The 63,226-nt window shown below is 44.0% G+C and overlaps 3 protein-coding genes across 3 annotated transcripts; 1 reads left to right on the plus strand and 2 right to left on the minus strand.

Moving 5' to 3' along the window:
• Positions 1-4,659: 4,659 nt before the first annotated feature.
• CHRNB3 (cholinergic receptor nicotinic beta 3 subunit) lies at positions 4,660-12,377 on the minus strand. Its single transcript, XM_062600532.1, has 5 exons — positions 12,296-12,377; positions 11,273-11,317; positions 7,242-7,351; positions 6,118-7,000; positions 4,660-4,794 (listed from the first exon to the last, which is right to left on the minus strand). Exons 2-5 carry the CDS (start codon positions 11,297-11,299, stop codon positions 4,660-4,662), a joined length of 1,155 nt encoding a protein of 384 aa, XP_062456516.1. The 5' UTR covers positions 11,300-11,317; positions 12,296-12,377.
• A 16,165-nt stretch (positions 12,378-28,542) lies between these two features.
• THAP1 (THAP domain containing 1) lies at positions 28,543-35,161 on the minus strand. Its single transcript, XM_062600313.1, has 3 exons — positions 34,986-35,161; positions 34,301-34,496; positions 28,543-30,849 (listed from the first exon to the last, which is right to left on the minus strand). The coding sequence occupies exons 1-3, from the start codon at positions 35,054-35,056 to the stop codon at positions 30,385-30,387; spliced, it is 732 nt and encodes a 243-aa protein (XP_062456297.1). The 5' UTR covers positions 35,057-35,161; the 3' UTR covers positions 28,543-30,384.
• Positions 35,162-38,086: 2,925 nt separating this feature from the next.
• Positions 38,087-39,313, plus strand: LOC134153495 (transcription factor JunD-like). The gene is made up of 2 exons (XM_062599738.1): positions 38,087-38,303; positions 38,421-39,313. Exons 1-2 carry the CDS (start codon positions 38,087-38,089, stop codon positions 39,311-39,313), a joined length of 1,110 nt encoding a protein of 369 aa, XP_062455722.1.
• Positions 39,314-63,226: the final 23,913 nt, after the last annotated feature.

The raw sequence follows: 63,226 nt of genomic DNA on the forward strand, positions 1-63,226 counted from the left end.
TAAAACGAGGTCTTCCCATCTTCAGCATTGCATGCACCCAAATGAGGATCCCAGATCAACAATACACACATTTATGTTTGTGCTTGAAGTCAGATATGTCTTAAGCACCTACAATAGTTAAAGACAAACCTGCTTAACAATTTGCACTTCATGTAGCCTTGCTGCCACCATCTAGAGCATCCTAGAGACTTTGGAGTGGAATAATCTGGCAGCAGATACAGAAAACCAGAAAAAAACTGAACTGTCTGTAGTTTGAAATTCACATTTGAAATGGTTTCTGTCACTTAACTTTGTAGATGCTCAAGGTCCCCTTTGCTTCCTGCTGCTGAATAGCAAACACTCTACATGGTGAGTTCCAGCAGAATTTTCAGGCCGCATGTTTCTCTCATTGGGCTAGCAGTTGTCATTGTCCACGGTCTGTTCTAAAAACTTTTGCTTTGTCCCTGACAATCCTATTCGTTTGTCACAGAACAGCCTTGAAAGCATTGGATTGACTGGAGTATTTCTGCAGTCTTAAAACCCAGGGCAGACTTGGCATCACAGCAGGAGAAGGTTGGCTATGGCGAATCCCATGCAGGGCTGAGCAACTTCATCCAAACAGCTTTGCAGCAGATGTCCCTTTGCTGGCTCCCCACAGGTGAACCCTGTGTGCAGAGACCTATTCTGTATTTCTAAGCAGACTTCTTCTGGGGCTGAGGTGGCTGCTGTACAACCAGATGCCAAACAGTGTGGTGGCATAGTGACCTAGTGTGATAATGCTAAAAATGTTCTGTAGTCGTGCACCTGATGTGGTTTCCATACTATGGTCACTCTACCCTCAGGGCCTATGTCTGTTTAGATTCCTCATAGTTTTGCCCCAAAGGATTCTTCACTGAAAATCATCATTCCTATTGAAGCCAAGGGCATCAAGAGTAAAAAGCCACCCTCCACCATTTGCATTATTGGAGGCCCTAACTTTAAGTCTACAGTGTAAGTGCAATATTTTTAGTGCCTGCAATGTGTCAGTCTGTGCTTTGAATTTCACCATTTCTCAAGCAAGTGTGACTCCTTGTTTCTAAAGTCCCTGGCAAGCCTTTTTCTGATAATCCTTAATAAAATAGATGGAACTGGAATATATGGCAGAGATAATGGTGGAATGACAAGAATATAACCCATCTCAGTCCAGTATTTGAAATATGTAAAGCCTGTTTTCTAGAAGAAAAGCATATTTTCTGTAATCCATCTGAATGCTGCATGTCTGTGTAGTGATTGACAGACAGATGTATGAACGAGTACTGTTTATTCTGTCAGTCTGTTAATTAAATACCACTTCTGGGACACAATTTCTTGAAGAATTTGTGTTTTTTTTCAAAGGCCCACAACTGTATGATACATGCACAGATGCTACAAAATGATCTTTGCTGCACTGGCTGCTAAAACAGCATGAGGGAGAGGGGAAAGAAGGGGAATTTGAAGAGAAGTGTTTTCTGAGCTTTAAAGATGCATTCCTAGGGGAAAGACATCTAACATCCAGCATTTACTGTTGCAATCTATGACCACATGAGCAATGAAAAGTATTATGGCTGAAGTTGTGCTGCACTGGTGTCTTAGGCAGGGTGGTTAATACTCCACAGCCAGTAGGGCGTCTTTATCAAAATCTGTGGGTCTTTAACAAAACATGATGTTACAACTACCTGTGTCCTGTTATGAAATGTCCAGACAGCCCAGCCCTTCATGTCCCAGTACCACCTTCCTGTCCATGCCATTTATCTACCACTCATCTCTTTGTCTTTCCTGAGGGCCTCAAACACAGGCTTGGACAGCTAGGTTCATCAGCCTCATATCCTGAGAAAGAAAGCCTTACAAAGTCATGTTCTATCTTTCCCTGGTGCTAATGTGCCATTTCCCTTTCTTTCCCTCCACTCACCCAGCAGCTTTTGGATTCTTGGCCCTTTTCAGCTGTGTTTATGAGGAGACTGGGGGCCTAGCACATGGTTACACTCCTGCCAGCATTGTGAAAATAGATGACTGGCTGGAGAGAGTAAGAGCATGGTAAGCACCTCACCTAAGGGTTAGCTGTAGCAGGGGCTGCATCTGAATGGACATCGAAGTACCCACAAAAAAGAGACATTTTTTAGTCTCCCCTAGGTGTTTGCAGGCCAGTGATCAACAGTTTTGTGGAAGCTCATAGACAATCAGTGCAAGGAAATAGTGAGTAGTGAGATTATAAATATAGAAAACCTGGAGGCAGGTCTAGGAAGACCAGAGGCCAAAAGCCATGGCCTGTGCAAAGCATTTACACATCTCTCATCCTGAAGACTTGAATCTTAGTGACCTTCACCAGCATGAGCCAGAAGGAGCAGCTTCGCATCAGCTATGGCCACATGAGACAGAGGGAAAAGGACTACCATACTCATTTTCTCCTAGAAAAACTCTGCACCACAGATAATTCAGGGGCTCAGGCAGGAAGAGCTGTTACACAGTCAATTGGACATAGCACTTTTTTGAGGAAAAATGGCTACCTTCAACCCTAGCTTGAGACCACCCTGGGGAACTGGCTGGGCAGTCACCCCATGAAGCTCATGGTTACAGACATATCTCTGTCCTTGCAGAAGGACTGGGGAGCCCAGAAGGCATCATTAACTGCTCAGTGGGCAGGCAACTGAAGTGTCGCAAGGTGAGGATGGGACCATCTGCCCGTGAGCACCTGCAGCACTTGCCCAGGGCAGGGTATTGTCATCTGTCTCGCCTTGCAGACAGACAGACCCCTGGCAGCAGTACTTAGAGGGAAAACTTCACATCGATTGAATTCATCAACTGCCACACAGGAGGGTTTGAAAGCTGTTCTGCTGTGGATATTTCACAGGTCAGGGGAACAAACTGATCTGAACAGTGCAAGTAAAGAAGAGATCCCAGCAGCTCAAAATAAGGCCAATATGTAAGATTCTTATGTAGATATCACTGTTTACATGAAGACATCTATCTCTATATGTTAAGTAGGCTGTTTTATATTTTTGCAATATAATAACCAGCTCTGAATGCTCCACCCGCCCTGTCCCAAACATAAAACATAATGAACAAGAACATACAAAACTCTATTTGAGTAGATTTAAGGCAAGGCTTTCTAAATGGGCTAAAAGTTATTCTGACAAAAACAGCAACAAATACATGGGCATTCTTTGCCCATGGGAATCATTTACTAAATACAGCTTTATTAATAATGTTTGCACAAGTGAACAAAGCTTTCTGCAGTGACAAAACAACACTGAGGATGATCTTAACTTAGAGAGGTCTGGTGCATGCACATAACCCAAGCACACAAGTATGTTCATGTATTTTTATTATCTTCTAACTTCTACCCCTAGGAAGAGAGTTTCAAAGCTAGCTAAAGGCTTAACACTAGAGTCACACCAAGATTCTTGGAAACTGGGTGTCTGAATCCCTTGTTAGCCTTCAACACCGAAAATGTCCAAGTGGGGTTCTCTAAAGGACTCCATGTTGGCGTAACTTCACCTCAGTGAAAGGTCACCCATACTTTTTTTGTGAGGTCTCATTTACACTTTTAAGCAGTGTTTCTAATAAAGCAGAAGTATCCCTTCTAAATGACCCAATGGAATGAAATTCCAAATTGGCTGGGAAACATGAACAAGCCAACACTCAAAGAGATAGCTTTCTGGTAGACAGTCCAACTCACAGCTCTACGAGAAACTTCACTTCTGCACTAACCACAAGTTTCATTTACCAAAAATGATTTCCAAGGATTTCCACAGCTTCTCTCCAGCTGAACCATTTTGGAAGCTCATCGTTGCCATGAGGAACAGCACGGCCAACTTCCCCCATGCTTCAGATCTTTTCCCACTTCCAACCCTGTGGAAGGGCAGGTGCAGCAATTGCAGTTTCTAAATGTGGAATGCGAGGAAAACTTTAACTTGTTCAGCCTTTTTGAATGTTACTGAGGACAAGGTACAAATGCAAATAATGCTGAACAGTGGGTAACAATTTGCAATGTCCCAATGGCCGAGAGACAGCATGTGCATGCCATAAAGGCTGATAGCAGGTTGGCAGAGCTGCAAGTTCTCTTAACTGTTGAGCCAATCCTGACAGCAAGGTGAGACCACAGAGTTAAGGTTTTCAATGATGTGGCATCTAAAAGATATTTGTACTTTTTCTAATGCACTTGCAATGGCCAGTTCTGATAAATGTACAAGGCAATCTAGAGAGCCTTTATAGTTTATACTTGAAAATGTAAATAGTTAAACTGAGTATTGTTTCAATGTTCCTACTACAGTCTAAGTTATTTTATAATGTAATATTTTAACTAAAGAATCTGACTTTTAAACATATTTTTTGCACCAAAAGTACTATTTGCATTTCAAACTAATAATTTTGGCTCATGCTGTAGTATCACCAGGCTATCAGATACGATACTTATAACTTGATTGTGCACCCCAGCTCACTTCTGTACTCAACTTCCACCAAGCCCTTCCCTGACCTCAGTCAAGTCTCTAACTAGTACAGTTGTGTGAAGATAGAAAGCACCAGTCAATGCCCCTTGTTACCATCACCACCTTCACTCAGTCTTGCTGTTGCTTCCTGTTCTGAGCAATAAAAATGAACAAGCCTAGATGCTCCGCCATTGCGTGGCACTGTGTTTGGTATATGCTAGTATGGGAGCATTTTCTACAAGCTACTGTTCAGCCACATCCGTAGTGCCGGGGTAAAGATGAGAACTGAACCCGTTACTGACACCACCAGAAATAACCATAGGAAAATCCGATCCAGGACCTGAGCTACAAATTTCCAGTCTTGGACAACCTGGGAAGAAAAGACGGAAAACAACCAGCGATATTAATGAGCCTGGTATTTTGAAGACTCTTGCATGTATTTCAGTTGTACAAATCTTATTTTAAAAAAATAGAAGCGCATAGTATACTGTAGCCTGAAATCAACATTGCAGAAAAAAATGACTTTTTCATCACCATAGCTGCCAGTCCCTCATGCACCAAGGCATTTCCATAACTTTAAGCACATGATAATCGGAGACTTCTTTCAGTCCATACAAAAGCTTTTAGCTAAATGCACATGTAAAAGTTTGCTAACTCAAGCTTCAAGATGTGTTTCTTTTAACAGAACTGCATTTTCCTTTGAGTGCTAGTGCTTGGCTCTAGCAAAGCACTTTAACACAGACATTGCTTCCAGCACAAGTGGTCCTGTTGGTCTCTTTTTCTTAAGTGCTCTGCTGGCTCAGGTTGCGCATGTCCAGGAAGGGTTTTTTTTCTGACCCAACCCTGCACACGTGCCAGAGCTATTTACACAAGTAATTCAGTGGACTCTGTTTACAATGATCTCAGCTTCAAACAGAAGGCTTCAGGCATAGACACTGTTATGTTCAAACACTTCTCTGCTGCACATTTAATTTACTGTTCTTCCTTCTGCTGAAGCCCTCTCAGCATGCTTTGAACAAAGCCCTGGCTTTTCTTAGGAGGTTGCTAACAATAGCTTTTCACTTTCCATACTCTGTTGTGCTCATTCCTCTCTGCTGTCCTGCCCTCACCTGGGATGCACTGTTTATGTACATTGTAGCTGAGTTAATTTTTAAATTTTTGGTATTTTAATAGCAAGGTAAATTGCTCTGGGAGGAGAAAAATGATATTTAGGGAGTAATCTAAACTGAGAATGGTGTAAATCAAGAAGACCCCCCTCAAAACAGTGCAGCTACACTGCGTAGAAGAGCTAGGAGGCCAAGACCAAGTCCTGGTGATGACTGTAGAGCCTGCCTATGGGTGTTGAGATAGATAGGTATAGTTCCGGAGCATATGGCAGCTCAGAGATGTTCCACACTGGCGCCTGCCCCCAGCTCAAGCAGGACAAGATTATCCAAATAATCCCAGGACAGTATTTCCTCTGGGATAGGCTGCTGTGGCCTCTTGTAAGTGAGGTTCAGCACAGTACCGCTCCCCTTACAGCAAGGTGTTTTCCTGGAAACCATGTCATCTACCAAGCAGGGGAAGCCCCCAGAACATGCCCCAGATGAGGGCAGGAGGAAGAGGCAAATAGAAAAGCATGCAGAAAAGGGAAAAACTTAGAAACTACTAATGTCAGGGAACCTGCAATCTCTTCTTGCTTCCCCTCACCTACCTGTCTGATGAAATGCTCCTTTTTAACATGTCTGGAAATGTATCGAATGGAATCAGCTGCCTTTTCCAGGAAGGCAATAACAATTTTCTCTCCTTCTTTTGCTTGCTTGTATTTCTGCTTCCCTGGGAGCTTTGATTTCAAGGTGGTTCCCTTTTCCTCAGCTTCTGAGAAGGAATAACGATCCACATGGCCCTTCATGCAGAGCAGCCGAGGCAGTTTCTGGAGGAAGAGTCTTTTCACCCAGGGTGCCATGGGATGGTAAGTTGCTGAGGAGCGGTGGTGGACGTTGATAACAAAGACAGTCACGATGATAGAGAGGGTCACAAATATCATGATGAACAGCAAATACTCGCCGATCAGAGGGATGACTTTGGAAGAAGAAGGGATTATTTCCTCAATCACTAGCAGAAACACAGTGAGAGATACAAGAACTGATGTAGACAGTGAGAGCTTTTCTCCTTCATCCGAAGGCAGGTAAAACACCAGGACAGTTAGAAAGGACAATCCCAGGCAAGGGATTATTAAGAATAGAGTGTAAAACAGTGGAAGGCGTCTCAAAACGAAGGAGTAAGTGACAAATGGGTAGGAGTATAGGCCATCCTTCCTGTTGCCTTTCATACCTTTGGCATTTAAGATCTCCCATTCTCCGTTATCAAAGAAGTCTTTCCTGTCCACATTTTCATCCACTAGAACCAAGTCCACCATACTGCCATCGTATGTCCATGACCCAAACTTCATGGAGCAGTTCTGCCTGTCAAAGGGGAAGAAGGTCACATCCATGGTGCAGGAGCTCTTGTAGCTAGCTGGCGGTGTCCAGGTCACTGCTCCATTGTACTTCACTATGACTTTGGTCATCAGGGAACCTTCAAAACGTCCATCAGCACTGGGAGGTGGACAGGGAGAAACAGTGCCAGGTTCAGGACCACACTCACCCCAGCCCAGCCCCACCACAGCTCTGCTCTCCACCCCAGGGCATGAGGGAAGTGGACATTCACGTGGCCTAGAGGAGCAACTTTCTAATAGTACATGTGGGCTTCAGGACACCTAGCGCACCTGGCACACGTTGCCCAAGCTCACCCGTTCATCTCTGGCCTAGGTCCTGAGCACATAGCCACACTACTCACTTTTCAAATAAAACGATGTCAGGGAGCCAGAGCGACTCGGAGGGGACGCGGATGGCAGTGATCCCACCATACTCCTCTGGATTCCAGGAGAGCTTGTGGTCGATCCATTCCTGCAACAAGCCAGCAGCCCTCTGCCCACTCGGACACAACAGCCTCACTCATCCTCCTGCATCCATTTCAGAGGAAGTGCATTACACAGCACTATAGGCAGCACTGGCCTAGGGCTCCCCAGCTGCAGAGGAGACACCCTGCAGGCACGGCTGGGGGATGTTAATCCCCACAAGCACTGTCCTTCTCAATACAGCTGGGACTGATCATCCCACCCCTTTCCAGGCAGCCTCAGGATGCTCCTGGAAAGTGTCAAGTCTCAGTTCACTTACAGTCTTGCCCAGCCCACCTTGTGTCAGAGGGCAGTCTAGAAAGAAAGAGCCCCCTCCTTTGGGTATGGCACCTGGTCTTACCTGGGAGAGCCACCTCACAGCGTTCTCAGTTGGCATCTACCCCATAGGAGACACAAATGGCAGAGCTACTTTTACCCAAGGGACAGAGAGGTGGTCTTTAATTACTTTTCAGTGAGGACCTGGCCTTATTCAGTGCACAGGACTGACATCTCCCAATGTCTGTGCACTGTTCTTGAAAATCAAATTATTATTTTCCCAGGAAAGACACCCGCACGCTATTGCAGGAAAAATAACATGATACTGTTTCAAAGCATTTGGTGACCATTCTGAAGAGACGACATAATAAAAAAGCAAAAGCACAGAGTCCTGGCCATTTACATCATGCTGAACTCCACAGAAGTTTTCTCTCATATCTATTTTTTCAGCTGGGGAGAGCCTGGCAAAGTGGCTCTAGGGATCTGGAGATTTCCACAGAAGTGCAGTAGAAGAGCGGCTCTCTGATACCTGGCCATTATTAATGGGTTTTCTGCGTTGCCCTGAGGAATGACAGTGAGGGGAAGCAAGAGCTATGGACTGTTGTCCATGTCAAGATGAGATACAATACCCAGAGACAAGATACCTTCCATTAAGCTCCAGTGCCAAGAGCTCCCCAGGAATCTGAGGGCCTCAGCATCTCTAGGCAGTTTCCTGATTGTCTATAGATGGACCAAAAAGCAATAATCTCTGTTGCTTCTCCTGCCATACTGTTCCAATCTTACTTCTTTGGATCAGCATGCTTTTCTGCTTTTCACAGCCATCCCTACCCAATTGTGTTATTGCAGGCCTTTATAGGGTGACAGTTCACCCGAGCCTCAGCAGAGACTGAAACAGACAGGGAAACACAAAATATTCCTCCCTGGGGATGGGGAAAAGGCCCAAGGCTGAGGGGTGGTACAGGCCTCCTAAGATCAGGGCTGAACCAAGGTGCAGGCAGAGAAGGCAGATGCAGAGGCTGGCACCAAGGTAGGTGCAAGGCGCTGAGGTCTATAGGCTGTTGCATGAGGGGACAGCCAGGGCCACAGCAGCAGCCCTGGCTCACAGCCTGAGCTAATGTACCCGACGCAGATACCCATGGGTCACCTGAGAACATAGTCATCCCCCCAGAGTGAAACTGGAGCCATTTCTCAGCTTGGATTTTCTGCTGCCTCTGCTGTGCTCCTTCCTCCCCATCATCCTGCATTGATTTCTGTCGCAGTTAAAGTGCTCTTTCATGTCTGCAAGGCAAACAGTTGTGTGTCGCCTTACCAGAGCCAAAAATAGACAGCATGGGGTCTTTGAAGGTAAGCAGTTTAAAATGGGAATCTCCCCATGGGCTCTGTGCTGACGTGAATGGCACCAGTCAAGGCAAAGGGCCCTTTTCTCTCTTACCCGCTCCAAATCCAGCTCTCCCTTTGCTCCAGCTGTGCCAACTTTCTGCTCCAGAGCCACCACTCAGGCTCCTCACACAGCAAGACCAAGAAGCAGTGGACCCAGCTTCACAACCCTCGCTAACAAACTCTACAAATTGCCTGACCTCAGGTAATTTCAGCAGCTCCTGAAAGCTCCTTTTCACCCTCTGTGGGATGACGTCAGGTCTCACCATTTAGCAGCTAGATTTTCCAAAAGAAGAAAAACACACAAACTCCATGGTTCTGAGCTTTGCTCATCCAAGAAAAGCCAAACTCATGGGGAAAAGTAACATTCATTGGACTAGATGATCTCCAGAGGTCCCTTTCAACCTTACTTATTCTATGATTCCCCCTCAGCCTTATACACCAGACTTCTCTGTCCTCCCCAGCTGCCACAAAAGGAGAGGATGTGCATCAGTAGAGAGTTCTGATTTGTTTGATTTTTTTCACTTTTCCCTACCCAAAAGAAAAATCTGTTTTAATTCTGCTTAGTTTTTTTCACCTTTCCCCAGCAGTCATCCCACACTTTCTAATAATCTGGATTCATGCTGGGAGAACCCTAGGGAAACACACAAATTCCCAAAGCAGGACACTGGGGTCAGATAACAGGTATCTAACACTCAGCTTGACCTCCTAGGAGTGCCAAATGTGTGAAAAACAGTGTTTCATTTATTTTCTGCTCCCTTTGCATTTCATTTGGGCTTTGTTGTTCTCAGCCCATCAGATGGAGAAGGGGTACTTAAAATGGTAGCAACTAGTGAGAGCCCAGCTTAGAGGTTAATTTGAAAATCACTGCCCTGATTTCCCCCTGTGGAGCTTCTGAGGCAAAAGTCTGAGCACCTTTTTCCAAAGGCCTCCAGAGAAACTGCTGTGTCCTCAGTGCTGTCCTCCCCGGTAGGTTCTACCACATGAAGAGGCACAGAGATATGAGAAAGTGATTTCCTCCTACTACTCTTCTTCACACCAGAGAGGCTGTGCTGTGGACTAGGGACCACATCTCTACCCCATGCAATATGCATGGAGTAACCTGCAGGAGACCCTGATTTCCCAGGGAGTGAGAGCTGACATGGGCCCCAAGCTGTGGATCAGAGGAGATCAGTGTTGCAGTACAAACTGTGACTGCAGCTTGCATGGGCTAATCCAAAGCTCATACCCATCATACTGTTCAGATAGAGCAAGAAAACCAGGACCTGGACCTATGCACATAAGAGACCCTGCAGCTGCAGCTGCATCTGAAAAGGGGAAAAATGCTTCAAGGTAAGCTCTCAACTGGCTGGATTCAGGTTAGCAGGAAATTTCCTTGCAAAAGGGGGATTCCTCTGCTCCCTGCAGGAAGGGTATTTTGCCCCTTGTTCTTTGAGGGACGTCTCTGCATGTTATGTCCATACAGCATTTAGGGGCCTTGATCCACTGTAAAGTCACCTCAGTGTTGCAGACACCACATTAAGAGCAAAAGCTGAGCTGCATTTCTGCTCCACCAGCCCAGCAACCTCTAGAAACTACTTCCTATAGCATCATTTCAGGTAAGGCTTGGGTTTTATATTCTCTGCCTAGGATTAACTGATGCATTTATAGATATTCACATGTCTGAGAGACTTGAAACAATTGTCACAAGGTCAATAAGCTGATGCAATGTAATCTAAACCAAACACAATGATGTTCTCCAGGAGCAAAGAAGAAAGGAAATCTATTGCTCAGCTTGTACCTTTCCTCCATTTGTATAAATTAGCATCATTTCTGGAGACAAGTCTATCAGGAATAGGTGAAAAATTTGCAGAAATCCCACAGAATTTTGTTTTGGGCATGCAAAGCTGGCCTTTTCTTTCTCTTCACTTATGCAGAAGAAGAAACCTCTCTGAAGCATCAGCCTCAGCTGAGGAGAGTGAGACAGGGCTTGGATGACCTCTAAGTGTGAGACAGGATAGTCCGTTGGGGCACTGTGGAATTAGGAGATGTCACGTCCCCAAAACACAGCTGCCGTCAGCCCATGGCTGTGGGACAGGCCAGAAAAAGAAGATACCCTCTTTCTTGGCCTTCTGAATGAGATCGCTGTCCAGCTGCATCGGCTTCTCTGCCCCTTCTTACATTTTATGGGGTGATGGGACTAAGGTAAAAGCCTTAAAAATCTTTTTTTTTTTTTTTTTTTTTTTTTTTAAAAAGCACCAGCAGCAGGCCATGGTGGGGAAAGGTGGGTCTTGTTTACCTGCTTCAGCCACACGTTGGTTGTCATCAGCTGGTTCTTCTCATCCTAGGGCAACATGAGGGGGAGAAGACTGAAATGCCAAAACAGCCGCTGAGAGCTGACCCTCTGCCCATGCCCATCCCGCCCCCACGCAGAGCTGAGCAGCTCCCAACAGCCAGCTAGACCATGGGACAGGGTTCTCCAGCCACCACTGGGGAAACAAACCGACTTTCAAGGTGGAAAATCAGGGCCTGGCACTTCACAGTAGCCCAAAGGAAGAAGACTGTGGAGCAGGGATACCATGAAGCTTGGCCAGCTCATGGGGTCAGGACAGCCCAGCCCAGGTTGTCCTCAGGTTGGTGATAGCGTGATGTCCCCCCTGCCCAGCCAGACTGAGTCTGGGAAGATACGTGCAGAAATGTTATCTTGAATATGTACATAAAGCAAAGAGTTAGCATCTTCCTTCCTCAGTCCAGGGGGATGCAGGAGTGCACCGTCCTGTGGGCACATCCATGCCCATGTACCCTGTGCAAATGCCCCTGTGCATTGTAGTAATGGAGGCAAAAGGGGGAAAGGAAATTTTCCAATGGGGGGGGGGGGGAGAAAAAAAAAAAGCATAATCTCTTTTGCCTCCAGTATCTTATCTGAGTGAACAGTTGGGTCCAAATATCAGCTGCCTTTGGCCTGATTGGTAAAATCGTGGTCAGACTGAACATTGTCCAACCAGCTCCACCCTTCCCCACCCCTGTCTCATGGCTGCCTCATCAATAAGCAGCAAAAGTAGGAGCCAGGGACTGCATAGCATGGAGCAGCTGATTAACATCTGTTGCAAAGAGGCCTTATTCACCAAGAACAGTGGTGGAAACAGGGCAGGAGATCACACCACCACCACCATCACCTCACTCTCAATGTGTGTGGCCCAGTCAGCACTTTGCATTTCCTGTCTCTGAAGGCAAAAGCGAACAACATAACCAGCCTTCCCAGACGGATACAAGACCATCCGTAAAGGACAGGATGTTCTACCAAGTCTGATGTAACACTTACCACATCCACCAGCTGTGAGATCTTTAACCCGAAGAGGACTTTGATAGTGTCGTTGGAGTTTTCCACCGGGCGGACCCATTTCTGATAGCCTTGAAATAAGTGCTTCAAGAGCGCATCCTCATTTTCAGCAATTGAGCCAAAGGCGGCCACATCTGGAAGAGAGCACAGAGAACAGGGGAAAGCGGTGAGGCACAGTGTGACCTGAAGAAACGAGGCAGTGCAGTGATGTGAGAGAAACATGCCTCTGGGCAGACCCTGCCAGTGAAGTCTGTACGAACCGAGCTGCACGGACTCTCCAGGCAAGGCAAGTGGCAGAAAGGGGAGGGGAAGGCAAGACAAGCCCAGCTGAGGCTGTGATGACTTTGTATTAGATTTCTGGGTTTTGCAGCCTTTTTGTCTTGAGTTTGTCCTGCACGGGCTTTTTTGTTTATTATTCTCTAGGAGATCTTCAAGCTTTGAGTATGAGATGCTTTCAGCTATGAGTAGGAAGAACCAGCCTGATAAACACCATGCTGGGAAACACCACCTGTTTTACCAGATGCTTGTGGTATACCACAGAGAGCTGGAGCCACAGGGAAGGTCCGGTTGCTGTGGGGCAATTGGTGCTGGCTGATTTGCAGCCAGGAGCAAGAGCAATATGCTGCGGGGATTTCACCACTGGGTGACATCCTGCTTTTTTCAACAGCTGCTTGAAATAAAGGCTGTCTGGCATAAGGACCTTGGCAGCTGCATTTCCCTGCTGGAAGTTATGGTGCCTTGAAGCCAGATCTGTGGGGACCAATGTGGCATTAGGAAATAAATCCTCCCCACTGGCATTAACCAAGCGATAGTCGCTATGGCTGAGGAGCTAAAGTAGCCGGTGCAGCACACCTCCAAGGAGGATCTGCAGAGAGGTCCCTGCACCGTGGAGGGCAGGAGGGGACACCCCTGCAGACCCTCCTTGGAGGTGTGCTGCACCTCCCTTGGGGTGCCAGGATGAGGCTGTGGGGAGCTGGGGAGACCCAGTAGAAGCAGCACTACCGAAGGACCGGCTGCCACAAAAACCTGCTCATCCACCACAGCTTTCCAATGAACAAAATCATCTCCCAATTCTTTCAGGATGACCTCAAAAGTGTCATGAGGTGCAGATCAAAGTAGCACTGTCATCCTGCACCTGCAGCCACAGGAAATACCCATTCCTCTGAGACATCTTGTAAACTCTGAAACCTAATGACTGCTAGTCACAGGGCAACAACCAGTTTCCTCATTGCAGCTGCGGCAGAGTTACCAAGCCTTGGGGAGAAGGAAGCCATCTGAAGAGAGGGCGCTTTCGCTCTCCTTTCCACCAGCTTTCCACCACAGCCGGGGATGCACTCACATGACTTTCAGAGCAGTTTAGAGCAGCTTCTAGGGCCACCTTGTTTGGCCACTCTGTCACAAAACAACACTTTGGCCTGACCTCTCTATATAACCTCGCTTACAGAAAAACGCCGCTGATCAGAGCTGGTACTTCACAGGCGTACCGTGAAGTCCCAGGGCCCTAATGCCCTGGGAGAGCTCGGCAGGGATTTGGCCAAGCCGTTCATCCCAGAGCTGGAAGTGCTGCTTCTCCACTGCAGGATAAGCCGCAGAAAAGAGCGAAAGAGACAGACTGGAGGAGAGAAATCCCACAGAAAGGAAAGGCCAGAGGAATAAGGTTGGTGCTCAAATAACTTAGCCTCAGTACCTGTGGAGGGGACAGCTTGAAAGTATGCATGGGAGGCAGTTTTTAATGAGGAGAAAGCCTAATATCAAGGTGGAAAATAGCCTAACAGCCCCTTCAAACAAGCCCCATTTGATGATGAGGTTAAAAAAAGCAGTGGCGAATACATTGAACAAAGGAATATTGCCTTTTGGGGGGGGGGGAAGCAGAGAAGCAAGCTGAAGGTCAGATGCATCCCTATGTCATCTATTAAGAGCAAAAGTTTTTGCGCTGCCTGCCAGGTTGCTACGAGTAGAAGCCATGGAGCTGCATTTGCTGGGTAGCCCCTGGCTATTGAATATAAATGACATTTTTCAGGTTGGACCAGAGCCCTGGTATTTTTGCTTTAATTTCTACCCCACCACCCTCACACCATCTTTATTAAAACCTCGTTGTCTAACCGGTTGTGGCTGCAATACAAAGTTAGGAGCTGATACAACCCTCTTTTGCTAGTGAGCAAGTGTTAAAAACAGGACTATCCACCTTATCCCTAACTGGATAGCAGAAAAAAACTTGGGCATCTTGCAGCCTCAGCCTGGAAGGAGAGGAAATAGCACTTACCCGCACGGCTCAGACACAGCGCCAGGAGCGCGAGACAAAGCATGGGCACCACAGCGGCTCTTCCTTTAAATCCGATCTTCTGTCTTCATCAGCAACTTGGTCTCATCCTAGCAGGGGACTGAAACAATCTCATTAAAAACCAAGGTGGGCAATTAATTCTGCGAGGCAAGAGAGCACTTCTCGAGCCGTATCTGGCACCGCAGAGAAGCTCCGTGAAGCACACTTCATTGATTTTTCGTCAGCTGTCACATCCCGTAAGTCTAAAACAGGGCTCTGGGTCCTAAGCGCTGGCTGACTTATTCTTGGCAGGATTCGTGGGGTTATAGCCACAATGGTCTAGGAATAGGAGTGAGGCAAGGCTTGCAGGGAGGAGTAATGTCTGTTATTAGACTATCAGTTGAGAAAAGCTGTAGTTGAGCGAAGGGAAAAAAAAAAAAAAAAAGGCTGCAGGTCAGACCTGAAGAAGGATGGTATGCCTAAAAGCTTGTCTCTTTCCTCCAGCTGTAATTTTTGGTCTAAAAAGAGCTGGAGCCCCCTGTGGACTTACCTGATTCCTTTTTCGTGCTACAGTTGCTGTTTGACAGTCCTAAAAATAGATATGAGGGGGGAAAAAAACAGCAGGTGTATGTGGGAAAACAGTGCTGATTCTGTAAAGTTACCTCTCATCACACATGCACAAAATCACACACAGCAGCTCAGAAATGCCTGTGCAGGACTGTCACTCAGTTTAGCAGAGTGTATGGTCCCAGAGCCCTGTGTTCAACAGTGATAGTGATGGGACTTTCCATTATTTAGCAGGTTCTTCTTTAGGTTTCATTACTCCCAAGTTACTCCTTGGACCAGGCTTCTTTACAAACCACCAGAAATCACTGATATCAAGCAGGACATGGGCTCATTTTTTTTCCCCTCTCTCTACCTTTTCTCTGCCCAGGGATCCAGCACCTTCATTCACAGGAAAACTCTGATTCTCTTCCCAAAAGGGAGTCACTTGGCCACTTGTCTGCAAAAAAGATTTTTTTTTTCTCTCTGAACCTTTCAATTTCAAGGAAGACCAGCTCAAAATTCCTTTAGTTTGCCTCCAAACCCAAAACTGCTTCTGCCTTGATTGATTTTTTCTGGCTGTTTTCTGTGTCACTGATTTCCTACACATTTGGTGCAAACAAAGTTGTTTGTGGCTCTCTGTATATCCTCAGAGTTGGTTTTCAGGTACTGACAAACACTCATAACTTAGAGGAATTTCATCGCTTTCTGACTTTTATGTGCAAAGCCTGTTTTTTGTTTTTTTACACCCACTTCTTATAGCAGCCCAGGCTTTGGTAGAGCCATTAATTACCTGATCCAGGGTTGCCTCATCAAAGGTCCTCACCGAGGCTTTCTTGGCAGGGCTGAAGCATCAGTGGTGGACATGCATGTTCATCGTGCACCATTCCTCCGCTCCTTATCCCAGCTGCAGAAAAAGGCTCAGATACAACAGTGCTACCAGCCAGCAGAAGACTGTGTCTCGTTGACACCAGCTGTTCTCACCACCAGCTTGCTCAGCCTACCAATTAGATCCACGTCAGGCACATGCCCCTGCCATGACTGAAGTAAGTTGCTCTAGTCAAGCTGCACAACAGGAATTTTCTGTGCCAGCTTCAAGAGAATGGATGATATTAGGCTGGAACAGTGCAGACAGACACCACCATGACCTATCACCACTTTGAGAGTAGACCAAACACATGATCATCTGCTCTGATGTAAAATTTGCTGGGACAATGCTGCCCCTTCAAAAGACAACATTAGGCAGCACTGTATTGGAGATTGGAGGGAAGACCTGTTTTCAAAAGGTGTTCGCTCACTGCACAGATCTTTGCTGTGAGTTAATGAAGTTAATCTAACAGCTGGCAAGAGAAGTAGGCTCTTAGCTACTGCTTGGAGGTTGTTTGGAGGGAAATTCGACATACACTTTAACATTTCCTCTAGAGCTGCTGCTGGGGCTGTGATGGTGGCTGAGGACCTGACATGCCTGATTTTAGGCTCTCAGAAACATCTGGCAGTCAGAGAAGGGAAATGATACATTGGGAAATAATTTCTGTTTGCTTGCTAGTGACGTTTACAAGTCTTCATTCGGCCATACTCTCAAGCTCCTTGTGAAGGAAAGCACAAGTGGATGCTCCATTTTACAGGCCACACAGTGAAGTGTGTGGAGTGTCCGCTCTGAGACAGAGTGCAAATTTCTGATGAAACCTGAATCTTCTCCATTGCAAACCTGCCTTTGCTCTTCCAGAGGTTTCATGGGATCCATAAGCAACATCACGCTATGACTCCAGGCCACAGAGAGGCTAGAGCTGCTTGAGCACAAACAGCATTTGACCTGGGCCTTGCTTACTGGGCTGATTTAACTCAAATGCTTAAAAAGATAAATCCACCCAGAAGCGATCATTTTGAACCTGCATGGTTAAAATGAGGAGCAACCAAAAACTTGAGGTTATGATGTCGTGTGCCAAACTGTTATTTGCAGGCGCCAAGCAGCTGAGCGCGGTCAATGTGTTTTCCCATGAGAGATGGCTGTGGTGGCTAGATCCCAGATGAGAGCTGGAGCTGAACAGTGAGGGGAGAAGACAGGGAGGGAGGAATGACATGGGTAGGAAATGCTGGAGCTGACTGGCCTCATCCCCAGGACCATTCTTCAGCCAGCTCATCGAGTGGCAACGTGCTAGCACGTGCGTCTACAAGGGAGTTTGCAGCTGCTGCTCCCTGCAGCCCCACGGCAGCTCAAACACCTCCTGCTCTCACCCATCTCCACAGCCCCGCTTAGCTTTGCCGTCCTTGCCATTTGCCCTGCTTTGCCTACCCTTTTCCCACAGGGAGCTGCACCATGTTGCAGAAATCCTCAGTCTCTCTGCAGCGTCCCAGCACCACCACCACTTTCTTTCTCCTTTTTGTCCTCTCCCAAGCTAAGAGTCTTTCTCATCAGTCTTGTCACCTTCACCTAGTCTTTTCTCTTTCCCTTCTCCATTTTGCTATTTCTTTCCCCCATATTATTCTATGTTGTTTCAGCACCCCTCCCTGGCAGGACCAGGATAGTGCAGGCAGCACTGTATAGAGGCCAGTTGCCAATACCTTATCACCCTGTTAAAAGATGGGGCCATCTGGGGAGCCCAGAGCCCTGGGATATTTAGGTCTATGGGTATAACTGGTTCATCCAAATTGTTTGGGTTACAATACAGATAAAAAAATACATCCTGTGTAACTTTCATTCTATATAATACATAAGGTTTTGAAAACTCGTGCCTTGAGTAATTTATTTGCAGCTGGAACTTTATGTGATGTTATTTGGGGCTAGATAACCAGCTTAAAAAAAAACAAAAAAAAAAAAAAAAAGAAAAAAAAAGAAAAAAACAACTAAGCATTTTGTACTTGTGCATGAATCTGTTTCTGAGAGCAATTCCTGCTTGGGTCTGAAGATATAACCTGCTTCATGCAGTGAGCAAATGAAAAACAGTCTTTGTATCAGCAGGGGAGCAAGCAGCCACTTAGCATAGCAAGTTGGGAGACAGCTGATGGGAGATGGTGATGGAGCCTACCAAAAAACGCACCCACTTTTGAGCTCCAGGAAGACAGGTGTTTTAGCCATGACAAGTCTCGGCAAGTACAAGAGAAGAGTTTGCAAACCAAGAGCAACCCCCGTCTCGAATTTCACTGGCTTGTTCCTATTGTGAAAAAGTGCTACCTGCTGTCCTTCCCATTTCCACAACCTTTACTTGAATGCAGACCTGAGAAGGCTTTGAGCAACTGTGTCTTCTGAGAGTGTACAGCCCACGCAGCTGCACTCTGCCTGTTCCCCTCTGAAATTCTTCCACTGTTGCATTGGGGCTGGAAACTTGGAGGGAGATTGAGGACCTTCTGGAGGCCGGCATGTTCTTCAGCACGGTATACACATTAATATTTCTAATATATGGTGCATCGTCCTCTGCATTAGATTCTCTGTTTCCCTTATTTGATCCCAACGTTACAACAGGGTCCAATCCAGGATATTGCACCACGTCTTGGCGCTCCTGGGCCAACACCTGAATGTTGGTGTCACTAAATACCCGTGAAATTTGATAATTTTCACGACTGTTTGGTCTGAGTTGATAACTGTAAGCCAAGATCTGGCTCTGCTCTGTTATCTTTGTGGCTTGTCTTTCCATTTTACTGAGCTCCTTTCTGTTTTGGTTCCCTTTCCTTGCAGCCTGGATGTTATCTGCAGCATCATGGTTTTGCTGTTCAGGTGTGAAGGCCTGGAAGACTTCAAAGGCAGGTAAGGACCTGTTAGCAAGGGCCAAAATGTCATTGCTGAGCATAAGAGAAGACTCTGTTTTAAAGACGACCACTCTGGGAATAAGAAAAGAACTTGGGTTGTGTCTCTCTCTGCGTTGGTCTCTCAGTCTCTCCTTCTCACTGATATCACTTGGTGCCTGGAGGCTCCTACCCCGATACAGGTGGCACTCTGAGACAGCAGGGATGGTCATCGCCTTGTTTTCTGCTTTTTTCTTCTGATTCAATGCAAAGTAAATGTAAAATGCGAGGGGCAATTGCTGCCGCGTCCTGTGGCCTCGATAAGCTGCCTGAATCCTGGCAGCAGCTTTATTCATTTCATCCACTTCTCTCCGGACTCGATAGCCTCTCCACGTAGCCTGAATGGTTATAGCTGACTGATTTTCTCTTTGGAGCCTCTGGCATGTTTTCCTTTGCTGGGTTGTGTGTGATAGAGTAAGGGGATCCTTTGGAGATACCATATGGAAATCAAACATTTTGCCAGAAACTGAAGAGCTCCGATAGGGATGAGAACGGCTACCAGCTCCATTCCTGCCTGCATTTGGTGGCATTTTCTCCTCACAAACCTTTCCTGAGTTATTAGAGATAGTTGTTTTGTGGGTGCACATCTGTAGAAAAGATTCACAAGCTGGTTTCTTTTTAGATTTAGAAATGTATCTTGTTTCAGACAGATAATAATTCTCATATTTGCTACAAAATGAAGGTGCAACGTGCTTGCTAGAAGTGCTTGGAGGCTCAAATTCTTCTGTCTCTTGGTTCATTACATTACTGGATGTTCTTCTGGTGTTTATGGCTTTTTTCATGATGTTTCAATAGAAAGAAATGCAGTCACTGATGTACAGTTGCCTCTGTTGCTCCTTGCCTTCTGCTACCTGGTGAAGTTACAGAAAGATGATTATTTTCATAGCTTAGAAATTCTCCATCATGAGCATTTTCAGCAAATGTACCAGGACTTACATTTCTGTAGAGAAAAGGCTGGATGAGTTACACTTTCTATACTGAAATGCACATGTATACAAGAGCCTCATCATACTGTGCTTTGACACAACCCTTTACTTCAATTTTTGCACATCATGGGTGATTCTACCACCTCTAGTTTTGATAAAACTTTTTTTAAAAGCTACTATTTTCACAGAAGTGACTGAAGTATGCTACCGCAGCAGCAACAAACGTCTCAGCCCCATTTAGCATACAGATCTCAGGGGCTGAGAAACACAGCTCCTCAGCTCGTATCACTGATCCACAGGAGGGATGCTTATGTCCTCACCTTTAGCTTTCTGCAACAGATTGGAAAAGGGCTGAGAAAAGAAAGCAAGTATTAAATACTTTCTTGACTGCAGAGCTGACTGCTCTTTGGTTGACTCAAACTTGTATTGACAATTTCCCTTCACTTTGAGTGCTCTTCTGAAACTCTTTCTCCTGACAACCTTTCAGCAGCAGCATGCCTCATGACCCGTTATATGCCTTCCCGTTCAAAACTAGACCCAGAAATGTTAAAAGGCCCCCTGGATGGCTGGCAGGCAATCGGAATGCAGTCCGGTCACCTCATTTGAGCATTCCTTTGCTGAGTTTTTAAGTGCCTGGCCTTCTAGGTGGCCATCAAATAAGAAGATGTTTGCTTCTGAAGTCCTGCAGAGGGAAACCACATCCGCTCCACGTAGGCATGTTCTTGCTGGCTGGGCCCACTCACGTTAGGAGCCACTGGAAATGCTTCAACGATCCAGGATCCAGGCTGTCTAGTCCTCCTCAGAGCAAGACCCCTGATGTTTACAGTACCCTTCTTTTGCCTGGTATCTCATGGCTGCAGCTCTTGCCCAGGAAGGAGGAATTCTGGGTCTGGGGTTGGATCTCACCTTGGCTCTGTTTGTGCCAAGGGACAGGCTCCCTAAGGGCCAATTCCTCCCTCCCAAGTTACTGAAGTTCAGCCACTTTACAGCCAAGAATTTGAAAGAGCTGGAGTGTTCAGGCAGCAAACAGGGCATGCATTTGAAAGGGAGCAAAGCTGGGGTGCCACAGCTAGTTCCTATGAAGAGCATGCCTTTGGCTTCAGACCACCTCTGGTTAAAAAGCAAAACTAATCTGGTAGCAGCCAGTCAGAAGACAAGGCTCATGCCTGTCACAGTGGTGGTCTTATCCAGTAGTGTGAAGCCAACTTCTCCCCAGGAAAAGAGTGGGGAAATTTGCAAGAGATTCTTCCTCCTAAGAGTATTCAGTATAGAAGAAATAAGATCAAGATCTTGGACACCCACAAATAATAGCCTACCAATATAAGAGAGCAATTTTGAATAATAATTAGCCTGGAAGTATGCTAATATGCTGTGTTAAATGTGCCTGTAAACAAAGTATGGGACATCAAATGTCTTCACATTGTCTGAGTGAAGTCGGAGTAAGATCTTTAAGTGATAAGCAAAATTATTTTTTAGGTAATATGTAATCATAATAGAAGCAATATGAAGGCAATATTAGCTATTAGAATAAGATCTTGTATATATTTGGTGGTATATCTATCAATGGATATAACTTACAACTATATAAGCTAATTGAACAATTTAGAGATACAAAACAGCAAAACAGAAGGGGTTTTAACCCTAAAAACTATTTACACTGAATGACATCTCTCATATCTGCTACTTGTCTTGCTCCAGACAAGTCAGATGAGCTGAATATGACAAATGTTTACAGTTTCACCTCATCAGAAAGTGTAATTGATGTTCCTTATAAAAGCATGTAAAATCTGGATTTCCCTTTTCTACTGTGCCAGGGCACCCTGTTTCCTAGAACAGTTTTAATGGCATGGGTGTGTCTGGTCAGAAGTACTAACCTGATTAAAGTAAGGGTATTTAAGGTGCCTAGCTTCTGCTGACAGTAAGCAAAGGCTGGGTTTGAATAACTCGCTGAACTGGGACCACAGTCCAGCAGTCTGTGTGCCTTGGGAAGAGGAGGAGGAGGAGGAGGAGGAAGTGGAGGAGAAGGAAGAGGAGGCGCACGTGGGCTCCCAGTCGATGTGCTCTGCCCTCCATTCCTGCTGCAGGAGGACCAGATCGTGCCAGCTCACCCCACGAACACTGGCAAGCGCTGGCCAATGCAGCACACCTGTCCCAAATGACTTTTTAATCAGCCATCAGACCAGTTTCATAAGGTTTGTTGCATTTTAAGGCTCTCAATAAGCCCAGACATTGTGATGTATTAACTACACATGCATCAGACAGGCAGCAAAAATATAAAGGAGCTAAATATGCTGCAGGAAAACTACAGAGGAACACAGATTTTATGCTGCTTTCCTGTGCTGGTAACAGGGACGACCATTTGGCTATGAATGTTATCGTACTCCTCGTTCAGTCAGCTAAATAATCATTTCAAATGATAGCCAGGCTTTATCTTACCATGATCTCTCAGTGCACAGGAGATTGCCATGCTGCTGGGATCCTGGTCCCCAATTATGACATCAAGATCCAATATTCTTAACTTTAACACCAAAGTGCAGTGCTGCTGGGTCTCCTTCCAGACAGCAGCACTGCCTCGGTGCCCCCTCTTCTGCACTACGTCGACAAGAAAACTGACAGGGGAATTTCTGAAGATACACAAATGAAATCCCAGCTCCAAGGGACTCAACAAGGCTTTGCCTAAAATGTTCAGAGGATCCAGCTTCCTAAGCAGAGCTTTCATCGTTGATTTCTGGGGCAGAAGTTGTGTTCCTGGTGAACACACTGCCCAGAAAGCTCTCAGCTCCTTTGAGAACCACAGGATGTATCAGAGCTCAGCGCTTCACACATCCTAAACAAACATTTCTGCTTGCACATACAGTCTTGCGCATAAGAAAAACATCTAAGTAAAATAAAAATTGATATGCAAGCTCATCTTGAAAACAAGGAGAGTAAAATCCACTGAAATAATAAGTAAGCCTCCTCATTCCTCAGATGAACCACTTATGGGTAACCCAGAACAGTCATCATTTGAGACCTGCATTTCATTCCAATATTGCTTCTAGCAGTGCTTTTCACCTTTTTCATTGCAGGCACATTTTATAACAGGTAACATGTTCCAGAACACAATAAAAGGCTGCTGACCCAGGTCCCAAACACCCTCTTGCTCATTTGCTGACAACCTCTGTAACCGAGCAGTTCAGTGTCTCAGTACTGTGTACAGAAGATCAGAAAAGGAGTGTAAATGGCAAACATGATAAGAAACTCAACTGTTTAAATTCTGACATTATTAAACGAAAAGATTAAATGAGTCTTGTGTAAGACAGAAGAGCAATATCGTAGAAAGCAAGGCAAGGCATGCAAACAAGGCACAAAAAACGAGAAAATATTCACAATTAGAAAGGATTTCAGCCAAAAAGAAAAGTCTTTCTTCTATAGGCATATCTCATGACAAAGGTGAGGTGAAGCATGTTCAGAAGACTGCATGGTGAGTGTCCAGTGAAAAGCAAACAAGGCCAATGTCATACACTGCATGCATAAACTTATGTTCCTTGCATGAGAGAGTAAAAGACATTGGAGCAGGCTGGTTTTTAATTCTATATAGGAATCCAGTCTGTCAGACAGCACTGGGAACAACAGTGCGCAGAAAGCACTATTTGCAGACAATAATTTAATTTAATTACATACTATCACTGAAGATGTATATGTCAATTACCCAGCAGCTATTAATTTAGAATACCAAGAATCCAAAAATCTGAAGTCATAACAACCTTAGTAGACAGGGTGGGAGGTAAATTTCAGTGTTGACAGAAAAAACGTTGTCAACAGGGTGATACTGTTAGACTAATCATAACATTATCATAAGCCTGCTTGAGCATTTGAGTTTAAAAGAGATTCCTCACTTACAGATGATGTGTAGAGAAATTATAAAGTTGGCTTTTGTATTCGGTTGTCTTTTAATTATATGAGAAGTTACCACCAAGAAATCTGGGTTTTTTCAACTAGTGAGTGAGTGTGTGTGTGTGTGTGTGTGTGTGTGTGTGTTTTAAAGAGCTTGCTTATCAGTAACTCATATTCCTCAGTTGAAAGGTCCACAGGTACATTACCACTGGCGGTAGACCTGTGTCTTACCATCCAAGACCAGAAAATTTTCCTACTGTAGAACCTGTAGAAAATGCCCAGTTCTCCTCCATGACAGGAAAATGAATAAACTCTGAGGCATTTCAGTTCCTTCTCAGTGAAAGAAAATTAATAAAAAGATGTTTCTGTCTGAACTCAGAAGGAGAGAAATTAAGATATGAACTGAACGTATATGCAGACTACAGAATTTGAGATTACTGACAAATAGACTCCTCTTCAGTCTTTGAGAAATGATTTTTCTGTAAAACCACTCTGGAGGTGACAGCCAGCAGTAAACATCACAAATATTCATTTATCTGGAAGTGACTTTTGGAGTCCTTGAGAGAAACTGCCAAGACAAAACTGCTTGACAAAACACCACATCAGCTCAGGATACTCATGAAACAAGCACACAAGCTTACAGATCAAGCTTAAAATGTTAGTAATTGAAATATTTATCAGTGAAATCATCCTCTGTGGCAGGAGCTTACGTGACACATGCTCTAACAAGAGCAGAGGACTCCACCTCGCTACCTCACAGCCAGTTTGAGAAGAGGCTTTCTGCCCACTTAGATTTTCTTGGCAGGTAGCATTCCTCTGGGCCTGATAGCATCAATATCAATGACTTCATGAATGAAGAACCAGATCCTACCAATATGAGAAAAAAGAAGAAGAGAACCCCAGACTCAACTGTGAAAGTCAGTGTCCTGAAGTTTCATTCTCTGTAGAACCAGCTGCTATGGTTAGTTATTCTGAACTTGAACATGCAGGTGAAAGTGATATAATTTCTTAAGTCCAGAATGAGGTCCTTCCCCACTTTAGTAGAAAAAAAGGACCATCACTGAATACTCTTTCTTTTCGGAGACACAGATCCAGATTCTAGCGCACTTGAGGCCAAAAAAGAGTTTACTCCTTCCAGTTGAAGACATATGGGAGGACTGTCCTGAAAAAAAGACAGCGGGGAGAGGACTGTAGATGAGCCCAAGATGAAAGCAGAAACAATTACTAAACGCAAGGTATCATCCAATCCTGGATTTCCCTGCACTGGTCACTGAACAGTAGATCTTCCAGCAGGGAATCAAATATCTTTCTCAGACCCAAATCCTGAAGAGTCAGTTCTTCTACAGACCACGGGTACAGCCAGAGATCTTGAAGCTATAACAGCTACCTCCAGTGAACCGTGCAAGGAAATGAGGAGACAGTCTTAATTTTCTTGAGTTATAAGAAAGTCCTCTCCAGATTCAGAAGTTAAGAAAAAGACTTATCTCATGATCATCCTCACACTCCCACTGAATTAAAAGACTCTAGTAATAGACCATAAGAACCAACAAGGATGCACAGGATAATTATTTTTTCAGGTCCAAAAATGTGTTATCCCAGACTTTACTAGCTGTCTCCCCTGTACAACTGGAGGAGGTAGCTCCAGGAAGATCACTAGACCCTCTAGCACTGCAGACAATAAAAGGCTGATAATCAGCGCTAAATGAATTAACACTGGCAGCATGTCAGAGATTTAATTATGGTTTAATACAACATATCTATTCTCAAGAGATGTACTTGAAAAGCATTTTGTGAATAACTGATTTAAATGCTTTCTTTAGCTTGGTAAGATTACTTAGAGATGACTTTCCTTTGTGAAATGTTTTAAGTCATGGATATAATTTTTCCTGCACATTTTTAAACTCCTTCAGTTATCTATACAATACTACAAGGCTGTCTGCCCAATTTAAGCTGTGGTTCCTCAAAAAGGAGATGTCTATTAAAAATATGCATTTTCTCTTGAAAGCACACAGGAACACAAAGAGAATTCTGTAATAACAATTAAAATAACCATAATATATTTTTTGAATCATGTGTCTACCCTGTGTTGCCATTTTTCTATTAGTAAATCATTATCATGGCTAAAATATGGCAAATAACTTGCTGTGCTTAAAACAGCAGGAGTAACATCCCTGAATTTTCACTCATGACAGGCTTTAAGTGTTAATTTGCAGGCTGTATTTTAGTTGTAAAAATTAGAGAATAGCTTGAAATACTCCTTTTTGTTCTTCCCAAGTCTCCTGATGAGGGCAGATGATGTTGGGAAACAGAAAAGTCTGTAGACTAAAACATAAACTAGTATTAGGACGTATTACAGGCTGGTTTCAAAGAAACATATGATAGAATAATTCTTTGAAATGGATTTAGAAACTGGTTTGCTGGTTTCAGCTTTTCCCAAATGGCTCGTTAACTTTCCTCCTAAACTTACCTCCTTCCCACACTCATACCAGGCTTTGCCTTGTACTGTTTCAGATGCAAGGAAACTCCTTCAAAATTCAGGTAGGCACCTGTACTCTGAATCCTATGCAGAGATGAAGGCAAATGAAAAAATAACAAGAGGTAAAATTTCTCAGAAATCTCCATTGCAGTAACGTGCTGCTTCAGTACTTAAGACTAATTTAGTATCAATGAAGACAAGATAGCAATGGGAGGCAGAGGAGGAAAAGGGGCAGTGACAAAGCATTTTCTCAATGCAACAGGCAGAGATCCAAGTGCATAATTACTCATTTTGTACCCCAAAATATAGGCCAAGTTTCACATGGAATTCTACTCTAGGTCACTGAATATCACAGTTAGATAAGGAAATCTAGTACTTTGTGGAGACGTAAGGAGAAAAAAAAAGTAAACACTATATACAACTCAGATACCCCACCAGGGAAAAAGGAAAACTGGAACAATAGTAGGAAGCGTGTAAAGCAAACACTTCTCTTTTTAAAAGCAGTTATAATGCTCTGCCTGTGGTAGTGTCAGGCCAGTTTAAAAAAAAAAAAAAAAAAAAAAAAAAAAAAAAAAAAAACTTCTCCCTCCAGATCTTCTTAAGGTTGGGGCATTTTTGCCAACTTTAGCACCAACTTCCTTGAATTGTTTCCTTGATAAAATAGGTTTCACTGAAGCACAGCTATGTGCATTTAAGCAGAAATTAGCTTTTTCACATGCTATTGGGCAAACACCACTACCAAAAGCCTTTGACATCCCTTATTCCCAACATTTCTGTTGTACCTCCCAATCACTTTCTTTCAGAGATGTTCACAAAACCACTGCTATGTGCAGATATCAGCTGTGGTCAGCAAAAGCAGGAAGTGACACCATCCTTATTGATAGCCTATTGTATGAACTTAACAAATTCCACTTAAAAAAAAGAGAAACTTTTAACAAAAACTTGAGAAAAATATTGTGTTATCTGTGTTATATGAAGAGATAGAATTCCATTCCTAAACTGTCCAGTAGTAACCAGCCTTCATCTTTTCGTTGTATATTGCTAGCAGCTAGAGAGATTGAAGTGTAGGGGTAGGGTTCCAAGAAAAGTCAACTGCTGAAGAGCCATCAGCTGTACCAGTGCCAGCCTTTTTCCTCTTCAGAGCTCTGTGATGTTGACAGTCTTCATGGACCTACCAGATAGATGATGCTAGCCCTAATAGCACTATAACAAGGAGCTAGGGGATGCGCACACGAAAAGAAAGAGAAAGAGAAAGAGAAAGAGAAAGAGAAAGAGAAAGAGAAAGAGAAAGAGAAAGAGAAAGAGAAAGAGAAAGAGAAAGAGAAAGAGAAAGAGAAAGAGAAAGAGAAAGAGAAAGAGAAAGAGAAAGAGAAAGAGAAAGAGAAAAAAGAAAAAAAGAGTTACTGCAGGAGAAATTCAAGCCTATTGCTGGAATGGACTGCATCTCTATTTAGAAAAAAAAACTATGATGATAGTGATAAGTGAAAGCAACTGGACTACAGTCGCCTCTTCAACACTGTGCTACTGGCTGAAACCCACCTGACAACCAAGAAGTGTCCCTCTCAATGGAAGTAGGGGACATTTATTTGTGGTCTATGACAAGTACATTCTTAAGCCAGTTTTACCAACACGAAAAGCTTAAACATGAGCCATCTTTCAGTGTGCCTTAAAATAACCTTGCAGACTAATCCCTTCTTGAGTTACTTTTCTGAAAAGTTACTTTTCTGAAGAGTTATTAAGTGAAAATGCCTGAAGGAAGCACCAAACAAGTACAGCAGTCAATGCATAAGGCACGGCGAGATGGTAACACACAGCCACAAGTGGAAGGAAGCGGTACTGAAATGTTAAGACGACCCCTTGATATTTTCAGAAAGACTGGCCTGTTACTTCTCACGAAGCAGCTCATGGCAGCCAGAAGCAAAGACTTCCTTCTCCCCGCCCCCAAGCCCTGCTGCATGCCCTGGCTTTTTCTTGCATCAGCTCAGGTACTACTCATCTCCCTCTGTCTCACCATGAGCCTGAGCTCCTGCTTTAGTGAGCTGATCTGGCTCACATAAGGCTGCAACCAGCACCAGACCTGGTTCAAATTAAGAGGGGAGAGTGGGAATAGACAGCCAGTAGTGGGGGAAAGGGGGTGACAGGACCACCCCATCCCTGCGTGCGTGGTGTTACAGCAATCCATCCTTCCTTGTGGAGATGCAGTTTTGTATTTGCAGAGAAAACAAAAACAAGCTGTTATGTGGGCACACATACCAAAGGCAGAGGAACTGTTCTTTGAACTTCTCTCTCTTGTTGCTTTTTGAATCTAAGCATTTGCAAGTTTATTTTAAGTACATAAGCACAACAACAAGACTCAGGAACACTGATATGCACATCTTTATGCTTTGTATTTCCAGAAGCAAAGCAAAAAAAAAACAAAAACAAAAACAAAAAAACAAAGAAACAAAGAAAACCAAGCATATGAACCACAAAACTTTGTTATAAAAAGATATAAAGTGTCAAACCAGCTTTGGCAATGTCCTGGGGAAAGAGGAGAGAGAGTAGTTAAAAATCTAACACATCATTTGCTTTTTATTTTTAACCAGGAGTAGTAAATGTACAGAAAAAGCTTGAACAGTATTTTTGTTCATTTTAAGCATATGAAATGGTAGTGAAGCTAGACACATAGAAGGAGTAAGGTCAGGAGTATCAAGACTGGTTCTAAACATTTCCAAATGTCATGCTAAACAGATTGGAAGAGCCTTTTAAAGCCGTCATGAATAGGGCTTGATTAGTATCAGAGAGAGAATTCACACTATACACAAGTTCAGTATGGATTGAGAAAAGTCATTTTTCTCAGGTCTAACAGGTCTCCAAATTTCAGCTGTGAAGGCTACAATAGGGTCGATACAGTGCCATTCTCACTGATTTCGAATTAGTTCCTCAACAAAACAAAGTTGTTTTCCAGATTCAATAGATAGTAAGCACAAGCTGTTGCACTACTTTGTAATGCTGGATTTATTTTCAGAGAAGAATCTTAATAAATCTGGAGGAGAGGCAGCAGCATTTGAGACATTAAAAACCAGTCTAGCTCCAAGCAACTCCCAAAGGCTAATCTCGTATCTGCCCTTTGGTGGATGCCTTTTGCAAAAACAAAAACAAAAAAAAAAGCAAAACAAAATCACAGTATACAACAGTGAAAGTTGCAAATGCTCAGCACCCTGGGGAAGGAAAAAAAAAATCCTTAACTTCCTGACGCTATGCACATGTTTGGGATGCGAGTTAAGACCAACAATTTTAAGGATGAGGACAACATGCAACCCATTGTAGTGCTTATGGGAACAAATTAACCAGGGGCTAACCATATTCATAAAAAGGTCTAGCGTGGCATCCTCCAGCATATTGGGGACTGTGAATTACTGCAGTATTTTTTGAAAAGCAGCCACACTAAGCAACATACCCATTTCCTGATCCTGATCAGATAATATACATCTTCAATGCAGCAACATGCTTCAGCATGGCCTTCCCAGCAAAGCCCCTTTTATAGCTCCAGTTGACTATGTTAACAAATTCCCCCCTTCTCCCTCACAACACACACACTGATAAAGATTACTCCAAAGCAATAGGCTCATTTACATATCTCAGCAAAGCAATCCAGGAATTAGAGTTTATGTAGAGCTTTCAAGGCATAACAAACTGAGGTTGGAAGTTTTTCCAAGACTACGTGTCTTGTTATTCTCTGTAGAAGGTAGCACTTTCGTATGTTATTAACTGGCCTAATTCTGCTTCTTTTGCAATCACTGAAAATTATTTCTTGGGGATCAACGGAGCCAGTGCTAACTGCCTTGACAAAGCTTAAGTGTACCACAACATGAACTTCACTCATTCTCAGCCAGATTCAATTCCCTGTCCCCCTGTAAGCATAAGATAGTCATTGCAAAACGTTTCTACACATTTAAAATGTTATTTAACCCTGCATTCTTTTCTTCTGTAAAGCAACCAGATTTTATAAACTAAATGCATTCTAATTCTGAGAGGCTCGCATTTTCAATATATTAAAAAAGTTTCAAACTTAAATGACAATGAAGAAAAACAAAATGTGATCTCATTTGTATGACATCATCTTTATTGATTTAGAATTCTCAAGAGTCTTACACACAGAATTAGAGAGCATTTAGTTTCTAAACTAAACTTCTTGGCCTAGCAAAGTGAAGGCAGATGTTCATGACTTTTAGGCAGGTACTTCCACAACTTCAAAATAGTCATTGGGTAGAATAACATAGCCTTTGCCTGCCAATATGTCTTTTTCTTTCTGGAACTGAACAATCTCTCGCAGTTTTTCAATTTGTCTTTCCTGACGCCGGCATCGCTGTTGCGCTGTCTTGAGCTTCTTCCGCAGTTTTTCAACTTGCTCCTCAAGCTGCTGAATTCTTTTTCGCTGATGAACTGTATCCTCTACAGTATAGTTGTGATCACAAAAAACAGCAAGATTGCTAGGGGTCTGGAGAGGAGGCATCAATAATCCAATACTTGGATCTACAAATCTTGCATCTATTTGAGATAAATGAAAGGAAGGAGTTGATGGAGATGGTGGTAGTACAGGAGCTGCTGGTGGTGGTGGTGGCGGCGGCGGTGGTGGTGGTGGTGGCGGAGGAGGTGGTAGTGGATCTTCTGGTTGTTCTGCAAATTCTTCAGGCTAAAACAACAAAATAAATGTATATACTCATGTTTATGTTGTTCAAAAAACTACTCCAATAGTACAGCCCCCATAGAATGTAAACAGCTGGGACTGAAATTAGTAAAACAAATTTCAAGGCTACTTTTTCAAAATTAACAAACAGTTCTGGCCCTGTTAATTCTAAACTGGCTATATTTTGAAGAAGCTTCATTTTCAAGGCTCCCTGAAACTCAGGTCTCTGATGTCTTGAAGAAGAAAGCAGAAACTGAAGAACTCTGAAGTCAATCTCACTTTTGAAGACTTAAGCCAAATCCACAATTAGCAGAGAAGCAAGAACATAGGCTGCAGTTCTGTAAGATGCAGGTTAGCTGACCTAACAACACATCAATGCTATCCCATTTCCCTCTGTCCTGCCTTCTTTCTGTGGCACCTTACAACTTAGTTGGAACCTGTCAACCAGTTTAACTCACAGAGCCAGCAGACATGGAAAATCTTCTAATGAAGTAGAATAAGAATCATCTCACTACACAGGCTTATAAGTTGGCAGAGCAGGAAGGCAGACATAGCAAGGCCTGCTTCTTAACAACTGGAAGTGATTGCCTCACTGTTTTGGGACTGCAGTGTAAGGCTTAATATGTTTGGCTTAATGAGACTTGCTGAGCCAAAAAGCACAGCTCCCTAATGCCAGAAAGGGAAGATACAGGTCCACCTTTCCCTACTGCTAGTACTGGTATTTACCCTTTGACGCAACACATTAGGCTGGTAAGATGACAGAAAGCTATTTGCTTCTCCATTATCACTGCAGAAAAGTTCCGCCATTTTATTAATTTAAAACAGCTCAACAGAAGTTCTGTGAGTCTGCGAGTTTTGACCAGCATCTGAGCTGGTACAAGGAAGGAGTGAGAAGCAGAACTGCACAGCTGGCAGATGGGACTGAGAAAGGAGAAGCACAATTCTCCTATTTGACAGCAGTAAAATACTGGATTGGCTCAGCTGCACACGAAGCTGCAGTCTGCATTATACTACCCTTGATAGACTCAGTGCACTTGCATGGTTTAGGATGACACAGCTCTCTCACCATCTGAGTAGAGGCCTGAGCAGAGGATAACATTCCTCCTGCCCCAAAGGAACACAGCTAATTCAAAAATGCTTCTGATTACATGATGATTAAAAAAAGTACTCAAACAAAAGAGCTTGCATATTACTTGTTCAAAAGAAAGCCTAAGAAATTATCAGTGAAAAAGGCACTGAAACCAACTTTCTAACTACGTATCTCCAATATTATCACTACCAATACAAGCATAAGGACATTTGCAATGTGCATTACAGGTGCTGCGGAAAACACTTATATTCTAAGTATTAGTCATAAGACTTGAAGTTCATGCCATTAAGTTCCTTGAGTTATCTATCAGCTGATAAGATATGATGTGCAAACAACCTAACACTTTATTTAGAGGGCCTAAGTATCATTCCTGCACTAACAACAATGCTTGACAGACAGTAACTGAAGAGGCAGTTTTGCAGTTGGCACTGAATGGGAAGTTTCATGTGTGTTCAAATATTGCTGATTATTTTAAAGTACAAAACAGCCATCCAACAATCTTACCTCTCAATTATAAGAGATCTCCGCTAACACTGTGCCCATCTAATTCACACATGAGGATTCTAAACAATCTGACCATATCAGCTATCACTATTAAAGTCCTCCACCAGGAAAATTACTAGGAAAAAGCATGATCTGCAAAGAGAAATTCATGCTTGTTGGAAGCACATGCAAAAATCTGATAGTTGCCAGACAGCTGAATTCACAGAGACATCTATTTCCAGCTTATAGAGCATATGATATCTTTATAGAGATGTTATTATCACAATGTTATCACACAGAGCAGATCGTTCATTTCACTGACACATCATGAGCAAATTCGAATAATTTCTTACAGACAGTAAAAGATTCTCTGTAAACATGAAAAATGCAAGAAGTATTTCAAATTATGTAATGCAGAGGATAAAAAGTTGTATTTCAAAATTAGTGTCAATTTCAGAAACCCAGCAACCACTACTACCAATCTTTGTTACTAATTTATGTGTCACTTCATTAAGATGGGCTGTGAAATTAAAAACAAATAGCACTATATCCTGCCTCGTAATTAAGATCTGCCCTTTTGTGTTTCTGTAGATCAAGAATGAAATGCAGGAACGTGCCTTAATACTGATCCTGTTGCACTTATCTACTTTTTGCAGATGACTCCACATACCCATTCACCTTTTATACTGTAAAGAACTTTGCAGTCAAACTGACAAAAAAAGTGTGTAGTAGAGATCCTGGAAAAGTGTAATTAAACAAAAAACTTAAGACAAGTTTTTTTAAGTAACAACTTAAGTTGTTCATCTTTCCTTATATGCCGTGTATTTGCTCGTCTGTTATTAGCGCTTTTCATTTTCCAGATATTTCCCTTTTTATTTTTTTTGCATCACTTCCAATACTGAATATAAAACCAAAAATCAAACAAGCAAAAAACACAGCTTTCTTCTGTGTACTTCACCCCAGTACATTCTGCCATTCCCCAGATCTATCCTCTTCCTCTACTGCAAAGCCTAGGAAGAGATCTACTACTTTTTAGAAATCAGGAATTGGTCTGTTTAACTCTCACCTTGCAGTTACTAGGTCAAGAAAGAAGAGCAAATTATCCATTCTCCCCTTGTGGTAAATGGCTTTAGTAGCACAGTGAGGAGAGCAATACATATCATAGGGGAATATCATCAGATGTCCAGAGACAGTAAGAAACTAGCATGTCCTATGAATACAATGTAATTCTTAAGACAGAGATGGTTTCAGCACAGCCAGCCAGCATAGGCAGCTACCATGCCGCCCCCATGTTTACCTGTCACTTCACCTTTGCTAAACCAGAGGCCAGCATCCTTTAGAAAGGACAATTAAATCTCAGAACTAAGCTGCACCAAGTTTTTAATGATAGTAGTAGCCACCGGTCAGCCTAGGAGAGTAAAATGCAGTTTGCAAATAGTATTATTGAAGGCTTCATAACACTCCGAACATACCAGAAATACAGTTGAGCAATTTAATTATATGGCAACAATTTCCTACTCTGTTGCTGTGATTGTTCAGCATAAAGTTTTAAGCAAAATTACACTGCCATAATTTAGTTTTTGTGTATGCACACCAAAGGGCAGGTCAGAGTCGATTCATCTCTGCACAATGTTATGTGTGCTCCAAAGGCTCAGAGCATACCCCTCTGCTCTTCTCCAAACACTATGCACAGCTCTTGAACGCGTTTAGCAACCCCAGCTTTCCCGCCCACAGCCCTCCAAGTCCCTGTAACTGCATATGCTCAACAGGTACCATTTATAATCTGCCCCTTCTCCCCACTGCTCCATTACAGCAAACCCAACAATACAAATATAAGCAATGTATCTATGCATTCCAATTTCTTTAAGAGCAGTTCAGGTTTACCTTTTCATTGGGTTCAGTATAACAAAATATTGTGGGCACAGCATTTTCTTTCAGCAGCTTGTTGTTGCATTCTCTTTTAAAGCAATCAGGAGTAAAGTGTTCTGAACAAATGCTGCTATACTTGGTCGGCTTGAAGTTTTTTCTTTTAACAGCTGCTTCCCATTTCTTGCAAAGATCAGGTCTTGTAAGAGGAAACCTGTGAACAAAGTTATTTCAGCTATTCTTAAGAGCTTTCTAATATCGGGCTAGTACTATAGCTAAGCATACACTAAGAATATCTTTGCTGTTGGGACTTAACAGCGTTATCGCTTCACTTTTCCTCTACTTAACCAACCTTCAGGACCAAATGTGCAAACACAGGTCTCATACAAAGCCAATGACCTGAGGTTTTGGCTCTCTGAAAAGGCCGGGGAGGTGAGGGGAGAAGGTTCCCTTTCGAGAAATAAAAAACGTACCATCACTAAGCTTTCCAAAGAGCAAGGCGCACGAGCACAGAGAGCCGCGGGCACCCGAGGCGGCGCGGCGCCAGCACCCTGCCCCTTCGCTCCCCTCAGCAGAGCGCAGCGCAGCGCACCTCGCGCCGAGCGGCCGTTGGCGGCCGTTACCCGGCGGGCCCGCCCCGCCCCGCCCCCCGCCGGCGCGCGCCCCGCCCCCGCCGGACGCGCGCCCCGCCGCCCGCGCTCACTTGTGGAAGGAGATGGGCTTCTCTTTGTCGTATCGGTTCCGGCAGCGGTAGGCGGAACACGACTGCACCATCCTTCCTCGGCCGCGCCCGCCGCCGCGGGGCCCCGCGAAGACCAGCTCGCAGACGCCGTTAACTCACCGTCAGGCGCTCATCCTCCGCACCCCCTCCTTTCCCCCCCCCCCCGCCGGTGACCCTCGGAGAGGGACAGAAACGGGACACGGCCTCTCCCAACTCCAAGATGGCGGTGCCAGCTTCAGCGCAACTCTCGCGGTGACAGCGCGCCGCGCTCGCCTATTGGCAGATCTCGGTGCGGGGGCGGAGCCTTCCCGCCGGACTCACCAATCCCCTTTCCCGGCGGCGGCGCCCCGCCGCTCCGCCGTCCGCACATCTGGCAGCTGCGGGCGCGGTGCCTCCGAGCCCCCCTGCCCGGCACCGCACGGCGCGGAGCCCGGGGCCGGGCCGCCGCCGCCGCAGCGGGCGGGGACGGCCGGCGCCGGGAGCACTCCCCTGCCAGACCACCTCGACGTGACACGTAGTTACAGTACTGATGGGGGGGGGGAAGAAAACTCACCAGAAGTTCGCTAGCGGGCCCCTGATATCAGCAAATACTAGAAAGGAATTAAATAAATCGCTACACCACTAGCAGTAAGTTTATTTGTTAAAGTGGCTTCTGTGTTTTTCCATTTTGTAGGAATTCCATATTCCCAGTCTGCATTGGGATAACTGTCCTGTGTCAATGGCTCTTGGCAGATGTGTGGCGAAGGGGCCCATCTTTAGTGTCACCTGCTGCAGGAAATAACTGAAATGAGCTTTACCTCTCTGTGATCATGTATTTAACCCCTGCCAGGGAAAGACTGAGTAACTCCAAGTGACTTGAAGGATGAGATCAGCTGCCACCATCGCAGGTGTTTAAGAGGCACACAGCATAGTCTGATTCCTCTTTTCCTCCTCAAGTATGGTGCAGTGGACTAGTTACCATTTAAAATATTCCAGGGACAGCAGTTCTGCAAAGAATAATAGCTTGTTGAGGACCACCCTTCTCTCAAAAGCAGCAACAGCCCTCTGATCTTTTGGGAAAAGCCAGTTCTGACACATCTCTCTCATCCCCAGAAACTCTCCTTTTCTTCTCACACAATTTATAGTCTCCTTTTCTCTTTAACTCCCTCCATCCTCTTGTTTTCTAATGTGGCTTCTCTCCCACAAGATATTCCCTCCTTACTGAAATAGTTTCTTTTCCAGTGTCTTCATCCAAGTTCTCCAAACTTCTGTTAATCCTGTTTCTCTGAGGATGTTCACAGACTCTTGTCTCCCAAATCACCAAGCTTTCTACCTTCTTAGAAATCTTTCTAGTTTCTCTGAGGCCATTCAGGTAACTCTGCCCTTCCGGAGTTCTTCCCTTGAACTTCATCAGAGACTCATGTCTGTAAATTGCCTCTTCACTTCTTTTTTTTCTAAAGCTATCCTTTTACCTCTCTCAGTTTTTCCAATTCCTCTTTGCTTCCTGAGGTTTTCCGGACAGTTTTTCCTCTTTCTAGATACCTCTTCACTTGCCCTGCCTCTGTCCCCTCTTGTCCTTAGGATCTACTGTACCCACTGTCTTAGTCCGCCCTGCCCAGCAGGGCTTAGGAGTTTGTTCACATGATGCCTTGTCCTCTTCTAGATGCTCTCCTGCCCACCTCCACCAGTGTTTGTGAAGCGTCTATCCTCTTTACATGCCACTCTCCAACCCTATTAGCAATATCTCCTATTTACTAGCTTTCCCAGATTTTTCTGTTTCTCTAGCCAGCAAATCTACTGCAGTATCAGGGAGCAGCAGAAGGGTTTCCCTTTGAAAAAAGATGAGCAGGGAGCTGGGGGGTGGCCGGAGCACAGACAGCATCTGCAGGGGCCAGGGCACAGGTAATAAGATCCATCAATGGCCCCCAGCAAGAATAAGTGATGAACCTGGTTCAGGGTCCAGGCAGGAGCAGCAGGAAATGGTGCCAGAGATAGGACTTGAAACAAGGCTACGACACTGGTCTCATGTCCACTTGGAAGCTGGGACTGGAGCCCAGCACCACTACGGTGTCATTGAGGCAGAGGCTGACAGCCTGGGGCTGAGCTGAAGTGGGGTCTCTGGCCCATGGGCAGGGTCCTGAGTGCCACAGGAGGCTATGAAGGGCTGCTGAAGCCTGAAAAGGCTGTGTTAGCCTGGTCTCCTGGCTAACACTGAAAGGGGAAACATCTTCCCGGGACAAACTGCCTCCTGACTTGACAGTAGCGTCTCTGCCTCCTCCTCCTTCTGGTTTTGGAGCAAACCTAGACACAACAAAGGCACAGCAGCACAGCCACACAAAAGCAACGGTGTCCAGCACAGCTGAGCAGCCCTCCTAGATCTTGGGAGAACAGGCACTTGGTCCCGATGTGCATGGATGAAATGACTGGGGAGAAGGCATAAGTACACTGCTGAAGAGGAAAAGATAGGGAGGAGGTATTGGCAGGTCATACAGTGATGGGGGGAACAGGTGATTGCGTAGGTAAGCCACAGAGGCTCTGAGTTTATGAGACAGTGAGCTGACTTAAAAGGCTTAGGAGAGCTCTCATCAGCTCTGTCGGGATCATGCGAATATCTCCTGATACAGAGGGTTTTTTTAATACATCGAGTAGGAAAGGATTTCCTCATCCCACAAGAGTTTCAGTGATCGCGGGGGGGGGGGGAGGGGATTGTTTCAAACGAAGGTGGACAATAAAGAAAAAGAGAAAAAAACTACAGAACTGGAAAAAAAATGGAAAACATTTTGTCCAAATGTTTTCTTCCCGACACAAGGCGGTGCGTCAGGGCCCCCCGCCCCGCGGACAGACTCAGCTTTGCCCGAGCGGCTCCGCAAGGCGGAGCGTGGCGCGGCCGGCAGGCGGCTCCGTGGGCCGTAGCGCGCCGAGGGCGGCGGGCGCCGCCGCGCACCGCACCGCCCCGCTCCGCCCGGCCGCGCCCGCCGCCCAGGGCACGGCGGCGCCCGCCGACCGACCGAGCGCCGGACCGACCGACCGAGCGAGCGCCGCCGCGGCCGGGCGGCGACGGGCGCAGCATGAGCGGCGGGCGGAGCGGCCGCGCGGCCGTGAAGATGGAGGCGCCGTTTTACGCCGAGGAAGGGCTGGAGCTGCTGCCCGACTTCGTGCCGCTGCCGGGCTTCGGCACCGCCGGCGGCCCCGGCGCCGAGGCGGCGGCGGCGGGGCAGAAGCTGTTGCTCGGCGCCGCCAAGAAGCGCGACCTGGCGGCGCCCGCCGCCCCCTCGCCGCTGCCGGGGCCTTTCGCCCTGCGGCCGCCCGGCAGCGCCCGCGGCAGCGCGGCGGCGCTGCGCCTGCTGCCGGCTCCCGCCGCCGCCCCGCCGCCGCCGCCGTCGCCGGGCTCCGCAGCGGGCGGCGCCGCCGGGACCGGGGCCGGGGCGGCCCGCGGCGGAGCGGAGGCCGCGCTGGGCTCGGCGGCGGAGCTGCCGCTGCTGAAGCTGCCGCCGGCCGCCGACCTGGAGCAGCTGCTCATCCAGGGCGGCAGCGGCCTGGGGCCCGGCAGCCCGGGCCCGGCGGCGCCCGGCGGCGCGGGGGCGGCGGCGGGGACCTTCCTGTACCGGCAGCCGGTGACGCAGGAGCAGGAGGGCTTCGCCGACGGCTTCGTGAAGGCCCTGGCCGACCTGCACAAGCAGAACCAGCTCCTGGCGGCGCCGCCGCTCTCCCCGCCGGGGCCCTGCTGCCCCGCGCGCCCGGGGCCGCCGGGGGCCGCCGCCGCCGACCCGCCGGCCGTCTACACCAACCTGAGCAGCTTCACCCCCGGCGGGCCGCTCAGCCCCTCGGGCGGCGCCTACCCCGCCGCCGGGCCGCCGCCGCCGCCAGGCCTGGGCTTCGGGGCGGCGGGGCTGGGCAGCGGGCGGCTGCCGGCGGCGCGGGGCCTGGAGGAGCCGCAGACTGTGCCCGACGTGCCGCCGCCGGCGGGCGGCGAGGGCGGCAGCGGGGCGCCGACGCCGCCGTCGCTGTCGCCGCTGGACGCGGAGAGCCAGGAGCGGCTGAAGGCCGAGCGGAAGCGGCTGAGGAACCGGATCGCGGCCTCCAAGTGCCGGCGGCGGAAGCTGGAGCGCATCGCCCGCCTGGAGGAGAAGGTGAAGGCGCTCAAGGGGCAGAACGCCGAGCTGGCCGCCACCGCCAACCTGCTCCGCGCCCAGGTCACGCAGCTCCAGGGACGCGTCCGCAGCCACCTCTCCTCCGGCTGCCACATCAACGCCGCCGGCCCCGCCGCGCCGCCCCGCGAGGCGCGGCCCGAGCCGGCCACCGCCGCCGCGCCGGAGACCAGCGCCTGCTGAGGGGACGCGCCGGGGCGCGCGCGGCGGCCGTTGGCAGCCGTTGGCGGCTGTTGGCGACCGTTGGCGGCAGTTGGCGCGCGGCGGGGCTTGAGAGGGCCGGTGCGGCCGGCCGCGGCCGCCGCTCCTCTCCTTGATGCTGACGGACCGCGGTGCTGGGGGTGCGCGGCCGGTGGTCGCTTTGGTTTTCATCATCATCATCATTATTATTATTACTACTACTGCTTTTATTTTTATTTATTCGCGTCCGGAGAAGGAAGTTCCACAAGCTGGGTATTGAGCGTGTTGCAAGGTATATTTATGTTGCACTAAGTACGCAGAGTCGAGACGAGTAACTATGTTTAACAGTAAGGGTCTCCGTAGGTAGTTTGGGGGGTAGTTATACTCTGTGGGCTTGTTTTCTTGGGGGGTTGTTGTTTTCCTTTCTTCTCCCTCACCCCCGCAAGAGAAGTGCTTGAGGTCTGTAGAGGTTTTGGGAATTAAAGTAATTCCAGTTTACAGAAAAACTGAACTTTGTTTTCCTGGGAAGAAAAAAAGAAAGTTTATTTCCTAATACACGTTTCTGAAGTGTATAGCTGGGGATAACCCTTTCAAAGTTTTTTTAAAAAGCCAGAATTATACTCTTTTGAAAATATGTGTGTGTACATAAATGTATATATATATTTAAAAATAACATGGCAATGTATATTTTCTTGGTATAGGTAAGTTTTTTTTAAATATATCTTTCTCTAGTGCTTTAATTTGCCATTTAGAATTAAGACAAATACATGAGTGCTCTTGCGAGTTAAGCACCTAAATGGCTTCAGTTTTAAAGTCAAACCTTAGAGGAGAATGATTTTGTTGTAAATTTTGAGTAGGATGAAATGTATTTCAGACTGAGTCAAAAGAAAATACTTTTCTAGACTGTAAGCTCCATATTTCTTGTGCCAGTGCAAACTTGGGGCATTGATGATTATTTATTGAAACTTGAACACTTTTTGATGTTGCCTAGACCTTATTTTTATATAAAATATGTAGTAGTGGAAACAGTTATCTTGGCAGAAGAGCTTTATTCTTTCACTGTGTACATTTCAGTTGTGCTTGCTCTTTCTATAGTATAGTAACAACTCAGTGCTATACAGAAAAGGGCTCAGAAAAAGGGGAATAATAATGGTAATTCCATTGTATTCTGTTGTAATAAATTACAGAAATATTATGGAGAAGTAGATTTATTTTTTTTCAGTAGATACCTGTGTACATTTTTTCTTGTTCTACTTTATTCTAAAGCAACTTTCTAAAGTCTAGAGACCGAAAGAGTCAATGCTATACTGTGAAATGAGATTTCTGATAGGGAAAAATTGTTGTGCTTTATTTATTTCCTGAGGTTTTATTAGTAGGAGAGAACGGAAAACGAATGATTTTCTCTGATCAGACATAATCCTCTATCAGTTTTTGAAAGCTTTAGATCAATTGCTCAGCACTATGGTCTACCTTACTTTTATTGCATCTGTGTATTTTAGGCATACTACTAATGAAATGCTGTTGAGTCCTGTGATTTGGTACAGTTGGAGCGATCTGTTCCACAAGAACCCTGCTGGTACTACCTGTCCTGATGTTGCCACTCCAGAGGTGGCAGAGTTTCTTGTGAGCAGATCCACTTACAGAACACAGACCACCTTGATCTGTGAAAATGTAAAAAAAAAAAAAAAAAAAAAAAAAAAAAACTTGAATTCAGAGGCAAAACTTACACAGGGAGGTATATGCATGTTAAAAAGTGGGCTTGGGGGCGGGGAGAACATGGATGTGTACAAGCCATTCCTCAGATCTGTTAAACACATTCACCAGCTGTTAAATGTATGTGTTACTTCTCCTAAAGACAAGGATAGATACTTTGAAAATCCAGGTGGGGAAATGCGATAGGTGCACAATTTTGTGCTTTCTTTGGTGATATGAATGCTCTCTATTCAAAAAGTTCAGCTGCAGCAAAGTGTGTGAGCTCTTTCTTCCAGTGCATAGTCATCATGGCACACATGAAATGACATAAAGCATAGTAGTTGTGGTGTTGTGGTTGAGATGCTCTGGGGATATTTCTTTTCTTGATGCTTATGCAAATTAAGTAGAAGCCATATTAATCATTTTATAACTGTTTAATCACCTAACTAGAGCCTGTTTCACTGTCTTAAATGATTGCTTGTAACAGTACCTTCTACTGTTTTTTTTTAGAATTACATTAGAAATACTAGTGAACAGCTTTGAAATTATTTGATCTTAACACGAGGTTTAAAAACTTCTTGCTAAAGGCATTCTGAACTAAATAGAGTGCAATCTGTAGCAATGCCTGCTACATAATAAGTGGCTAAAAATGAAATAGGTGTTATTATGTAGCTGGTATCTCCTGTCTGCAAAGATGCTGCAAGACTAGAGAAACTGATAAAGACTTTTTTCTTACACTTGGCTTGCTTTGCCTAGTGAGGGGGATAATACCACATGGTAAAAACACTGTTATGAAATGCATAGCTTTACTCTGTTTAATGATTTTTTCTTCAATCCTGGAAAAATATATATAAAAAAACCATAGAGGGACTCTGTACTATTTCAATTCATGTTTTTGCTGATGAGTGTAGGGCTGGGTAAAGACCTCATGGCAGGACACAGGACAATGTTATAAATGTTTTTGGCTGTTCTGTACTCAGTATGCATGTGTTCTTCATTCCTTAGTATCACTTCTGGTGAGAATAAGTTAGGAGTATCTGGGAAAGATGTGTATCCTGTAAGACACAGGAAATCGTTGCAATCCCCCTTCCCGAATGAGGGTAGGGTTATAACAGGAGGGCTGCTAAGGCAGCTAATGCTAATATTAAAGCTAGAAAACACCACACATTACCTCCTTACCATTTAAACTTTCTGCAAGAGCAGTTCTGAATCCAGCCTCTTCTCAAAGCTCTCAAAAATTGACTATTTTTTTTAATAGCCTGTTTTATGCTCTAGTGGACATAGTAGAAGTGCTGACCGACTAGCTCTTTTGAACTAGTGGAGTGACTGTCAAGGGGTTATTGGTATAGCTCTCTGCACCAGCTCTCTGTCAGCGGTTACTGCCCTGTGGTACAGCAGGCAGAAAGAAATGTGTGGTTGTGCCTCAGCATTTGCCACAAAGTGACAAATACCTTCATAAAGGGATCATTGTATCAGCTATTTAAGCTAAGAAACAGGATTTAACATAGTATGACCAAAATCTGGGAAAACTATTTTTTTCCTCTCTATTGTTTCTTTTAGAGGTTGTTGCTGTCATAGCAGATGTGTGAATTAACTGTTTAAGCAAACAACAATTTAAACCAAAATAGCAGAATCAGCAGTGCTTACCTACCACAGCTGTTTACTTTAGTTTTTTGAGCCTGCCTTTATTGTCTTCTAACATTTATCAGTACTCAGAGAGGCACCTCTATAGTCTTCATAAATCTTTAAATATGATTTCTTCAGTTTGTCTTCTCTTTTTCTTCTCCGTTCATTACGGTGTTTTTTCTTCTCTATTTCTATTTAGGATTCTTATCTTTATTTTTTTTCTGGATTTTTGATTTCCATGAGATGCTAAAAGAATGACAGCAGGTAAAATCTCTCCAGTCTGTTTATATGATTTGGATCAATACCCATCCAATATCAATTTGGATTTGAATCATCTGCAGTATCTGCAGGCATTTGGTGTCTTAAGTTTTGCTGGTTGTGGTAGTGTGGGTGGAGGCGATCAGTTTACTTCATGAGAACCTTAGTGATTCTTGTTTTCGCTATCCTTCAAAACTAGCCATATTTTGTTACACTTACACACACTGTTGGCTAGTCCCCATGATGAATCTTGCTGGGGGACTTAATTTGCAGGCTGTTCTTTTGCCCTTCTGATTCGGTTTTGCATTCCAGACATGTAGCCATGACAAAGCAACATTCCTCTTTGTTTCTTTGCCTTAGGTGTAATCTTTGCTCTGGAGATTATCTGTTCTCTTATCTGTTTTGGTTGTTTGGATGTTTGCCTGTGTACAGCTGTGCACATCTTGCTATTCATCAGCAAATTTTGAATGTGGTTGAACTGATGTCTTGATCTAGCAGTGGCATATCTTCCTATGCAGGTGCTACAGCAGAATAGTTTTCTATTCTGCTGTAGGAATAGATTCCTAAATGACTCTCATCTCTTCATATTGGTATCAAAGCTTTTAAAACTGCCTTGGGGCAGTAAAAGGAAATCTCTCAGGTCCTTAAGGTCCATGTGGTTGGTGAGTGGTTCTTACAATAACTTCTGCTATAACTCGGGGTAGTAGATCTCAAAATACAAGCTCTGTCCATGCTCTCAAAAGCATAGGTTTTTGGAAGCAGCAAGCCCTGAACACAGAAGAGGGGCCATGCAGATGATCTTGACAGTTTTACTGTAAGCTGCTGATACTCTTGCAGGAGGTAAATACCTGAAAGGATTTAGACTCTTCTCTTCATGTGATAAATCACTACTGAGTGTTACACACTGTTGAAGATCAAGGAATGACCCTACAACAGTTCTCTGTTGTCTTGGTTTACATTTATTCGTTAGTGGAGGGCAAGTCTCAAAGTCTCTAGGTGTCCTGTTCTTTCCTTTAAATATCTGACTGAATTTTCCCATCTCACTTTTGATAAATGAGATCAGTGATATGATTTCAAATTGATCAAATGATAGCCTAAGGCTAAGCCCTGAGTCATTCTGTAGGATGTAGCTGTTGAAGATGAGATTTTGTTCTGTGCTTAATTTCTAATCAATTTTATAACTAGATGATATTTTCTGAATTATTGTATAGCATTGTTCAGTGGTGCTTGAAGTACAAATGCTTACTATGTCTGAATTACTAGTTGTACTGAAAATAGTAACTTGGCTGCTGTAACCTGAGTTATAGCTATTTGAATCTGATCCAGCAGCTTCTTAGATAAACTTTCTCTATACCTGAAATTAATGTGAGAAAAACAATTTTTTTTTTGTGCAAGTCATTCTTGTCTGCATTTTATGTGGTCTTTGGTAGAGTAAGTTGAAAAAGCAGTATGTTACCTTTTTGTTTGTCTTATGTGAAGTGTAATTGCTTCTTAAGTTTTGCTCTGTCCTTGCTTAGTTCTCTAACTTTCTACATTTAGTAAGCAGAAAACTTGGAATGTGACAAATCTGTGTGCATATTGGAAAAAACCTCTGCCATTTTCCAAGCATGTTATTTGGAGCTTTACTGTAGCCAATATTGATTATTGAAGAATTCCTAGGCTATTTTGGCAATCTCTGGGTATGCGACACTTCATCCCATGGGTACTGTGGGTATTGACTGTGTGTGTTCCAACACAGGTGGACAGCATAATGTGTGAGGGAACCACCTTGTTTAACATTTGGGAAAATATGTAGAAGCAACAAGCCTTGAACAGAAAAGTTTCACTGTGCATAATTGTCCTGGAAATGTTGACAGATTTTTATAACGCCATAGTCACTTGCTGTGATGCCACTTCTGAATTTACTGTACCTAGTTTAGCATAAGAAATGTTCCTGTGACAAACTGCAGAAACTTGAGTTTCTGGTAGAATAGATTATCTTACTGCATGTGGTTAAACTTCACTCAAATGTGCTGATAAATTAAACTTGAATTAAGCTTCGATTAAAATTGAAAAGCTGATGTCAGCTGTTATGGTACAGAATGGTAAACAAGATGTCTTGTTAACTCTCAGATATTTCTGTCCTATTGTTTCAAAGGTCTCTCTCTTTTTAGTCTGCTTATGAAATGACTTTTAGCTGTTTAGGCTCCAAAAACTCTGTCTTCTTAATGGCTGGTAGTAACTCAGAGACAGGATGAAAGCAATTTCTGCACAGTGTTGTGTGTAACAAACTCAGAGTGTAGGTTTCTGAAAAATGGTGCAACAATGTGTGCACAGTGGAGAACCTGCTGTTGTGCTGCTAAAATAGTCTAAAAACATCTACACCTAAAGCTTTTTGATCCTTGCTGCTTACTTTTGGGTGCAAGCACTTTTCCTAAGGTATTGCACATCAGATGGTTTACTTGCCTATTGTTTAATCGACATGGTCACAATTTGGATCACCATGAGGATGCTGAGATAGTGCACTGCAACAGAATAATCAGAAAGATATGTTTTATCAATCTTGGTAGAGTACTGTTAGTGGAACAGTAACAGGAGAGAGGAAAGAAGTCAGTCCAGCATCTGTATCTTCACACAAAGGCTGTATTTTGAAAATCAGACTTTTCATTGAGGAATCTCTGAAAAGTGCATTACTAATGTAAAAGTACTGAATCTTTGTCTTGTGCCTCTACCTGACATCACTTCTTAGGCTACAGTTTTGATTTAAGTGATGTCTTTTCAACTTGGTGCCAGTAAATGATACCAGAAAAGCCAGCAGATCAAACCTTTATGAACAAAATCTCTTGAAGCAGAGAAGTACCTGCAAACGCACATTGAAGTATTGTGCACAGGCAGTAGCGTACATAGAGAAGGTCATGCCCAAATAAATAGATTGTATTTTTCTTAGGTACCATGGTAATACGATGATGTTTCACATTTATATTATTTGTTGTGACTGAGATCTCCCAAAAGAACTAAGCTGCAACTCCCTGCATAGTTGCAAGGTGATTTTTAAATTTCCAGTGAAATTGAAGATATAAATCAATGCAGAAAGATCACTTATTTTTAAATCACGTTTAACCCTAGTACTGTCTCAAGTACTGTCGTTGATGTCTAGTAATTTGCTGCAAAGTGAAGGGAAGGCTATGGTAAATAACGATTACAAGGGAGTAGCCGTTATTAATTATGTACCTGCTGTTTACTTTTTGTGTTATCAGGTATATATTCATACCATGACTCTCTGTGAATTGAGAATATTTTGTTCTGGACTTTGTACTGCTGATGCTCATTGTCTGCACATGCCAAATATTTTTTAAAATATCTGTGCTAACTAGATCGCTTATCTGAAGAAATTACAGTTGCTGTAGGTATGCTTTGGAATGATGGGTGACTATGAAGCCCGGCTGACACAGCCATGCTAACACATAGAGGTAATGTATGTAATCAGTTCACTGTGCAGTAGTACACTGCCAGCCACTCTGACATTTAGCAAAATGCAGAAAAAACTTACTTCCACTGCTGTGTGCTTGTTTAGGACTAGTTCTGGGTGGAATATTAGCAGTCTAAATCAGGACCAGAGTGCCTTGCTATCAGTAAAGATCAGTAACAAATTCTCTGCTCCATTCCAGGAAAAGTCTTGAATGCGTTTTTTTGTTTGTTTGTTTGTTTGATTGATTTGATATTGCTTTTAGCAATTCTGATTACTTTCCTTTTCAAGATTAAGTCCTATACTCCTCTTCCTTTTAAATTTATGTCTAAATAAAGTTGAGAGCCTTTCTGCTGAGTATCCAGAAGCATCTCTTTCAACTGGTCAATTACAAGCCTCTTACCATTGTGAGATTGTGTTATTATTTCTGTCAAAAGTGAAGAAAGATGAAAATGTTAGAAGTCAGACTTCTCACTGCATCTCTGTTCTTTTCATTAAAAAGCTTGTAACTGGTAGCCAGAACTCTGCAGAATTTATTGGTACCATCCTTCTGTCCTCTTCAGAAATTTTTATGTAACCCCCAGGATACTCCTGCCTGACATGGAAAAATAGATGTTAAGAGTGAACTGTTTAAAAAATCCTGCAAAGTCTTGTGGATGATGCTGAGTCATATTAAGGATAATGGAGAGCTTGAGAGCCATTTTTCCCTCTGTTTCATAAACCTCCAGATTTTTAGTTATGCACAAGCAACATCTGGTGGCACAGAACAGAGTAATGGACTGTTCAGAAGCTTTTATTTGGAATACCTTGTTTTTTTCTTCTTCCCCCTTAGTAACTTCAAATGATACAGATTTTAAACTTGCTCATCTTCACTGAGTCAGAAGTTAAACTCTTGAATTTTTCCATTTACCTTTCTGCCTTTTAACATCTTTTGTGGAAGGATGACTTGTACGGAAATAATGGGAAAATACTGACTACTGGAGAGCTAGACAGTCTTTTTAATATGCCGCATAATCACCATAAGCAGCTAGGGCACCTATATTCAGTCTCCAAGTAGTTCAGTGCCTTCCAAAATGCTGTCTAAGTGTCAGACCACTAGTAATTTAATTCATTTTGTGCTAGCTGCTTTAATGATATTGTAACTCCTGTGATGCTTTAGAGTGCTTCTGGCCACATAGTAACTGAAATCACAGCACAAGCTGATATATCTCTGGTATGCAATATGATACCACATGTCCTAGCAAACCAACGGTGTGCAACAAAGTCTACTTTTTCATTCCTTTCTCCATGGTAATAGTAGCAGATCATATTTCCAGAAATCAGCAACCTTAGGAAAAAAACTAAGAGTCCAAGGAAGGAATAAAACAGTTATCTCCAATACAGTATTTAATAGTAATATTTGCTGTATGTTTATGTAAGTGGGAGAGAATTAAGATTGCTCTTAAAAATTCTTTCTCTCTTACTTTATTTTGTTGTTAGTGCTTGAGTGTCTTCTAAAATTGTCTTTGGAAACTGCCCCTCCTTGTTTTGCCTCATGACTGGTAATTTCACACTTTCCTTATTTACTTAAAGCCATGGTAACCAACGCACTGAAATGTCATGAAGTGAAGTCCAAGTCTGAAAGTTGACTGGTGATGCAAAGTTCTGCTCTCTAATAAAACGAACCTCATGAAGGACCAGTTCCAAAAGGCAACTACACCCTGCCTTCAAGCATTTGCTCTGATTTCAAGGCTTTCCCATGTGTTGTTGCCCAACATGTAGTGAAACAAGGGTTTTTTTGAGTTCCTTGAGTGTTCCTCTGTATGTAACACGTAAGATATTCAGGTTTCATTAATTTTTTTCTCCTCACTCATCTGAAAAGCCCCACAGAACAAAAGACCCAGCACAAGTAAATCTTGGAGAAATGTTTTGCTTTATTGTAAAGTTCTATTGATTGTAGAGACATTTAGGGTAGCTCTGGCTTATGAACCATCAATGTAAACATGCTTCTGCTTATTAAGAGCTTTATTTACACTCTTTATTTTGCTTGCACATAGCTGCTTCATGGAAGTCAGAGAAAAGGGAGTAAGTGTTGCAATACAGTATTGTGAAATTACAGGCTTTCAAATAGCAAATGATGAGCAGGTCTGCATAGGGCTCTCAGATACCAAGATTTGGCCGCTGATTCTTACCACATCCACTATTCTTAATTAGGATTGTGACTACTGGCTTTTTAAAGTAAAAGGAGAAAAGAGGAGAGACCTTAAGGGAAGGCAGTAGTGCAAGGTTGCTCTGCTATAAAAGGCTGTGAGTAGCCTGGGCCTTAAAACACAAGTTAATTTGTTAGATTCCCTTTAGCTTGTGCTTTCAGAGTGAATATGTCTTAGGCTATCTACCTCCCTATGCAAGTTTCCATGGGTCAAAGACAGCTATGTCTCTGCTTCTAAGTAAGTCTAGTAGATAAAGTAACTCATCAATTTCCTTGCTTCTCAGTTTGTGGAGCTGTGGGGTGTTTTCCAGTGTTCGTCCTTTTACATGAGCTAATATAAGGCTTTTTCTTCCTTTCATTTCTGCCTATCCTGAAAATGTTTCAGGGTTTAGGGGAACGCATGAATGTTCTGGCTATGCGATGTTCCTGATGGCTAGTGTTGTATCACTCAAATGGAGCCCTATGAGAAAGAAGCAACTCCAGATAGGTGTTAGGCTGGTGAAGTTACGATTCATCATTTTTTGAGCAAGATGTCTTTTAGATCACCTGATTGTATTAATTGAACAGAGGAATTTACTTCTATCAGTTAAAAATGGGAGAACTCTTGGGAAATAAGACCCAGCTTTGAAGGTGCTCAGTTATTTCTTTTGCCTGGTTCTTGCTGAATTTCTAGGATATAGAAAATACCTTAATGCTCAGCAGTACTTTGCAATATTGTGTGTTTGGGTTGCTGCAGGAGTCAATTGACTCCTATGGCCCTTAATGGGGATTACAGTCATCCACCTTGTTAATAAATAGACCAAAGAAATCTCTCGAAAAGGCGAAGAAGCCCCTCTCTGCTGAGTAGTCAGTACTATTCCCACCAGCTGTATTTTTTGTCCAAAAGCAGAAGTGTGAACAAACTGTCACTTACTACAACTCTCAAATCCAGACTAGTTCTTCCTGGGTCTTGGAGCATGACATTGAAACTTGTTCAGAATAGTTGTTCAAAACAAAAGATGGAGACAGAGCAGTTCAGATTTGGCTTTGTTCTTGCAGCAACGCATATGCACCTAGTTGGTGGGTGGTTGTCTGCCTACATGCTCTTCTGAGTTCTTTTAAGATGAGTTTACATGTACTTTCTTATTCTGCCTTATTACATAAGCTGGCATAGAGAAAGCCTCTGATAAACCTTTCCAGAATTCTCTTTTTTAGGATTTCAGGAAGTTTATTTTTTAATTAGGATATTTGAATAGATTACAAGCAAACTTTGTATGGATTCAGAAATACTTCTACCTTTCTTTAAAACCTTTTTTTTTCTGTAAAGTCTTCAAGTGTGTGCTGGTGAATGTCTTGCACATAAATTGAGTTAATAATAACAAAACAAAATTCAGTTGCAACTAATTTGCTGGGTTTGGTCAGGAAAGGTTTATCAAGGACACTTCTAGCAGCTTTTTTTCCCAATGTGATTTTTTTTACATGAACAGAAGCTACAGGGCGTAATAATACACAGCTGAGGATTATGTCAATTATCATTTTAGCTTACTTCTACAGACTGTAATATTATAATCAAAATAGTTATTACTGAGATAAAGTGGACAATATTGGTAAATTGCACTTGATTAAATGTAAATCAGTTTCTTAATTTCGTGATGTGTGTAGGAGGATACGTAATTTACTGAATTGACAATGTTGATAACTTTGTTTACAAGAATATTCCAGTTTCTACTGTTCTATGGTAGCCAGCTTGTTTAAGATTTAGAAGCAAGACATGCTGCAGTTGGCAATCTTGGAAAAATTAACTCAAATCCTGTTGCCGCCAGAAACTGTGGAATTGATATCATAGGTTTAAATGGCAGCAGAATTGTATTCTTCAGTCTCTGTCTTAAGTACTTATGACTAAAAGGCGACTTGCCTTGTGCTCCTTTGTGTATTCCTAGGTGTAGTACATCACTTAAAAATCTGTTAATGATTGATTTGTAACACTAGGATCTTTATGGAGTTTGTTTGTTTGTTTGTTTTTCTGTTTCTGAACAGAGGGTTAGGCATTCTGGAATGTATAACATTTATCCTTGTGCTGGAATTGTTTACATGCAAAAAGGTATTTATGATTTTTTGCAAACTGCAATGTGCAATTTTGTACATGTGTTTTAAACTAAAGAGTTTATAAGAAAGATATTGTATGTACAGTTCTTGGTCATGAGTATTTTTTCTTTGATATGAATATCTAGAGGACAATTAAAATTGCTTTATATTCATATTTTTGGTTATTTTTTTCCTTCTTAATTTCCCAAAGAAATTTAAAGTCTGTTTAAGGTATAACTTTGTCACTTTATTGGAGAATCTGAGTAGAATTTTTGTTCTAGGGTCTTTCTCTAGTATCTTCTAATTGTGCTTATTGTATTATTTCTTTCAATCATATCAGCATTTTGAAGTGCAAAGAAGGAAGAATTTCCTTAAAAAAAAAAAAAAAAAAAAAAAAAAGCTACTCTTTGGAGTAACTTCTCCATGTGTTAGTACAGATACAATTCAAATAGTGTGCTTCTTAAACAAGCAAAGGAGCAGAAGAGAAAGTCCAGATCTTGTGCCATCAGATTTCAGGCTGTTAGTAAGAAAATATGAATGGTGTTGATGGCACTACTGGAGTGAGCTCCAGTTGCCTGTGTCTTGTCTTTTTTGTTTCAGCAGAAGTAGTTTCAATAAAAACTCATTTTGTCATTTAAATTATCCTGAAATAACATCTGGAATAAATCTGCTGAATAAAACAACTCTTTATTTTTTCCTTTCCCCTGATCATTCTTCTGCCCACAACTATATTTCAAAATATTCCCGAAGGACAGCTACTCAGTAAGCACTGCCACATGCTAAAAGCACTTCGGAACTTCCACTTACAAACTACGTCTTTAATAAGGGAGTCCTGCCTTCCTGGAACCTGTTTTCTCACTGAGTTACTACTAGGGGAATAACTGAATGTCTATCCCAGGGAGACTGCGAGGGACAATGCCAGGTTCAAACAGAAGCTGTGAAACTCTATGGTACCTGTAGAGTTCACTATGCTTGCTCACACTCATGTTCATTGACACTGAAAAAGTGGTAGACTAACTGATTTCTCCTGATGTCGAATGTGAGTAGTAATATGACAGAATCAAATATACAGAACAGAAGAGAGAAAAAAAGCTATGAGTATACCATAATTAAGGCTTTCGCACGTCTGCACTTACAGTTTATGACCAGATAACCTGTTTGGTGTGGGGTTACTGTGACTTCTAAATGGGAACTGTGTCTCCTTCAATACATGAGGATTTATTTAATGCTTTCTAATCTCCATGTTGTGCATAGCTGCAGGCTGCATTTTACGCGCATAAGCCAGACTGTTCCTGAATGAAATAAACTCAGATTACTTTCTCAGGGAGTTTGTCCTACTCTTGTACTAATACTGTTGTTTTCCAAATTAAATACAGAGGGGAGGCAGAACAACTACAAGGTGAGAGTCTTTTAATGCTTTGATAGATGCTTGAGGGTGTTGTTTCTAATTTTGGATGTCAGTTTTGAGCTAAAGGCCCTGGTTACACAGATAAGCCAATGTTTGTATATATGGTATAGAAACATCTACATGTTCCGTTTATTGGAGCTTTCAGTTCTGGCCTTGGGTCTTTCACAGTGGTGCCTTGAGAATCAGAAATGTTTAGTGAGAAGGTAGTTTAGACTGATCGTGCTCTATTGTCTGAAGGTTGTAGAGTAATTTGAACTAGCTGGATGATAACCTGCAGCTTTGCGTTCATCTTTCTTGCTTCTGAGATCATCCTTTTCTCTTCCCCATTTGTTGCTACAGGTCCTTCAAGAGTGGGACAGACATGAATTGTCCCTTGCAAGGATCCCAAATATAAAGTGTCCTGAGGTCGTAATTCATCACATCCTCAGATTTATTCCTAGGCACTGCCCATCTCCTACTAAATAAGATGAGCCCTGCAGTGCTTTTGCAGCCTATTATTTCTTTGGTGTGGGTGATTCAGATTCTGACATAGTTCCTTCTGGTAGATCTGACAATTGCATCAGTTGCCTGAATTCAAATAGCAGGTGACATAAAATCTCTGGACTTGTCTCATTTTTCTTGATGTGGACTGGTTACTTTCTGTTTCACATACATCTGCGTGAGATAAAAGGGTTGTTGGCGTTAAAAGTTTTCCCCTTTTGGTGTGATGTGGCAATGTGGAACATATGAGACAGAAGTTTTGTTGATTTCCCCTTACCAACCATAAATCAGACCATGAAATCTATCATAGTAAGATTTCAGCACATTTGAACAGATCTCTCATCATCTTAGCCACTCTGCTGAACTGAAAGTCATGCTTTCATCATTCATGCTGCAGCTTTCAGGTGTCAGTCCTGAAAGACCCTACCACAGGGGAAGTGGGAACTCATGACAGCTAACTGATTAGTGCCTCAGTTCAGGGAGTTAACTGGATGGAGGCTGTTTCCTAGTAACAGCCCTATTTGCAAGTCAGGAGGTCCAAAGACTTGATCCTAATAGTCCAAATTACAAAGGCCAATTACACTTCTTCGGATACATCTGAAGTCCCATTATCTGACTTCTATGACTAATGCGTATGTTCTTGTAATGGCCAAGTATCTCATTCTTCAGGAATAAAGTAACCTCAACCAGGAGGGCAGGAGAAGTCAATCAGAGCTCTACTGATCTGCTGATGTACCTCGTCAGCCACTCTCAGAGCTGTACTGTTGTGCTAAATGGATTCCTGTCAGCATGACAGCGCTGAAAACTGCAATATCTGAGCTAAATAAGCCCTGGATTAAGCCTCCATCCTTTGCTCAACATATTGGTTGTTCTTTTTTTTTTTTTTTTTTTAATCAAGTAAGTTTTTTCCTGTGAGATCTGGCAGAGCAGTCTCTCTGCTGGTAGGTTTCCACAGGGCTTGCTGTTCCTAATTACTAGCAGGCAGGACAACAAAAGACTTGATCTTCCATATTCTTGAGCTGTACTAAATAAAGGACCAAACCGAAAGGAAGATGAAATAGGTTATTAACTGCAACTATTATGTCTGCTTAGCTCAGTGAGGGGCCATGAGGAAATCTTATCCCAGAAGCAGTTTTCTTGCTACACTTAGGCTATGCTCTGTAGTGCAATAGAATATCCCTGCATTACTGTACTCCTCAGTAAACAGCCAGACAGAAGTCTGCCTGATGCTGTGCACGTCCTAATGCTTATACACAGTTATAAGGAGAAACTCCTTGCCTTTCCCCTCTCCTTTGGTGCCTCCCACTTGCTGCTTTTCTCTAACCGTAATGCTGAATCTCCATCTGCTCCCTCCAGCTGTCTTTGGCAGCCTCCCCAGCTCCCCTCTGTCTCCTTGTCTTCCTCACCCAGGTGTGTTTGGGTATTTCTCTGCACTGCAGCTCTCTGGATCTACAATCTTAAATAGAGAAGGATAGAGGAAATGCTTAGGGACAGGATGCTCCCCTCCACACTTTTTCTGTAGATTTAAAAATGAAAATTTCAGTTCACTGAGCTAGAAGAGTGACAGTATAGAAAGGAGGAACTCCTTAACATACTTGCGCTGTGAGTGCTGCCTTGTTCTTCTGTGCTGGTTCAGACTGGGGAAAAGCCAGAACAGAAAATTTGGCTGTAAAATTGTAGTGGGTTTTGCAGTTTTGACTCTCAGACCTAAGAACTTCGTAGATTTAAATTCTCTTCACCATCTTGTCTAGTATGCTTTAATTGGGGAGAAAAAATAAAGGAAAATCTCAGAAAATTACACAAAGCAGAGAGTAATATAAATACTTTGGAGTAAAACATCAAAATTTGGCAGCTTCAAGATGAATAAGAAACGCACAATAAAGATCCCAGATTCTCTCTGCTGTGTTGCCATAGGGTAGGACTCTCCAGTGCTTATACCTGGAGATTAAGTACGAGTTGATGAAGCGTGTCTTTTTATTTCTTTCTCTCTTCACTGTAGCCTTTTGGGCAGAGCTGGAGTTTTAACTCCAGATACTGGCCAGCTGGTGTGACCTCAGCAGGTTAAGAACTCTCCTTCTTCAGCTATAACTTCTCTCTTTCGCAGCACAGCTATTTTTAATGGCTGATAGACAAAATACTTTCTTAATGGCTGTTCTGAGATTTTCTCCCAGACAGCCTGGGAGCGTGCACTGTGGATAAGACCTGAGCCAAAACCTAGCTGTGCAAACGACTGGCCATCTCATTAAGTCATTGAATCATCCTCAACTCTCAGAATCCCCCATGTGCCTTTCTAAAGGTGATAGAAACCCACAGACCACTTATTCTGACACTCTTGCTCATGGGCTGCTGTTTGGGAACAACCATGTGAGCTTTCCAGTGCTTCAGTGCCTCTGTAGGCTGTCTTGGAGTGATTCATGGTAAGCCTTTCCTAACAGCTTATTAGTTAATCCTTTCAATTTCTTTACAGGAGGCACAGGGCAAATGTGACTCATTGTCATTTTTTGGAAATGTCAAATTTACAACGCGTAGCCCAGCCAAGCGTCCACATTGTGCAGTGCAGCTGGGATCAATACATAGCTGCTGCTTGCTCTCAGTTCCTTCTACTTTCAAAATTAGCCACTTTCTTTTTGATAGCCCAAACCATAAGAGGCTTTCTAGTTTCCTGCATTGCTTCTATGTGAAGCAAATTTGCTGGGCTAGAAAGAGAAATTGCTCAAAATGAAAAGTTCTCTACATGTCAAACAATGTACTGGTTCTTTATTAAAACTGAATATTTCAATCTCTCATTACACTCACTGGCTTTGCGAGAAACTCCAGGAAGGTGGGTTCCACATTCTCAAACAGATCTGTAGTTGTTGTAGTGGGACTCCTGCATCAAGGTGGCTGCCAGCAGAGCCCTGCCACTGGGCTAGTGCATCGTATTTACTGCTTCATACATATTCCTCAGCAGCCACACTGTTTCCCCACAGGGGGCATCCTGCAACTCATCCATCTGAGTAGCAACTGTTGTAGCTGGAGCCTTCGTGTTCTGTGTGCTGCTTTTTCCTGTCATGTGCCAAATTCAGATTGCATAGGGTCTTCCACAAAGCTGCTGCTTGGCCCCTCCAGTGCCTCAGGTCAGCACTGGCACTGGTGTTAGCCCTACCTAAGCTTCCCTGGGTGCAGCAGTGCTATTGTTGCTCTGAGACCAGGAAGGGGATCCTCTGTGTCTTTGCCCCTCTGCTGTGCAGCAGAAAGGATCTAGCTGCACTTCTGAGGATTGAGAAGTGAAGGCTGTGAAGTTTGAGCTCAGAAAAAACAAACAAACAAAAAACAACGCAGAGAACTTTTTCCTTTAACTTCTCAAGCTGTCCGGGGCTCTTCCTAGGAGCAGCTCAGGGTAGCTGGCCAAACTGAGCATGCTCCTGAGAAAGCCCTGTGAGGGAGGGACTGCAGGCTACCTTAATCTGGCACCCGAGTGTGAGGCTACCTTAATGATAGGCACCGGAGTGTGAGGCACTGAGCCTACCTCATGTCCACTGCCAGCCATGTACGTGGCAGCACTCTTGTGCTCTTGGGCCCTGTCCCCCTTTCTCTCATCTCTCTCCTCTAACAGATGGCTGCAGGGCCCTGTTCTGGAAGAAGGGGAGGGCATACTTTTCAGCTTTTCTTCCCAAATGCTGCACACAAGGAACCAGAGGGTGAAATTTGTAGATGAAGGAGTTCTGTTACCCCAAGGTCGGAGGAGCTATAGGACTTTGGGGGTACAAAGAACACACAGAGCAGGTCACAAGACAAGCCATAAAATCACGAATTCTGACAAAACACAGACCAGCCTCACATTCTTCTTCCCTTTTCTCTGCATTGCTCTGCAGCGTTTTGTTGAGATGAGGAGACCCAGGCAGCCATCCAAGCTATCTGAGGTGGAGCACTCCTTGTGGTATGCAACTAATAATTTTATCTAGTTCGCATCTCCTCATGGGGGCACAGCCCAGTGGAATAAAACCACACATGTAATTAAACACAGACCTCAGTGACAACCCTGCACAAAAGAGGGGTTCCCACACCTACAGGTGGGTAAAAAAGGAACTGTAAGCCTCTCTTTCTATCTGCTTGTAGCAGACTGCAATCCCAACAAACTGAGAAGGAACTATGTGCTTTCAAGTGACCTGTGACTACACAGAGGTCCACTGACAGCAGGTCCATGTATACCTGTCCTCTTTACTGTCTGCCACTTTACTGTTGTACTGCTCATTGTTTGCAATCTGACCCAGAAGAATGCACTTTCAAGACTGCATGTTTAACAGCCTGGACACCTCTCCGAGTTGTGTCTTCTTCCCCTGCCTTTGCCAAGGCTAGGGAAGGAAGGCATGTGGGAGAGTAATAGACACAAAGTCTGTGCTCATATAACTTAATATCCATTTGAACACCTTAGGGTGTGGATAGGGTAAGCTCAATATTCAAGATACTGAATTAAGAACCTGGACAAACAGGAGTGAGGTAACGTCTGAGACCACAGAGCAAATATTTGCCTGCAAAGCATTTTGTCAGATAACTGAAAGCCAGCCAGAAAAGGGTGGAGAAGTCCAGTGGAGACAAGGCACTACTTGTTTGCTCATCCATGCAGAGAACATGAATGCAAAGCCAGGGAGATCTAGGCCTCTCAGGCAGTCCTAAAATGCAACAGGCAGGAGTGGGCCAGTGTCCAATTAGCCAAGTGCCCTCTGAGCACAAGTGTGAGCATCATCTATGCATCAAGAACTGCCCATTGCTGTGTCCAGCTGGGGGCAAGCCAGGGAGAGAGACAGCTAGGAACCAGCCTCTAAACGTGCTATTTGCTTTCTGAAACCTATCTGGTCAAACAACTACATTTACATCCTGCTAGGTTTGTGGCTTTTGCTATTTAATGTTCCACCCTGCTGGGAACTTTTTTTCCTTACCTCATGGAGTGGCAAGCACAGAATCACCCCACTCCTCCACCCCCCTCAGACTTCTAGAGTAGGCTATATTAGACCCCCTCCTATTAGATAAAAAAGGCAGCAAACAATATTTCTAGATGCCTTTACTGAGCAGTCGCAGAACTTGGGCCCTGTCTGGCGCAGGAACATTTGGGGCAGGGAGAGTTTGCTTTTCTTTCTTTGTGCCTGGTTTGCCTATTTTACAATATCTGCATATCCTGCTTCCCAGAACAGGTATGGTAGCATGGGGGAAGCTTTCTCCTCCTTCCATGGGGGAAGCAGTCACGGTTGTCTTGTCCCCAAAAGTAGGTGCCTTATATGACTGTTTTTCTCCCTCTCCCGTCCTCCACAAGTTCCAAGGGACCCTCTGGCAGCCTGACTCTGGGCCAGGCAGGGAGCACAGGGCCTGGATGTATGTCCTGCTCCTCTCTCAAAAGATTTCAGTGCTTTCCCCTCAGTTTTCTGCCTGTCATCATTTCATTGAGTTAGACATTAACAAGGGAGAATTCACATTTGTGGGGGTGGGGGTGAGGGGGAGGCAATAATCTGTGCTATACCCTAGGCACAAACCCTCTCGGCCTCTCTGGAAATGAGGAGAGGCAGGATCATGCATGCCAGCACCTGAATAGCAAGAGTAACCTCCACTTACATTCCTGAGCAATGGTTCTCCCTCCCAGAACTAGATGCCATTTCCTCTGCACAGTAACTGATGGGGATAGGATGACACTGTGGGGAGTCCCTGTCACAAGGGCCTGCTGATTTGCAGGCCCAGCCAGAAGGACCTCCCAGCATATGGCCTGAGCCATATGCTTTCTCCCCAGACCTGGGCTGCACTCAAGTCTGCCTCTCTCGGCTGCAGCCGCACACACTCCGCCCTCAAGAAAAAAGCCTCTTTGCAGACTTTTCCTTGGCTCCCCTAATGGAGCATCTCAATGGGGATGTTACCTGGTAGTGGTGTAAATTTTATGTGAATTGACATTTTCTGCCGCTGATGGGACACAGAGCAGCCTGGTCTCAAACTTGCCCAGAACCCAGACCCACTCCCTCCTGCTGCTTAGTCCATATATAACCAACCCAAGGTTTGGAGGAGGAAAGGTTGCTGTGGGGAAGGGGCCCCACCCTGACCATTTCCTCAAACAAGCAGTGTTTCTGACAAGTGAATGCAAGGGAGCTCTAGATTTTTGCCTTTGTTGCAATGTATTCAGTTGTTCTCTTGAATCTTTTGAAAGCTGAGAATGTGAGAGTTGGTTCTGGGAAACCGCTGATCCAAGCTTGGTCAGACTGTGGGCCCTTTTAACTGCTGGCACTTAAATGTAAGGCAGATCAGAACATCCTCCTCCAGCATAACTTCCAAACTCTTGGCAATGAGCAGTTGTGCACTTTGAGAGAAAGATTTTGAGACTGTCACATTTAATAAATCTCATGGAGCCACCAGAAACTGATTTAGAAGTATTTGCAAATTGCACAAACTCCTGACATCCTTAGTTCTTGCAGCAGAAATTAGTTATACATGTTATGAAAAAATCCCTCCTTTTGCTGAATTTGAGACTTAGTCTCTGTTAACTTAGTGGGCTATCCCCCAGATCTTGTGTTGTGAGGAACAGTGAATCATAGTCCCCTGTTCACATTCTCCATGCTAGTTATGATTTCTTAGACCTCTACTTTTGATCTTTCTTTGATCCTCTGTTTTGCAGGTTAAGAGGCTGGGGCGTGACCTCCTGGAGAGCAGCTCTGCGGAGAAAGACCTGGGATTGCTGGCAGATGACAGATTGACCATGAGCCAGCAATGTCCCCTTGTGGCCAAGAAGGCCAATGGTGTCCTGGGCTGCATTAGGAAGAGTGTTGCCAGCAGGCCAAGGGAGGTGATCCTGCCCCTCTACTCAGCTCTAGTGAGGCCTTACCTTGAGTACTGTGTCCAGTTCTGGGCTCCCCAGTACAAGAGAGACCTGGAGCTACTAGAGAGAGTCCTGCGTAGGGCTACGAGGATGATGAGAGGGCTGGAGCACCTGCCCTATGAGGAACGGCTGCGAGAGCTGGGCCTCTTCAGCCTGGGGAAGAGAAGACTGAGGGGGGATCTTATCAATGTGTACAGGTACCTGAAGGGAGGGTGTCAAGGGGAGGCAGCTGAACTCTTTTCAGTGGTGCCATGTGACAGGACAAGAGGCAATGGGCACAAACTGAAACACAATTCAGTTCTGCCTGAACATGAGGGGGAATTTCTTCCCTGTGAGAGTGATGGAGCACTGGACCAGGTTGCCCAGAGAGGTTGTGGAGCCTCCCTCTCTGGACATATTCAAAACCTGCCTGAATACGATCCTGTCTAACATGCTCTAGGTTACCCTGCTTGCAGAGCAGGTTGGTTGAACTAGACTGAAAACAGAAAAAAAGAAAGAAAAGTCCTAACATCTTGCTCCTTGTTCAGAGCTATTCCATACTTCTTGCTCCTCAGAATCTTTTGTGGTCTTATTTTATCCATTTTCAGATGTGAAGATCAGCTCATGATGCAGACACGTCAGGAAATTATGTAACAGTTCAGCAGGGCTGTTTTTTTCTTTGCAAACTCAAGGATCCTGCTCCTTCAGTTTTATTTCCAAGGTATGTTTGGCAACCAGAAATCTGGCAAGCCACCTCTTTATTTAATGACAGTAGAAGGCTCCCACAATGTTAAAGTAATGGGGCAATAAAGTGGCAGATAAAACTCATATGTGAAGCTATGCACACAGGGCAAAAGTAACCCTTGCCATAGCTGCAAAATGACAGAAATTAGCAGTTACAATTCAGGAAGAGATCTGGGAGTACTGTGAATGGTTCAGTGAAAAAGCAGCAGCTCAGAAAAGGAAGTCAAAGGCTGAGAATTACTAGGCATGGAATAAAGAAAAAAACAGCCCTGCTGTTGCCCCATTACTTTAACATTGTGGGAGCCTTCTACTGTCATTAAATAAAGAGGTGGCTTGCCAGATTTCTGGTTGCCAAACAAACCTTGGAAATAAAACTGAAGGAGCAGGATCCTTGAGTTTGCAAAGAGTCCGAAGCAAAAGCACAACAGTATAACTTAATGCATCCCCAAAGTAATCACTGTTTCTGCTTTTCAAAAAAGCAAGCAAGGATTGAGAGGCAGAGATCTAGTGAATGGGTATCCACTCTTAGTTGAGGTGTTCTCATTTTGGGGCAGCTTTCATGGCAGGATAGGATTTAGACAAAGCTGATTATATGTTTGCAAAGTCTAAGGCCGCTCCAAACTCTAGATTACTCTACAGGACCCAGTGTTGTTGCTGGGGAGTGTTGACTTTCCCCATAGCAGATGGAGCACTCATGTGACATTGCACACTATGTATCATCTATTTACATCTTTTTTTTTTACATTAGCAACAGATGGCTTAGCATAATTATTTTTAAAAAATTGGAGGAAAACATAATCTGAAACTTCACACATTTTCTGGGGCTATAGTTATACTTTCTGAGGTCTGCAGCAAGAGGACCTCCCTCACCTTTCTGTAATCTTCTGTAAAGAGGCTGCACAGTAAGAGTGCTAGTAACCAAGCAGAAAATCTTCCAATCATGCAAGGGACAGGGGACAGGCAGCACCCAAGCAAGAAAGACAAAAGGAGAAAGAATGCACTTAAACTGGTAATAGGGGAAAAGGGGAAGAGAAGCAGTTGAGCTAAATCAAGTTGTACAACATCATGAAATTGCCTTATAAACAAGAAGCTTACTAAACAGGAGTTCTGCAGTGGATTTCTTCTTCTTCCTGTTTTAGCATACAAGACTAGGAAACACTGGGTCCCCACTGTCAAATTTTTCTCTAGAAAAATGAGGATCTTGGTCGGAAAGGAGGAGGAATAATGTAAGCCACAGTCCTCACATGCTCGTGTGACTCCAGAAGCAGGGGTTCTAAATAAGTGCCACGCTTGGCTGGACCTAGCAGTGCTGATGCTGTCAGAAGAAAAGAAGGAGAACTTGTTCAGGCCATGGGAAAAGATGCATGATAGATCAATGGCAGCCAAAGCGCTGAAGGCTCTTTATCAGGCTTTGTTTGTCCCTTCAAAAGCAAAAGGCCTTTGAACAGCTAGGGATGAAAAAGTTCCCAAAACTGCCAGATACAGGAGTCCTCTTGTGCACAAATGACTACAAGGCTGCTGTTGTCTGTTGCAAGGTGGCAAGGGCTCGGCAGGAGAGGGCTTTCAGATGAGGACATGAGAGGGCTATCAGGACACAGGGTTTAACCTGTGTCTGTACTGCAGAGGGCCATACAGGATACCCAAGGGAAAGGACCTCTCTGTGGGGATCCTGCCCACAACCTCCTCAGGGCTGTAATACTACTGCTGTAAGTGGGCAGGTCTGCCTTGTGAGTGTGCCTTTGGGCTAGTGAGAATACAGAGTACAATTTTAGGTGGAAAATCTTGTTGGTCTCAATAATTCCAGTGAAACATCTCTCAAGAAAAGGAGTACAAGCAGTTACAGGGAATACCAAGATCTGCAGACAGAGCCCTGGGTAAAGGCTGCAGGACAGCTTGGTACCCAGCAGACCACTGCTGCTCTGGATTTATAAATAGGTCTTTCCCAACTCAAGGGTTTACATCCTTTGGCTGAAATGTTGTTCTCTTGCTAGATTATTTTGACCCATGGACCTTTGCTGCAGTAAATCAGATGATGCGCCTACAGGTTCTTGCTTGGTATTTCTTAGCAAGCAAACATGGTATGGTGGGTGGATGCAAAGCTAGTTTACATTTTTATACTAGTTTTACTCCTCTGTAAATCCTACTCAGTAATGACTAATTCCCAGGTTGATTCTCCTTTCACATTCGGCTTATTTTATTTTCACTGGATTTTGGTATCTGCTAGAATTTAACCATTTAGGGCCTACCTGCTGTGATTTTTCAGATGCTTTAAGGACAAGAGGCTGGCTCTAACACAGTACCCTAATATTGCTCATATGTAGCTGCAAATCTCAGGGCTGTGATATGATAAAGCAAAAACAATATAGATTACAGGACTCTGACTCTCCTCTACTTCATGGGTAGACTGTTTTGGGGTTTTGCTGTCTTAAGCTCTAAGGCTGCCCAAAAGAGGTGCAGATACTTGAAGGAAAATGCACAGAAAGTTCAAAACAAAACAAAACAAAACAAAACAAAAAAACCCTATGCCTAATGACTACAAGAAATCAGACAAATAACCAAGATTGGGGTGCATCACTCAGAGAAGACCAGCCATCCTGGGTCTATTCATGGAACTTTCCATAGGGGCAAAGGAACTTGCACTATGCAGCCTCTGCTTACCTCTCTCTCCTCCAAAGGGCGAAGACTTGCCTATTTCTTTCTCCTGTTCCCTAAAAGTGAAAAACACTGCAAGCTCATGATTTATGAGAAAGGGTTTTAGCTAATCCCTATCCACAGCAGTGGCTACTGTGCTGCTACGGGTCAATGAAGCATTTGGCAAGAGTAACAGCCTGCGGGGAGGGAGACCAGAGCTAATGCAGCTACTTGTGCTGGTGCACATCTAACATCTAACCTTACTGCTATCGATCACCTGTTTCTTGTGAGCAAGATGAAATGAAGCAGCAACAAAGATCTGAGTCCAAGAAAGGGTTTGACTAGTAGTCCAGAATGGGAAGTTCACAGGATTTCCAGAGAAGCAGCTTTGATGACAATGCGCTGCCAGCGCTTGTGGTTTTAATTACAAGTCTTTGATGTTTTTTGCTGGGCTCTTGTACTTGGAATAGGTTTGTTGAGTTCCCTGTTCATTTCTTTTTCTTACTGAGGCCTCCCTTGCTTGTAGGAGCTGTGAAAAGAAGCATGAGAACTGAGAACCTCAGGGGGGC

The sequence above is a fragment of the Rhea pennata genome, chromosome Z (genome assembly GCF_028389875.1).
Source record: "Rhea pennata isolate bPtePen1 chromosome Z, bPtePen1.pri, whole genome shotgun sequence".
NCBI lineage: Eukaryota > Metazoa > Chordata > Aves > Rheiformes > Rheidae > Rhea > Rhea pennata.

What these genes read in the sequence shown, in the direction of transcription:
- CHRNB3 (XM_062600532.1), bottom strand. Translation starts at nt 11,299, where the DNA reads ATGACAACCAACGTGTGGCTGAAGCAG. An exon ending in CCAACGTGTGGCTGAAGCAG is followed by an intron (nt 7,352 to 11,272) that starts GTAAACAAGACC and finishes GGCTTGTTGCAG; the next exon opens with GAATGGATCGACCACAAGCT. An exon ending in GACATCGTTTTATTTGAAAA is followed by an intron (nt 7,001 to 7,241) that starts GTGAGTAGTGTG and finishes TCCACCTCCCAG; the next exon opens with TGCTGATGGACGTTTTGAAG.
- THAP1 (XM_062600313.1), bottom strand. Translation starts at nt 35,056, where the DNA reads ATGGTGCAGTCGTGTTCCGCCTACCGCTGCCGGAACCGATACGACAAA. An exon ending in AAGCCCATCTCCTTCCACAA is followed by an intron (nt 34,497 to 34,985) that starts GTGAGCGCGGGC and finishes CTTTGTTCACAG; the next exon opens with GTTTCCTCTTACAAGACCTG. An exon ending in ATACTGAACCCAATGAAAAG is followed by an intron (nt 30,850 to 34,300) that starts GTAAACCTGAAC and finishes TTGTTGTTTTAG; the next exon opens with CCTGAAGAATTTGCAGAACA.
- LOC134153495 (XM_062599738.1), top strand. Translation starts at nt 38,087, where the DNA reads ATGGAGGCGCCGTTTTACGCCGAGGAAGGGCTGGAGCTGCTGCCCGAC. An exon ending in GCCGCCCGGCAGCGCCCGCG is followed by an intron (nt 38,304 to 38,420) that starts GCAGCGCGGCGG and finishes CGGCCCGCGGCG; the next exon opens with GAGCGGAGGCCGCGCTGGGC.